Raw genomic sequence first — 58811 nt, forward strand, 5'->3', positions numbered from 1 at the left:
AAAACTTCAGCATAATATTTACATTTCTGTATTATAGATCACATGGCTTCTTTTCCCTTGGATATTTCAGAAGTTACATTTAGGCCACACTATAAAATAGTGGGCCTTGGATTTTTTCAGAGCTTCATAAAATACTGTATCTCCAGTGTTTATTCAGACACTTCAATCTCTGTCATCACCGGTCAATGAATCTTTTTAGCTATCAGTATTTGTCCTTAAATTATTTGGCTACAAGCTGAAAAAAATCAAGTCTCCTATTAAACCTCTATCAAAAGTTTTACAGGTTTTGGATAGGCAGATAAATATTAATTTCCATGAAATTCTTCAAGATGCTCGAAGCACTATTGTGTTAGGACGGTTTGTACATCCTTAATTATCACAGTATTCCCATTGTTCTGGCTGAAAGAATCCAAATCAGATAGCAGTGGAACATAAATGTCTGTATTGTCTTTAGCCTTTAGAGATAACAAAGCTGCTCTCCCACTTCATCCATAATATGCTCCCCAGTGAGAGATGTTGCTCTAACGGGAAGTTTCCTTAATGGATAAAACTTGCAATCACTTTTGTTTCAAAATTGCTTGAAATATTGGGGAGGCAGTCTTGACAGTGGATTTCCTATTATCTTAGGCTGATCAGCTGTCCAAGACCAAAGGTTCAAGCAGCTCCCAGGATTCAGAGGGGATAGTATTATACATCTATCTCAGATTGAAGATGTCAACATGAAAAACTATTCCTGTAAAGGAGACTTCTGATAAAACTGTGGGAGGGAGAGGAATACTGGGAATGCAAGCTGACTACCACATCCTTCTGGATGTTTCAGGCCCCTTCTAGATGAGTTACCTTCTACAGTTCTCTAGTGTGTGCAGAGACATTGAAACAAATCCCTGTCTCTTCCTCACTGTTTCTCTCCTGATGAGAGAGGAAGAAAATTAAAAATGCTGCAGCTCTTAACTCTATAGTTGCTGCTGTTTGGAAAGTGGAAAGGTTCTGTAGTCTGCAATGTGCAGGAAGTCAGACTAGATGATCTTGATGGCTCCTTCTGGTCACAGAGTCTATGTACCAACTTACATCCTACTTGGCCTTGAAATTCAGTGCATAATTGTTTTTATGTATTGTGTTTCTAACTGGGCTAATTGTGATAAATAGCAGCTTCATCAGGCAGAGATGCAGTCTGTTCTTCCTTGGTCTTCATTCTTCGCACATTCAGTACTGCCATGTGAGAGAGTATAGCTATGACTAGACTACAATGATCTATCGGAAGAAGGTACGCAAATTGCACTCTGCAATTTGCGTACCTTTTTCTGATAGTTTTTTTTCAGAAGAGGCTTTTCTGAAATTTGGCCTATCTACACTGGGCCAAATTTTGGAAAAAATTCCTCTTTTTGAAAGATCCCTTCTTCCTCATGGAAGGAGGAAGACAGGGCTTCTGGGAGAGCAGATGCGTTCCCCGTAGTGTAGGCATAGCCTGAGCGAGTATGAGAGAAATCATAACTTGAAGTTTGCTTGTTCCTCAGACTTAGTCAAGATTTCATATCTGTTCAGTGCAGATTTAGCCATTACTCTCAGGCATGGAGCAGGTGTAAATGGAAGCGTACTGGGGAAAGGAGGATCAGCACGCAATCGCTTGGGTTGTTAGAGGCAGAGGTGTGTTTGTCCTTTACTGAGAAAAGACATAAGGTTCAATGTCTTCAACCTAACTTCCAGTTATTTTACCTGTTTCTGCAGCAGGGATTACCTTCAAATACTTGAGCCCTTCTGTTCCACCTGAATAATAATTTAGCATGCAGTGGCCATCTTGTTGAAAAGTGACTGTTTGTAGCATTGACAGTGTGGATGCTGCTATGTAAGTAATTTTTATTAATTATATACAGGGCTCACGGAACTGCGGCGAGCCCCGCTCGTCAGCCGCACTGTCCGGCGATCGCCTGAACCCAGCTCTTCCGGGTTGCAATCTACTAGCCACGGGTATTTCTAGGGTAGTTAATCCAGAAAGGTTAACTAGCACAAAAATTACAAGCGGACGCATCTATTGAAGCATCTCCCCCATACTCTGCCAGTGCATTTCAACCCAGATGTAGTAAGACCACTGTGAATATGTAGATGTAGCTATAAATACATACACATCCAGTTTTCTTTAAATTGGTAGCTGGATGTTAGGCAAGGATCTAGGTAGATGCTATATAGTGAAGTAGATACAGTAGTTTAAGGGAAAACTCAGTTTTCCTTATTTTAATAAAGTTCCTCCCTGAGCATTAGAAGAAAATGGTAACCATCTTAACCAGAGCCTGATCTTGTGAGGTGCTCAGCACATCTTTAAATAACATCTAGTGCTCAGTTTCAGATTACTGAGCATCCTTGATTCCGATATTCCCTCTAATTTTTCCCACCCTTGAGTGGAATGATTTCTTTTGAGCACCAATATGGAGCTGTTGTGTGACACATCTTCATATTGGTGCACATAAGAAAATTAATGTGGCTGGGGAGGGAATCAAGGAATTCTGAGTGAGTGGGGGCTCAGGCCTGGGGCAGAGAGTGCAAGAGTATGAGGGCTCTAGCTGTGGGTGCAGTCTATGGGCTGGGGTCAGGGGTGAGGGGCTCAGGACTTGGATAGAAGGTTGGAGTGCAAGGGGACTGGAACAGGGCTGGTCTTACCATGAGGCGAACTGAGGCAGCTGTCTCAGGTGCCAACTGTGAGTGGGAGCCTCTAGGACCCAGAGTGTAGAAAACTGTCTGTTGCTGATGCATATGTATTCTCTCTGCTCTAGATGCACAGAGATGGTGGAGTGCTGTGCTGGAGGAAGGAGGGCACAAGACATAACAGGCAGGCAGTAGAAAAGGTGGCATGAGGGGGTGTCATTTGAGCTCCCCGCCTCAGGTGCCAAAACTTGGGCTGGCCCTGGGCTGCAGGTGTGGATTCTGGGTGGGGCTGGGACAGAGGGTGAGATAAGGAGATGAGCGGTCACTCCCACCATTACACAGGGAGGTCTGGGTCCAGGCCTCTTGACCCATGACAAGGGTGCTCTGGGGCTGGACTGCTTAGGTTGTAGCAGGGGGCTCTGGGCCACTCAGCCTGCAGCAGTGGAGGAGTCGGGATGCGCTGTGTTGATGTTCACAATGTGGGGGAGAAGCACCTGGTTCAAGATGTCCCTGGCTCAGCTATCAGTCTGGAAGTTTGATTGGGGACACTCAAGGCACACGTGGCCACGCATCTTACAGAGAACTTAGCATGACTCCCATTGGAACTAATGAATGGGAGGAAATTTAGCATGTTGCAGTATTGGGGCACCTAGTAAATCATCAGGAAGCTGGGCTGAATTACATTGTGAAGAATTCTTCTAAAGTGTGATGAAGATTAGGACACTGATGGGGCTCTGCTCACCACACTGGGAATTCCTGAGGATATTGCAGTTTTAGACTTTCACCACTTTCCCAATGGTGATGGCAGTCACTTCCCAGTGGTGCTAGCACCTTATTTGCCATCATCGCGTGGTCTCAGCATTCCAGTCCTAGAAGCTAGCCAGGAGCTTGCTCTTCTTCTGTTCTTACCTAGCACTGCTTTGTCCAGGGTGCTAACTTCCCTCCACCTGCAAGGCAGCCCGTGTTCCCTCTTTGAGCTCCAGGGAATAACTGATCCTGCTTTTCCCTGCAGGTTCTTTTTAAATGGGGTTGCTCAGCCCTGATTGGCTCCTCACAACCTTTCTCTAATTGGCTGCTTCCTGTGCAACTTCCATAGGTCTCGATTAACCCTTTCTCTTCCAGTGTGGGGTAGGTGTCCCATCATGGGCCCCTTGACAATTTAGGATGGAAACTTAATCCATCTTCTCACTTATAATTTCGAAATAAACTTATTACAGTCCTGGCTCTGAAGTCCTAAGGCTTTTTAAACCAGTAGTGTCTAAAGGAGTTAAGAGAATTCAGCACTAGCCAGAGTAGGTCCTTGAACAGAAAAGATATTATGTATACATTCATGGAGATAGTTTTAGAATTTTGGGGAGAAAACACACAATGCCATACATATGCAAAGATTTATTGTGAGGTTGAGTTTTCCTAGTAATACATTAAAAAAACCAACTATTAAACTTTATGAAAATGAATGATCTTATGCAAAAATGCACATTGGAATGCTGAAAACCAAAAAGCAACTTTTTTTTCTTTTTTATGATTATGAGCCTTAAAATCAAGCACTGGCTTTATATAACATACCCTACTCTCATGGAAGAAAAATATTTATATATAGTATAAACCAAAAAGGCACTAAAGCTGAAAATATAATCATATAAATAAAGTAGCAATGTAACTTCAGATATCAGATCTGGACAATTTACTTTGAAAGATCCTTGATGGGATGGAGTTTCAAAGTTCCAAAAGGCAAGTTAGGCATCCTATGAAAATCAGTGGGCGTTGGGTACCTAACTCATTTGTATTGTTGAAAGTCCCCCCTCATTACTCTTTATAGACAGAGGCCAAAGAATTTGTACATTACTATGTGGTGATCCATTACAAGATTTAAGTAATGATTCAACAAACAATCCAATTATAGGTTAAAAGTAACACAGCTAAGTAACACAGCTAACATTTTAATTCTTCAATGTAAGGCTTTGCAATCCATCTTAGGATATGTCTAGACTACAGGCTTTTGTTGACAAGTTTTGTCGACAGACTACAGCCAGTTCTGTCGACAAAGCAAAGGACAGCGTAGATGCAATAACGCCCTCTGTCGACAGAACTCTGTCGACAAAAGGCGTTATTCCTCGTAGAATGAGGTTTACAGCCGTCGACAAAACTGCTGAGTTCTGTCGATGTTATATCGACAGAACTTGGCAGTAGTGTAGACACAGGTATAGTTTTGTCGACAAAAGTCCACTTTTGTCGGCAAAACTCTGTAGTCTAGACACACCCTTAGAAAATGTCAACCTAAATATTCTGGTTGTAACTATGGAAATAGTTCTGATAACGGTGAAGGATGGAGTACCTTACTGTGTAAGTACTACTCTTGAAATCTATGGTACTCTTTGTGGGCTAGCCTTGTCCTTAGCTTTTCAATAGTTCTCTCAAATGTAATATTTTCACTTTTGTTCACATTAAACTGTGTCCTTGTAAGAAAGTAATTTATCTGGGGCCACCTCTACACAGCAGGGCTAACGTTGAATTAAATTACGCAACTTCAGCTATATTAATTGTGTTGATGAAATCAAAATTGTTTAACTTGGCTTTTGGGGCTGTCTACGCATCAGGAAGCCAAAGGAAGAACACTTTTTCTTTGACTTTCCTTACTCCTCATGAAATGAAGGTTACAAGAGTTGGAGTAAGAAGGCCTCCATCTTGACATTATTTCGAAATAATGGCTTGCTGTGTAGTTGCGCATTTTGTTATTTCGAAATAACATCAGTTATTCCAAAATAACACTGCTGTGTAGATGTACCCTGGAATAGCTCTTAATCGTTAATAAGATATCAATGTATGTATATAGCCTGATGTAGAAGTTAAACAAAAATCACTGCTGACATAGCACATATGTATCTGTTAGTGACTTTAACATTATACAATTTCTTTTCCATACCCTTGGATACTTTGGCTCTATTTACCAGTGGTGTAGTTCTCCATTTATATTTTTTCTGTCCATAATTTTAGCTGTTTCAGGAGATTGTGAACATTTTACAATAGTTTTGTGATTTACATATAAAAATAAACAACATTCTTCAGACGTTTTTTATGTTCAAAAGTAATATAGTAAATAGAAGGTCAAACCCAAACAAGCCCAATCAGATATCATTGAGGAAAAGGTAAATTGGTCATAAAGCAATAGCAGCTACAATATGATCCTGAAAGTGGTTATAACTGCAAAAAACTGTAATGCTTTACAATGTGTGAAACACCATTTTTCCTGCACACACACCTTTTCTTTTACAATTGTGATTGTTTTATGTTTCAGGTCCTATTACTCATTTGAATTTGCTTATCCACTTACACTTTTAAAGGTAATATATAACCAATTAACTGCAAGAAACCTTGAGTTAGCATATTTGTAAGGTCCATAGATTTGCTTGGGGGAAGGAAAAAATCTTTGGCGTCTATTACTGTTATTCTTATTCATGTAAGTTATATAACATTTTACTCTTTCTATGTGAACATGCTGGTCATAGACTCACATAAACGTAGGTTTAGAAGGAAACTTCAGAGGTCATCTTTAGTCCACCTACCCACATTTGCTGTCCCCCGCTCCACCTCCTGGCAGAACAAGTATATCTAGACCATCCTTGACAGATATTCGGTAACTTGTTCTTAAGAAACTTCTAACGATAGGGATTCCTCTGCCTTCTTGGAAAACTGTTGCACTACTTAGTTATCTTTAGATATTAGGGGAAATTTTTCTAACTATAACTTAAATCTCTCTTGCTGCTGATTTAAACTCATCACGTCTTGTGCTGTTTTCAGTAGACAATGTTGAACAGTTGATCACTGTCCTCTTTATAGCACTTCTTAATATATTTGAAGACTGTTGTAAGTTCCCTTCTTAGTCTTCTTTTCTCAACACTAAACATGCCCAGGTCTTCTAACATTTCCTCGCAGGTCAGGTTTTCTAAATCTTTCTAATTGTTGTTGCTGTCTGCTGGAGTTGCTCCAATTTATCCATATCTTTTGCAAAGGGTGGTGCCCAGAATTCAACAGGACTCCAGTTGAGGCCTCTTCAGTGCCAATAGAATGATAGAGTCAACTCTCATGTTTCACATACACTCCAAACTGATATCCTTTTTTGCAACAGCATCACATTGTTGGCTTATATTCCATTTGTGATCCACTCTACCTCACAGATCCTTTTAATCAATATTATTGTCTAGCCAGTCTTTCCCCATTTTGTATTGGTGCATTTCATTTTTTTTATTTCCTAAGTGTAGTACTTACTGTGCAGTTGTCTTTATTTCATCTTGTTCATTTTAGATTAATTCTCCAAGCTCTGCTTGAATTCTAATCCTTTTGTCCATACTGCTTGCAACTATTCCCAGCTTGGTGTCTATTTCGTTAACAGTGTTGTTAATGAATATGCTGAATAATACCAGACCCAGGACAAACCCCTCAGTGACCCCACTAGATAAATCCTCCTGATTTAACATTGAACAACTGATAACTACTCTTGGGTACAGTCTTTTGACCAGTTATGCACCCACTATATAGTTTCATCTATATCCTTAGTTTGCTTATCAGACTGTCATGTGGGACTGTGTCAAGAGTAGGGATGTTTAATATCGGTTAATTGAATAGTCGACTAACCTCCTGAATTCCTGAGGGTAAAGCTGGCAGCAAGTGTGTTCAGGCCCCACTCCTGAGGAGCCCCCTGCCAGGTGCCTGGTGGGGGTTCCCCTCATGGACCAGCTGCCTGTTGCCCTGTGCTGCTGCCTCTGTATCAGAGGCAGCAGCCCCTTTCAGGGAGTGCTCTGAGCTCCCAGACCCAGCATGAGTCAGAACTGAGATGGGCTGCCTGCCCACGTGGCTCCTAATATACTTTAAATGCAGAGCCGCAGCAGGGGTATGTCCCAGATCCAGTGCAAGCCAGGCTGCTAAAAAATGTACTTGCAGGGAGTGGGGGGGAATGCATGTAGTCTATAGCATTAACCTGTATGCGTTTGCTTATCAGTTAATCGGTTCATCGACTACACTATTACATCCCTAGTCAGGAGCCTTTCTAAAAATCAGGATATATTGCTTCCACTGCTTCTTCCTATCCATTAGGCCAGTAGCTCTATGAAAAACAGAAATTAGGTTGCTTTGGCATGAATTGTTCATGACAAATCCACCCCATCTGTGCTGTAGGAACCTGTCATGGAAATACTATACTTACCTAAATGAGGGGGTAATCTAACTGGGTGCTGATTGCCCTCCACTCTTGCTGAGAGCTTTTTTGATTCTATCCTGTGCGATGGTGTGTACCTTCAGCTTGATTTTCAAATTCAACCTAGCTATAACATTTTTTGTTAGTCTGTAGAATGCATGCTGATTACCAGGAATAGCAGGATAGTACAGTATGAATCTCTGAGGAAAACTGATTTTTTTAAATCATTCTGTTTATACATCTGTCTCCCTGAAAAGAGTTGGTTTGTTTTTTCTTTAATAGGCAGAGGGGCATGTTTCCTCATCTGGGGAATTAAATGGTAAAATTCTCAGGGTGTGGCACCACTGTGGCACCAAGTCGCAGGGCATGGGTCAGTGCTATGGGGCTATAAAGCTGCAGCATGATCATTTGGGCTGAGGCTGGAGCCCCAGGTTCAGAAACCCTCTCACTGAGGGGTTTCCAAGCCCAGGCTCAGCCCAAGCCCATGCCTGGCGGTAGCGGGACAAAGTAGGAAATTGCATAGGGGCTTGGCATTTCAAAGGGGCTCAGAGCTCCCAGCCACTACCACTGCTACTTTACAGCCCCAAGCCGCTTTGCACTGCCATGGGAGCATTGAGGGCTGGCAGGGGGAGGGCAGCATCATAGTCCTGGCAGTGCTAAAGGCTGATTGCTCTAGGCCCTGCCCCTTCTGGGGCATGAAGCTGGGCCCCCTTCTCACCTTACACCTCTTCTGCCCAAGCCTGAATGTCTTCACTTCAGTTTCTCAGCCCTGTCAGCCTGAGTCAGCTGACCTAGGCCAGAACAGCCATGCCTGGGTCTCTAATTGCGCTGTAGAGCTACCTAAGTCTACTGAAAGCCTCTTTTTAAAGAGTATTGTGTTTGTGTTGGGGAAAAAAAATCTCATTTAAATTAGAAAGATTTGGGTGAAATGCTTAGTAAATATATCCTGTTTGCTATACTAAAAGCTGGTTATTCAAAGCAGCCTGAAAGCGTTTCCTTTCAGGAATGAACAAGAGAGGGCATGGCAACTGTACAAGACATTAGTATTTGGCTCTTTCAGTTACTCCAACACAATGTTAATCAAAGCATGCATTAACCAGGGAAGAAAGCTTTAAGCATCAATAAACTTTCCAGTGCTTATAATACTTACCTCTCCGAAAGCCACAAGTAACCACCTTCATGTGAATATTGATGCAGGACTCAATAGAACTGCTTAATTCAAGAAACTAATGCACATACTTAAGTATTTGCAAGATCAGGATGTTAGGCTAGGAATGATTTATGAGGTGATGATTATTCTTGCCATCTATTAAAACAAATTAGAGCGGCCCATGAAGAAACATAGTACAGCTTAAAATTAGTATAAAATGTTATGCAATGGATCCTAGTTTTTGTTCAGAGCTTAAATGAATATAGAAATGTTTTATAACAGATGGATCTTACATAATCAAAGTATCAAAATTCTGATCAGTCAAAATAGCACTGTTTCCTCCATTTTCTGTTTATTAGCATGATAGATGTTAATTTTAAACAGGAACACAGTGCAACAGGTAGAAACTGACTAGAGAAATAATTGATACTTATGAAAAAATGGACCAGTATATCAAATTAAATAAAATGTATGAGCCTGGGAATATTATTCTGGAGTACTTGTCAATGGCATGGGTGTCAATGCGCATGCTGACATATCTCTGGTTTTTCCTCCTGCTTGAACTCCTTTCGGAACCAAGTGTCAGCTGCACCATCATTCTGTCTTGTTTATCTCCATTCTCAGACATGTAGTGTCCCAGTTCATGCACATCCCCATCGCTGTAGCTGCCATCCAGCATCATGGGCCGAGGCTGAGGTAGTCCACAAGTACAAGGAAGCTGTGAATAAGGTTTAGTGTAGTTATATATGAGAGTATTTGGAGCTATTTGGCCCTAATGCTCCTATCCTTACATGGACAGAGGGAAGCAAATCCTGGTGGAAACCAGGCTGCTGGGGGACAGAGGAAAAAAAGAGCAGCAGCAATGGATTTGGTCAGTAGCTCCCTCTGGCTAGGTCTACACTTACCCTAAGTTCTACGCTCTGGAGATCGATTTTCCAGGATTTGATTTATTGGGTTTAGTAAGAACCCACTAAATCAACCACTGATGGTGCCCCCATCAACCTTGGTACATCACATGGACGTGAGGAGTAAGGGAAGTCAAGCTAACAGGTGAGTTTCTCCCGTTGACCTCCCGCGGAAGGGATATCACAAAAATTCCATGTAAGGTATGCCAACTCCAGCTACACTATTCACGCACGACTTCCTTGTGTAGTGTGGACCTGGCCTCAGTAGCATGCCCTTCCTGAAGACCTTTTCTTCCCTTGGTGCAGATGCTGCAAGGAGTACAAATGAAAGAATCATGCTGTCCAGGGAAAGCTAAGCCAACACTGCTTGGGGGCCAGGTCCCTGCAGGGCTATCTCTGGATCCATCTGAAGCCCATTTTATCTGATCACTGGGCTTTGTGTCATATAATTTGTACATCTGTCCCTTACCTTTACCATCTTTCATACTCTTATATGACAAAGGATGGATTTTATTAATTTACTACAAAAATTTTGTGAAGAACATGGTCAAACTAGAACCCTCAATAGGAAGATGGGCTGAATCAACGAAACGTCAGGTATTACAACAAGGGCTGTGCAGGAACTGAGGAAGCTGCTATTTTGAAATGAGCTTTCTTCCTGTATTTTCCACAAAACAAACTTTGGTGTCATTTCACCAATGCTTTTTTGAAATGTTATACTTTATAATAATATAAAATAAGTTTCTACATGTTGCAAAAGGAAAAGTTGAGACACTTCATTCTGATAATATTGAAACTGTTTTGAAATACTTTGGTTAGGGTTTTGAAATACTTTGGCTAAGAAATTTTTTTTGTTAAAATCAACATGCTGCCATGGAATCCTTGATTTTGATGAACTGGCATTTTTCGATGGAAGATATTTCAGTGGAATATTTTCAACTATTTCTAGTTACAGCCCTGTGTAAAAATGCAGAGATTGCTATCATGAGTAAGCAAAGCTGATAAGTTCTGTTAGCTCCACTGCGGGGTATCAAGAGGACTGGTGTCTTTCCTTTAAACAGAGGGCATTATGGGGAAGGGCAGCAGGAACTTGTGGGGTGGAAAGCCTTAGGGTAAGCCAATCTTAAGATGGAAGCTTAGCAGGAGGATTTTGTTTTTAACATAACAGAAAAGGCAAAGAGATGCATTTGAATTGCTGCAGTCTAGATGGCTTCTGGAGAAGGGTGGGAATGCCATTTCTTTACAATTCCAAATTTTCCTGAAAGCATGCCCATTTTTAATGGCACATTGTAAATTGAGCTGAACATGTGCTTAGATGTATTTGAATCCTCATTATCAGAACACCCACTCCATTCACAATACTATTTCTATATCTGATACTATTTGCAAGGTAGTCTCTTAATTACAAAGAGAGAGAATTTAAAAGACAAGATGCCAAAAGGTCACATTTACTATATATATATAAGGATTTTGTCTGATTGACTTTACAGGCTGAAAAAACTTCAGTGGGCTTGGAGTCCAGATGACATTAGCGAACTCTTAAACTCTAATGAGGAACACTGTACTAATACTTTTTGCACATGCTCAGTTCTTCAACAGAAGCTTAGATTTTTCAGTGTGGATGCAGACTTTTGAAGCACAGTCAGCCCTTCAAACATGTATTTCAATTATATAGAATGGCACTGAACATAGTAACTCACTTTGTCTCGCAGTTTTCTTTCCTTCCGCTCTTGCACTGTGGTCAGGTAGTTCACTGCTGCATATTCCAACACTGAGAGAAAGACGAACACAAAACTGACCCAGAGGTAAATATCCACAGCTTTGATGTAGGAAACCCGAGGCATGGAAGCGTTTACACCAGTGATGATTGTTGACATGGTCAGTACTGTAGTTATTCCTGGGAACACACCATCATCAATTCAGACACAAACAGTGAAGACAATTCAAACTGTGTTCTTTTACAGCAAATCCTATTCCTGAAGTTCTAATTTATCCTTAAAATATCTATTTTAAGTTTAAGGTATGGGTTAGTGGGATCCAGAAATTCCTGATTTCTAACCCTGGTTCTCCTACTAAAGGTGTGTCTCCCTTGCAAAGTTAACTTTGTGTTCTTATTTAATGTTGCCCCTAACCTGAACTTCCATCCACACAAAAACCTCTTGATCTGGTGTGGGGATGCTTTATAGTGGAGGTAGATAGTTTGGCAAAGACTATACAGGCCAGGGCTACTCAACATGCGGCCCATGGGCCACATGCAGCCTGTTTGTTTGAGGCCCATGGTGCAGTTTGGATTCATGTGGGGCTCAAAATGCAGCCCACGGTGGGAGCCAAAACAAAAAAGGAGTCAATATGATGGTCTTTTGTTGATATGCATTTTAGTAGTTAAATTCCTGGACTGTCATTGCTCATTAAGGATGTGTCTAGACTATACTGCTCTGTCAACAGAGAGATTTAGATTAGGCACATCAGAATTGCTAAAGAAGCAGGGATTTAAATATTGCATGCTTCATTAGCATAAACTTGGCCACAGCTTTTTTCTAAACTGAGTTTTTTTTTAAAAAAAAAGCCAGTCTAGATGCAGATCTGCCGAAAATAAACCCTTTTTCAACAGCTCATGTAAACCTCATTTTTTGAGGAATACAGGATCTGTCGAAAAAGGCTTTATTTTTGACAGATCCGCGTTTCGACTGCTGGGTTTTTTTTAGAAAAAAACTGTTTAGAAAAAAAGTGGCAGCCATGTTTATGCTAATGAAGCACGGGATATTTAAATCCCTGCTTCATTTGCAATTTCAATGTGCTTTATTTGCATCCCTCTGTCGACAGAGTGATGCAGTCTAGACGTAGCCCTAAAGGGCTGTCATATTGCTCGAAATCGGGTAAATATTGCATTTTATTAAGATCAGGAGAACTGACTTAAATGGGTCCTGTGTGTTGTGTGATCTTGCCATAATCTTTGTATTCATGCCTGCCAGTGTGAAAGAAGCTATTTGCATATATATTTGCATGTATGTGCAACTACATTTAAATTGCAGCCCTCGGCATGTACTGTGAGTATCATTGTGGCCCTTGGGGTTTCCAATGTTGAGTAGCCCTGATATAAGCTAACACTTGAGTGCTGTCAACACTCAAGCTTCTAACATGAACACTCTGCAGTGTAGAGGCAAGATAAGCATCTCAGGCACTACTAATTTTCCAAAGCCTTTCCACAGTTCCTCCTAGCCTGTGTTTTTCTGTCATCTGCCTACTTCCTGCTTCTGTACTGGGAGTCACATACACATTTGAACCCCATATTGCACATGGTGTGCTTTATCTGCAACATTTCAATTGTGTTTTTACTGGATATGAACAGACGAGCTAGTGACTGGAAGATCATATTCCCACCATCCTGCCAGCTGATCCGAAATGGACACCAGGATTTTGGTGGATCTCTGGTGTGAAGTGAGCAAAATACCCCATGATTTTAGGGGTATGACCCAAAATCTACAGTGCCACGAGGCCATCTCCAAAAAGCTAGCAGAGGAAGGGATCTATTCAAAAGGACCTCAGTGTCAAGAGAAAATTAAAGCCCTCAAGGATATGTAGCAGAAGACCAAATGCCACAGTAACCAGTTCAGCAATTCTCCACGAATGTGCCAGATATGAGCTTCCTTGGAGGCAGAGAGGTTAAAGGTCAGAATCTGATATCCTTATTCAAGCTGAGTAGTACATTATTCTGTGAGAAATCCCACTGATTCCTGCAGAATATCTCATGGCTGAAGGTACTATTCAGCATGCCAGGACATGATAATTTGTCTGTAATTAAGTTGGCCCCATATTATTGTTTCCCATTTGTAAAACAGGGCTAATCCTATACACCGCCCTATCATGCAAGACTGTTAGCAGGATTAATTACATAATGTTAGTAAACTGCTTTGAAAATGAAAAGCTCCCTATAAGCACTGTGTTTTTATTTTCTATTGCTCTAACTCTCAGCCAGATTTCTAAGCATTTGATATCACTGCTTTGGTATGAATGTCAGCCATTTTGTAACAAAAACATGAATTGGACATATGCATTCATATCTGTTCTATGTCTATATACATATTGTCTCCATTAAACTGGTTAATTTGCAATAAATAAGGGATCCTGAAATCATTAGGAGTGGGATTGGACTCAATGGTCCAAGACAAGTAGTAATAATGAATCAAGATAAAGGTTTTTAGAACATTAATTTTACAGGAAGGGAAGTGTCTATGATCCCAATCTTATGATGTACACCTATGGTCTGCCTGCATGTAGCTCACTATAGAACTCAGAGCTAAATCCCAGAGACTTTTTTGAAAATGTCACCTCATATTTTAATTCCAACAGTAGTTTATTTGATTGCAAAGAAAAATGTAAAACTGAGCAATGAATTGCTGATACTGGTTTTCACTTCTTTTGCCACTAGAATTTAAGTGTTTTTTAGACCTATACTTGGAAAATGCTCTGTATTTGTTATGTATTATAATTATAATACAACAGAAAGAGAAAATGAATGTTGTGTTCCTCACTTTGTTTTTGGTGTACATTTACCATTTGTGACATTGATTACTGCAGTGAAAATGTTGTTAGAGTAATAAAGAAGAGATGAATGGGGTCAGCCTATTCTGACCTACATGCGTAAGTGTGAGCAAGTGCAGTAGATGAATTCAGTGGCTGAACAATGTGGTATGGTGTATATCACAGGATGGGGGAAGATACTGATGAAATTCTCCATAGGTAGGTCTTTCTTAGTGGATGACCTGTCACTTAGGCATGCCAACTACAAGATTCTTTTTACCTAATGGGACCCTGGCAGGTACAGCTCTGCGATCAATCCAGAAGGACACCCAGGACAGCATGACCATCAAAGTGGCAGGGAAATAGGTTTGCAGCAAGAAGAAGAAGATGTGCCGGCGTAAAGTGAAGTTAATATAGAGACGATTATACCACCCTGTATCACAGAGAGAAAGAAAAAAGAATAAATAACACCAAAGTAAAAAACTATCCACAAATACAACATAGGACATCTTGAGTAATTTCAACATGCACAGGGCAACAGTGCTATAAGGAAAACATTAAAAGTGATCTCTATGAGTTGACCTCTACCCATAAAAGAGCAGAGTGGAGTTTAATCAAGTCATCCATATTCTTGAAGTCTCATCACCTCACAGGACTGGACTCTTAGACCAAATATCACTCTTGATCTTATGAGTTCCATGGAGAGAGGACCTATAGGATCGGGACTCTCATTTTATGTAAAATTCTAACAAATGCACCAGGTAAATACGTGGATACAAATTTAAAATTGCCAGTTAACTTTGCATCTGCCCACACTTCAGTCAGGGACATTCCCACCTACTGTAAGATGCCGCTGTAATGCAACATGATTCAAAACAGGGACTATTATTATTTATATAGTACCACAAATGTACCATGACACAGCACTACACAAAGGGAGAAGTGAGATTGTGGCAGGATTTACCAGACTCTGTGGTTCTACCATACCTTACCCCAGAAAAGGAACAGGACAGAGGAGTCCTCAAGGGTGCCTAGGGAGGCTTCAGAAAGCAGCCAATCAGAGACTACCAGGCTCACATAAAAAGAAGCTGCTGGACGGAGCAGGTCAGTTGCTGACTAGAACCAGGGGAGCAAGGAAGGTGCTCCTGGCTGGTTGTAGGAACTCAGGAAAATCTTGAGCCCTGAGGTAAGGGTAAAGGTACTTGGGCAGCAGGTAAGTGGCACAGGAAAATGCAGCAGTTAGTAAAGGGATGCAGCAGGCAACTGCTACTTATAGGGTCCCAGGGTGAGGATCTGGAGTAGTGGGCTGGCCTAAGTCTTCCCCAGCAGTCACTAAGGAAGTGGCTTATAAAGAATTTCCAAGGAAGAAGCTCTGGGGGCACTGCTCCATACCAGAGCAGGCACAATTCGAGAGAGAGCCCAGAGAGAGAGTTTGCTATAACCAAAGTTCTGTGATCGGCCATATTGGTCTGACTGACGCTCAAGTCCAGGAAGAGGGCTGCAAAGGCTGTACTGAGGAAAGCCCTGTTGGGTCACATACCCCCGAAAGGGGTCGGTTTGTGTGTTTGTTTCACACATCGACTATATGTGACTTGACTGGAGGGCTGAGTTACTGGAAACCCACCAGAGAAGTAATAACTGCCACCAAAGGGTCACCTCAAAGGGTGCAGCTGAAGAGAGTGCAGGCGCGCGCACACACACACACACACACACACACACACACACACACACACACACACTTGATAGTAGGGGCTCTTGTGAAGTGAGTGGGCCCCATCACAAGGTTCTTGGCATGACCCCTGAAAACAAGGGGTACTATAACGGAAGATCCGCCTACTAGCAACAGGACAGTAACAGCAGCGGATCCAGGCCATGCTGATGCAACTGTTGGAGAACCAGCAGAAACTGCAGAACACTCAGTATGTAGCACAGCGTCAATGGCAAGAGACCTACTGCAACTAGCAGGAGTGGATAGAGACGCTTGAGCTGCATTACAGTCAGTAACATGGTGGGTTTAGCAGGCTGGAGGCCTGAAGCCCAGCTGCAGTGATATTATGGGCATTTAAGAAGGAGCTTGTCCTGGGGTAAACTACAGAGGATGGCAAGACTTAATTGCTTTTACTGGGGAGAGGTGGGTCACACAAAAAGGTTTTGCTGCAAGAGGAAAGGTGAGTCCCAAGGACAGACCAGCTGAGAAGAGCATGTCTGATGCTGCAAATCCCTATAACTAGGGGCACCAGAACTGACACCAGAAATGGTGAAGACTGCCGCAGCTCAGTAGATCCACCCCGTGAAGAGTGAAGGAAAGCAGAAGGGAATCACGGAGCCAGAGCCTGCTACTTTCTGATTGACTCTTCTCTGTAGCCTCTTTAGAAAGCCTGCAGAACTCACCTCTTATGCTCCCTTTTCTGGGGTGACGTGTGATAGGACCATGGGCCTAGTACACTCGGTCACAAGTGATGAATAAATAATTAAGTCCATGTTTGCAATTCACCATGAATTTTGCTTGTGCTTCAGCCCTTGTGGGAAAGGGAAGGCCTCCAACTACATGCTAATGCATCCTCTGTGGCCAATTCAAGGGCAGTTTTTATGGACCCCAGAGGAAGCCTGTCCATCTCATATAGCAGAGGAAAAGTTGATTTCATTTGATTGGGGAGAGGAGAAAGCAAAATCTATCAGAATTGCACGACTTTAGTAAAAGTCACTTACCTGTACTGCTGTAGAATGCAAGCTTGGTGGTGGTATGAAACTCCTGTATCAGGAACTGGGATAGCGATATCCTCTCATCTGTTTTTAGGGAATCATTCCCATTCTTCCAGTACAGCATCAAATCATCTTCCGTGTAGGCATCTAGGAAAGCAGGAGTAAATCTTTGGTATAGTGTAATTATACCAAATGGTATTGAGTGTATAGTTCAGAATGTGTCAATATGTCTTCAAAGGTAGTTATAAAAACTTGGGTGGAACAGCAGATTTTCTGCCCATTTGAGCCACAGTTGGTGATGGGCATGGATGTGCTTGTGATTACACTTAAGGCTACGATTTAGTCAGGGATATTTTTAGTATAAGTCATGGATTGATCCTGGGCAAGAGATAAAAATTCATAGCCAATGACTTGTCCATGACTTATACTAAAAATACCCCTGACTAAAACTGGGGGGAAGGAGAAGGGTGCTGAGGAGAATGTCGGGGCTGAGCTGGGGCCTGATGCTGTGGAGGGGCAGGGGGCTTCTGCTGGGGGGAGTACTCTGGAGGTGGGCACTGCAGCGGGGTGGGTAAGGCCAGCAGCTGCACAGACTGCCCCTGGGACCGCTGCTCAGTCAGTTCCCGGAGTCAGCCGCTGCTGCTCAGGCAGTCCCTGGGGCCAGCTACCCAGAGCCACCTGAGTACCAGCCAGTGCAGCTGGCTCTGGGTCTGTTTGAGTAGTGGCTGGTGCAGCTGGCTGCAGGGCCATCCAAATGGCTAGCTGTAGAGCCTCTCCACAAGTGGCCGGTATGGCTGTCTTGGGACACTTGGGCAGCACAGCCCTGGGGTCAGCCACACTGGCCACTGTAGAAGCCACAAAAGTTGCAGAAAGTCACAGAAGCTTTGTCTTCTGCCTCCGTGACAAACATGGAGCCCTAATTATGGAAAATGCCCATTCTCGTTATTGTTATGCACTAATCTAAGCCTTCTTATGAGTTGAGATAAAATCTTGTTAAAACTACTATTAATGCCTGATAGTCTGTCCATACACTAGCATGGGAGGGAAGGGATAAAGGATTCCACTGTGTATTGTTCAGACCAGGTGAGTGAGTGAATATGTGGGCGTGGAAAAAGTCTGGCTGAGAAAGCAGACAAAAACCTGGGCCTGAGGCAAAGCAAGAAAACCAAGCAAGTCTGCAAATGTGATGTGACTCTAGCAGAAGTCTAGAAAGAGCTTTTGTGCCTAGGGTTGGCTAATAAGGGTTTGGGCTGGGAACAAAAAAAAGCTCTTCTCTTGTTTTGGTTCCCCTGTGTTTGGAGAAGTAGGACTCAATACACATCTCGTAAATAAACAAGACTGCATCAAGGAAAATACCAGCCTTCTCAACTGGAACATTGTCAAGGTTCCAGGATTTGACTAGTTGCATGAGTGAAAAAAGTGGTAACATTATAGTTCAATTTCAAGATAACTTAGCCTTGCATCTTGCAGAGAGTTATGGTGATTACAGTCAGGCATAATAATCACCTCTCTCCTTGTGTTTCAGTTAAATTTAGTTGTCTAGTCTTAGGTTTTATACCAGAGTTGGTTATTCCCAGGCAAAAGGCAGAGACACAAATAAAAACCCCCTACAAACTCAAACATAATTGCTTAACCAGCAGTAAGGTTATAAATGCTTATTAACAATGTAAGAGGAAAATATGGATATAGTTGTTACAAAATATATTTGTATGAAAGCCAGGACATTCAAAGTCAGGTCAGATTCAGAAAAAGGAGCTCCATGAGGATGTAAGTTTGGTTACATCTTTAGTATATATTCTGGATACATTTGTGATGCATGTTAGATATATTCACTTGTTTGTGGAGTAGCACAGTGCAGCAGGATTGTCTGAGGCGACCCACACCTCTGAATATTGTAATTGAAGGAGTGTAGAAAAAAAATTCCCAGTCATTTTCAATTTGTTGACTTTGGATGGAGTTGTAGGTTGCTCTGCACTTTCTGAAATACATGCCATTTACTTAGGTGCCTTACATGGATTTAGGAGCCTAATTTTAGGTTCCCATATTTGAAAATCTTGACCTACATATGTAACCTCATGTTACCTGTGTTTACTTACAACTTTCAATTTCTAGTGAACATGTCTGTGTGTCCAGGGGGAAGCGACTAAAATCCATGTTGCACATTGCAGTTACTGTGACCCTAGAAATAGAAAAATACACGTTTAAAAAATTTGCTGTCTTGCACATCTGGAAAATGGCAAAGGAAGAACAATTAAAACCATGTTAGTTTTGTATAAACTAAATAAAATATAGCCCTTACCTTTTCAGATAAACTCATATATTACCAGGGGTTGAATTAAAAGGGGGTGGGGGAAAATAGTGTTACTAGCCCAACTGCTGCCCACTTGAAATGCCAAGTATTTTTTTTCAGAGACTGCCAGCTGCTTTTCAGCTATAAAGAACAGTTTATTGATATTCAGATAACCATCAATGTTAGTGTGATATCTTACAATTCAGGCACCTGCACCTATATTCTTCCCCTTATGGTCCAGCAAGACACTCATGGTAGGCTCTGGCTTCTCAGTCTCTTGGGTAGAGACCCCTAGCTCTCTCCCTCCTGACCAGGGTATTTCAAGGCTGCACAGGTCCTTTCCTATACTCTGGCTATGTCTACACTGGCGCGTTCTTGCGCAAAAACATGCCGCCTGTCTACACTGGCCGTGCGTTCTTGCGCAAGTAAACTGATGTTGTACTGTAGAAAATCAGGGCTTCTTGCACAAGAAGTCTGACGCTCCCTCTCAGGAAGAAGCCCTCTTGTGCAAGAACTCTTCCAGAAGAGGCCAATGTAGACAGGCAATATGAATTTCTTGCACAAGAAGCCCCTATGGTTAAAATGGCCATCAGAGCTTTCTTGCGCAAGAGAGCGTCTACACTGCTATGGATGCTCTTGCCAAAATCACATGCCAGTGTAGACACACTCTTGTGGAAGACATTTTGCGCAAGAACTCTTCCTCAAAAGAGTTCTTGCGCAAGAAGCTGCCAGTGTAGACGTAGCCTCATGAATGCCCAGCAAGCCAGCATAGCTTAAGCAGGCCTGCTTTGCTTTTTCTTCAGAGGCTAAAAACAGCATAATGCCCTCAGTCATAAATTAACATGCAGCCCTTTCTAAGGAAGCATATTTATTCTTAAGCTGAAAATATTACACAGAAAGCATTTACAATACCAGAACTTACACACATGCCAAAAAATTTAACAGCAGTAAACATCATCCTAACTCTAATGTGGGCCTTGGTAAGATTTTGTCTTAAACGAATAATGAATTTGTCTATAATCATACGTTCATCACATGTTCTCAGAATAAGAACCCTCATGCCTCCCCCCCCAACCCCCGGCCCTTTGCTCCCTTCCAGTACTGATCCACCTCCTGCCTTCCCAGCTCTCAGTCCTTCAAGCCTCCAATCCAGCCCTTACTTCCCCAGCCTGAATCCAATCTCCCCTCCAGGCCATTTCTAGCTCATCTTTTGCCCCTCCTCCATCCTGGTCTACCCCTCAGTCCCATTTGAGGGCCTTACAAGCTTTCCCCCAACTCCTCCTCTCAGTTCCCTTCAGCTCATTGAATCATAAAATATTAGAACTGGAAGGGACCTCGAGAGATCTTCAAGTCCAGTCCCCTGTCCTCATGGTAGGACCAAGCACCATCTAGAGCAGGGCTATTCAACTGTGGAAGCTCTGGGGGCCACAATGATACTCACAGTACATGCCGAGGGCGACAACTTAAGTAAGGTTGCATATACATGCAAATATCTATGCAAATATATGCAAATAGCTTCTTTCACACTGACGGGTATGACTACAAAGCTTAAGGCAAGACTACACAAAACACAGGCCTCATTTAAGTCAGTTCTACTGATATTACTAAAATGCAATATTTACCCGATTTCCACTCATATGACAGCACTAGTAACAAGCAATGACAGTCCAGGAATTTAACTACTAAAACTCATATCAACAGAAGGCCATTATATTGACTACTTTTTTGCTTTGGCTCCCACCCACAGGCTGCATGTTGAGCCCTACATAAACCCAAACTGTACTGTGGGCCACAAACAAACAGGCCACGGGCCGCATGCGGCCCACGGGCTGCGTGTTGAGTAGCCCTGATCTAGATCATCCCTGATAGATGTTTGTCTAACCTGCTCTTAAATATCTCCAGTGATGGAGATTCCACAACCTCTCGAGGCAATTTATTCTAGTGTTTAACCATCTAGACAGTTAGGAAGTTTTTCCTAATGTCCAACCTAAACCTCCCTTGCTGCAGTTTAAGCCCAATTGCTTCTTGTCCTATCATCTGAGGCTAAGGAGAACAATTTTTCTCCCTCCTCCTTGTAATACTCTTTTAGATACTGTAGTAAGTTGAGGTCAGTAATGAGTCAGCAGGCCTAAATAGAGGCCTATAACATGAAAACAGCAACAGATCTGCAATCTAGTGTGCAAGACTTTGGTTCAGTAACAGGAGCCAAGAAAGAGGCCCTATTGATAACTGTGTGATTGTGTAAGTTAGGTCGAGCATGGAAGGACACAGGGAGGCACTGGGTACAGACTGTGAGCCAAAGGGGAGTAATGGAACATCTTAATAAGAAATGTCTTGGTACAAAAACTCCCTAAAAACTAATGTACATACCGACCTAGGTTCAGGACCAGGTCGGAATTGACAGCATGAAGGATAGTAAGTAAGCCCCCCTTCCATAAGGTGAGGGGAGGTAACTAGGCAACAAAGGGTGGTAACGTAGTACGTAAATAAATGATGTAAGTTGTTTGTACCTGTCTATAAAAGAACACCGCAGAGGGTGCTCTCCGGCCGACCTGGGGGGGCACGCTAGGCACCTGAACGGCAGGTGTCATTGCCTAAACTTACAGAGTGCACAGTAGCTTAACTTTGACTAACTGCTGTTAATATCTGATATATGGCAATAGGCCTGCCTGGTGTTGGTACCTTGTCAACGCGGGCCATAGTGCCCAGTGGTGTAATATTGTACTGATCTCTGTTACAAACTGGTAGAGCTTTGCATTTGACAATAAACCTGCTCAATTGTTTTCAAACCTTGCCTGCAACTGTCGTTTCCGGGGCCTCTCAGAGATCTCTTGTGTTGTCCCAAGTGCACGGGAGTACCGACTGTTACGCACGCAGCCGAAAGTTTAACAACGGAGTAGAGGTCCTGTCAGGAGTGCGCCAGGACAACCCTGACCAGACGACGCTGACACTGACAGTCCAGACCACCGAAGGTACCGAGGTACGAAAACACCGAGGTACGACAGATACTTGAAAATTGCTATCATGTCCCCTCTCAGTCTTCTCTTTTCTAAACTAAACAAACCGAGTTCTTTCAGTCTTCCCTCATAACTTGTGTTCTCTAGAGCTTTAATCATTTTTGATGCTCTTCTCTGGACCTTCTCCAATTTCTCCCCATCTTTCTTGAAATGTGGTACCCAGAACTGGACACAGTACTCCAATTGAGGCCTAATCAGCGCAGAGTAGAACGGAAGAATTACTTCTTGTGTCTTGCTCACAACACTCCTATTAATGCATCCCAGAATCATGTTTGCTTTTTTTGCAATAGCATTTAGCTTGTGGTCCACTATGGCCCCTAAATCCCTTTCAGCAGCACTCTTTCCTAGACAGCCGCTTTCCATTCTGTATGTATGAAATGGATTGTTCCTTCTTAAGTGGAGCACTTTGCATTTGTCCTTATTAAACTTCATCCTGTTTACCTCAGGCCTTTTCTCTAATTTTTCTAGATCAGTTTCAATTTTGACTCTATCCTCCAAAGCACTTACAGCCCCACACAGTTTGGTATCATCTGCAAACTTAATAAGCGTATTCTCTATGGCATCATCTAAATCATTGATGAAGATATTGAACAGAGCCAGTCACAAACCAGACCTCTGCAGAACCCCACTTGTTATGCCCTTCCAGTATTATTGTGAACTGTTAATTACTACTCTCTGAAAATGGTTATCTAGCCAGCCATCTCTAACTGCCCCACCCCATTGCCCATAAGCCTGATCCAAGTCCTCTGACTTCCATTCCAACCCCTTCCTCCACCCTCAACAGCACCAATCCAAGCCAGCTCCACTCCGTTCTATGCTAACTCCCCTCCCCATGGCTCTGGTTTAGCCAGCCCAACTGTCCCTCTCTCTTGCTCTATGAAAAGATTGACGATTTTCCTTACATTCTGTCACTAGGAGAGTTGTATCTTCTGTCTCCAGGTACCTCATGTGCCCCCATGCGCCTCCCAACACTGCAATCTCACTGTGCCTTCTCCTTGCATCCTTACCAGTTGCTCTCACCAGAGTCATCCCTGATGGAGGGAGTCTGACCATACCAGCTGCCATCTTTGGCCCCAGCAGGCCCTGCTGTTCCTCAGAAGCTCATTTGGTTGGGTCTCAATAATCTCCTGAGCCCTGGGCTATACCACTTGTACCACTCCAGTTACATGATTAGTATTATGGATAAAGTACATCAGTATTCTGTGAAATATCAACATCATCAGTCTACTGAGCTTTTATTTATATCATCCACTAGGGGGCACAGGTAGTACCTCCAGTCCTACTAAGTTTGTTTCAAAAGAAAATGCATTGAGAAGCTCCACTTTATAAACCAAAAGTTCTGGCCTTGCTAAGGACAACACATTATTTTATTTATTTAAAGGACTAGGATTGGATTTATAATTACAAGAAGCATTGGGTAATTATATATCCAACAGATATAAGCACTGGCTGTGGGAAAATAAATGGGAACAATTTTACAGGTTATAGTGAGAGAACAAGTTTAAAGTCAGTCAACAATTACATAACTGAAGATCTACCAATGCCTGCTTCTGCAAGCCTTTAAATTATTGAGCTGTCTGGTACTCAGATTTCTTATTTAGCTTGTGACAGGCACTTTCCACACGCAGAAGACGACACAGTTCTGGCCCCAAAAGTGAAGCTTCTTACAAAGTAAAAAATTGATGAAGGTACTATGCAAGCAAAGTGATCAGGCTAATGCTATTGGATTCTGGCAAGTATGTGTGCATAAGCCTGCTCATCATTAAAGGACCCTCTCCAGCTTGTGGGGAGGATCCACTGAGCCCAGGAACTTAGGACAAATAGGCTACATCTACCCTGCAGTACTATTTTGGGATACTGGAAGTATCCCGAAATAGCTATCCCGCATCTTTTGAGTTAGCCTGTTATTTTGAAATATAACAGGCTTGCTATTCCGACATCCCTGTAAACCTCATTCCATGAGGAGTAAGGGATGTTTCAGAATAGCAATTTATTTTGAAATCAGTGCTGTGTAGACAAGGCCAAATTTCAAAATAAGCTGTTTTGAAATTGACTCGAAATAAGCTACGCAATTTGCATAGTTCAAATTGCACAGTTTATTTCTAGCTACGGGTGCAGTGTAGACGTACCCAAAAGGAGAAAACGGGGCAGGTATGAAGGTTAAAGGGTCAAAACAAGGGAATCTGAAGCGGACACCGTGAAGAAAGCTTCGGACAGCTCCCACTGCTCCTTGAAGACATTGAGGGTGCCAGAGAACATCACCCAGAGGATCTCTGCCTGGATGCATGAATGGATAAAAGAACCAAAGCAGGTCCTGCAATCGCAACCCACTCCCCAGCCATCCTCCTCTTTCTGGTGTTATGAATGGCCACCTTGGCCATAGTTAGGAGGAGGTTGCCGAGGAGGTCCCATGACTTTGTGGAGCTATGGATGAGGTGTGCCTAGAGAAACAGTTGAGGGGAGAAAAGCAGACAGATGCTCAATAAGAGGTTATGGAGAAGCCGGAAGAGGAGATGCATCCTGGCACACTCAAGGTAGATATGCATTAGGGTCGCCTTCATGTCACAGAAGGAGCAGGCTTCTGAGATGGGGTGAACCCCACCAGGTATGCTCCTGTGCTCACGGCTCCATGTAGGATGTGCCAATTGATGTCCCTGATGAGCCACAGGACCAAGGTTGAATACAAACTGGCCACCAGGGTTCCCCACCTTCCACCGCTGATAAAAGGTCCTGCTGCTTCATATTTGAGCAGGACACGAGGATGGAGAAATGAAGCATGTGAAACACAAGCATGTACCAATGATCTCTTGAATGGCTACTGGCTGCAATGTGCACAGCCTGCTCAGATTACCAGGAAGAAATGGTCAGGAAGGCACATGGGGCAGGGAGCCAAAGGAGGGATCCAGAGAGGCAGGGCAAGAGGTGGGTGGGATGTACCTTCCTGCAGTACCCTGTTCAGGTAAATCCAAGCAGCAGGCAGTACAGGCCGGGGAGTATGAAAGATGAAGAGCCCCACATGCTGAGCAAACATCAGGGGATCCATCTAGTCTTCCCAGTCATAGTCCAGGAAGTCTCCAATCCTGGTGACCTCTGCCAAGACCAAACTCTGGTGCACTGAGGGACACTCTGCCACCAGCACACGGAATTGCAGATTGTATAGCCCGGGCTCCTCCCCCTTAGTAACCACCAAGAACCTGGTTGCCAAAAGCAGCTTCCAGGTCCAGAGACAGTCCTGGTAGAAGACCAGCAGCCCAGAGACATCTTGCAGAAGTTCTCCTGGATGGAGATAAAGGATTTGCTGGTCTTACTGGATCCCTCTGAAGTGGCAGAGGAAAGCGTGTGCCAATGTGCTCCACGCTGGACTACTTGCCTCATAGAGGAGCCCCTGCAGGGTCTTGAAATGGAAGACATGGACTTGCATGCACAAGCATGTCAGGCCCTGCCCTCTCTCTTCCAAAGGAAGATGGAGAATTCCTGCCGAGACCCAGTGCTGTCCTGGCCAAAAGAACCCCAGAATTAGCTTTTGGAGGTCAGCCAGAAACCCTGGGGTCAAGACCAGGGTGTTGAACCAATGCCAGAACATGGATAGGACCAGCTGGTTAAGCACCGGTGCCCTTCTTCGCAGGGAGAGACACTGGAGTAGTCCTGTCACCCTCCACAACAGCTCAGACACCCTGGCTCTAAACCTTGCCCATTCTCCTGCAGGGCTGGGTGCACGGCAGAAAGAGAGACACCATGACAGAGCAGTGGATCTGTGATCCCACAGATGGCTTGAAGCACAGGAGTGAGAGAGCTCACCTGCCACCTGGCCTCAATCACCAGGCAGAGCTCTTGACCCAGCTGACCTGAGTGGAGGGATCCTTTCAAGCCAGGCCTCCATTCACACCAAGTCACCCAGATCCTGGATCACAAGAAGCATGTTGTTGGCATATGCCAACAAGACCAGCTGCATCTCTGGATCACAGAGCACCAACCCAAGAATTAGATGAACTCCTAGGGTATGTCTACACTGCAAAGTTAATTCGAAATAACAGCTGTTATTTCAAATTAACTTTAATAGCGTCTATACACGCAAACCACTATTTCTAAATTAATTTGAAATAGCAGAGCGCTTAATTCGAATTTGGCAAACCTCATTCTAGGAGGAGTAATTAAGTGCTGTGTAGACACTTAATTCAAAATAGCCCCCCCCCCCACCTTTCCCAGGGAGCTCTGGTGGCCACTCTGGGCACAACCAGGAAAACTTACTCTCCTCTCTCCCAGCCCTGGAGCCATTAAAGGGGTAGACCCTGGCCACAGTGCCTGTGCCAGCTCCAAGCCTGCCAGCCCAGAGCCAGCAGTCACTGCCCCTGACCCAGTGGCCTCAAAACATGAGCCAGCAAGCCACTGGCAGCCAGCCCTCCACCGCTCCCCAGGAGCAGTCTGCCAGCCCCCAGGAGCCTGACAGAGGCTGGAGAAGGCGGGTGCCTTCCTGGTCCAGGGTGGAGATCATGGACCTTATTCAGGTTGGGGGGGATGCCCCCAACATCCATGATCTCCGCACTGGACAGAGGATAGCTGCCAGCCTGGCCACCAAAGGCCACATGCGAACCCAGGAGCAGGTCTGCATGAAAATCAAGTTGGTCCGGCGAGACTCCCAACCTGGGGTCCTGAGCTTCCCCTCCCTCTTCTTCCCCTTGCTTCCCCCTTCCGATTCTCTCCTCCCTGGTTTCCCCCTCCCCTCTCCCACCTCCTTTTCCCAGTCTCCCCAGAGGTTCATCTCCCCCCCCCCAAGTTTTGTTCAATAAACCCAGTTTCTATTTTTGAACATACTTGTCTTTTGTTCAAAGGAAGGAGGGCTAAGGAGGGGTAAGTGGAAGGACGTGAGGGAGGAATGGGGCACAAGCCCCCAGTGGGGAGGACCAGAGTAGCTCTGAGGTCTCCTTGGGGTGGATGCTTTCCCACAAGGCCTCCTGGATCCTGACAGCCCCCCGATGGATCCCCCAGATGGCAGCCTGCACCAAGTGCAGCCGGGCTGATGGCAACAATCCCACGAGATTCACCAGTGTGCCCAGGGACAGCTCTGGCTCCATGTGGCCTACTGCTGTGGTGTCCCAAGTGCAGGCACTCAGGGCACTCCAAGACAGGACTGATTTGCTGTCCCTCATCGAGGTAGACAAGCAAGTCGAGAACCCTGAGAACTGTCTGTCTGGAGGTGCGGGAAGGGTCCCTTTAAGCACGGAGCTCAGTTAGCCTCAGGCAGCAGCCCCACACACTAAGTCCTAACCTGATGCCCTGCTGGCACTGGTTCCGGCCAGCCTTAACTTCGGTTCAGGGTCCGCTCAGTGTGGATGCGCTATTTTGAAATAGCAAAACGCTATTTAAAAATAGTTTTTTTGCGTAGATGCATTAATTCAAATTAAACTAATTTGCATTAACTATTTTGAATTAAGTTAACTCAAATTAACGCTGTAGTGTAGGCTGGTCAGTAACACACCTCTATGATCCCTAAACTTCTGACTGCCAGAAACGGGGACTGGATGACGGGATCTGGATCATTTGATAAAATTGCCATGTTTTTTTCATCTCCTCTGAAGAATCTGGCACCAGCTACTATCAGAAGACAGGCTACTGGGTATACTGACCATTGGTCTGACCCAGTATGGCTGTTCATAAACTAACACAATCAGCTGTTCTGAGGAAGTCATCATATAGAGCTCTATCAGCCAAACCCTGCTCCTCAGCATCCATAGGCATAGGAGGGCCAAAAAGGCCCCAGAACGGGTACAATTCCAGGGGGTGCAAGTGAATGTATGTGATGGCACAATAGGCAGGGTTCTCAACTGTTTTCTTTCTGAGACTCTCCCCTCCCCCCAACATTCTATAACAATTCTATAGCCTTCATGTGTCACAGCAACTCTTTTTCTGCATATGTAAGCCAGGCCCAGTATTAGGAGTAGCAAGTGGGGCAATTGCCTGGGGTCCCTCAAAGCTGCACTGCTCAGGCTTTCGCTTCAGATCTGGGTAGTAGGGCTCAGGACCCCAGGCTTTAGTTCCATGTGGTGGGTCTTCAGCTTACTGCTCTGAGCCCCAGCAGGTATAATTCCAGTCCTGCTTGGTAGACCTTCTGAAACCTTCGTCCAACCCCCCAGGAACCTCCTGGTCCCCTAATTGAGAACCAATGAAATAGGGGAGATCGGCTGCTGGAGGGGTTTTAGAGAGAAGCCAGTCTCAATAGATTGCAATGCACAGGACAGACAGGTTTTGGGGAGACTGCACTAGTTGATGGAGGGCAGTAAATGGCAAAAACCTAAGGCCACCAAGTCAGTGGCAATAGTGGTTGTAAAAAGAGTTCAAACCCTGACTCCTAGTCCTGTATTTACAGTGCTAAACCACTCTGCCTCTCCAGACACTTTAATGCTTTATGAGACTGTAATGGATATATTTTGAAATGCTTTATTGCGATGGTCACTGGTTTATCAGTTGGTTTTTGGGTGCCTGTATATAGACACACATATCTATCTCTATAATAAGCTTTAGAAAGTAAATTACAGGAATCAGTTTAATCCCTTTTACTGTCATTTCACTAATAACTAACACTGTGAATTTCACTTTACCTGAGGCTATAAAGTACTTTCCCATCTGGCTGGACCCGTAGCATGACATTGTCAGTGGTGGTGTCATGGATAAAGGAGCGCTTGGAATGTACAAAGAACATGTCAGGGACCCAAATTTTTTTCACTAGCCTGCCATCGAATGTCATGCTTTGGTTGTTGGTGCTTGGGAAGGACAGTCTTTCGTCTTTCCAGTAGTGTCTCAGATAAAGGGTCATGGTGAAGTCCTGAAAATAACCAACGAAAGAGCAGGTTTCACATTACAATTTATTCTGTAGGAAGAACATTTCACTACATTTAGCAGCAGTGGTATGTACATATGCCCATCCTAATTTAAAAAGAAATAATAATAGAATCATAGAAATGTTGGGCTGGAAAGGACTTTGAGAGATTACCTAGTCCAGCCTCTGCATTGAGAAAGGACCACACATACCTAGACCATCCCTGACAGATGGTTGTCTAAACGAGTGTTTCTCAAACTGTGCTCCACGGAGCCCCAGGGCTCATCGAGACATCTCCAGGAGCTCCACGAGGTTGACAAACTGGAAACATCGATAGGTGCAACACATACAATCAGTGGACCTCTAGGGCTCCACATAAATGTTTACACATGTAACGGGCTCTGGAGCCCAAAAAATTTGAGAACCGCTGGTCTAAACTATTCTTAAAAGCCTCCAATGATGGGGAATCCACAACGTCCCTTGGAAGTCTATTCCGGTACTTAGCTATGTTAATAGTTAGACAAGTTTTTTTCAATATCTAACCTAAATTGCCCTGGCTGCAGATTAAGCCCTTTACTTATTATCCTGCCGTAAGTGGTTCTGGAGAATAGTTGATCATCCTCTACTTTATTAACAATCCTTAATGTATTGGGAGAGTGTTATCAATTTCTCCCTCAGTCTTCTTTTCTCAAGACTAAACCCTGTTTTTTAACCTTTCACACAGAGCAGGTTTCCTGAATCTTTTATAATTTTGTTGCTCTACTTGGAACTCTCTCCAATTTGTTGACATTTTTCTTAAAGTCTGGGGCACAGAACTGGAAACAATAGGCTGTGTGATTTTCAGGAATTCCTTTCTTCTTTATGAATTACAAATTATGCACCCAATCCTGCCCCACTTAAGTCTCTTGCACTCCTTAAACAGCTGGAGATGGATTAACTGTTGTCGACTTTTTATTAGTGTAAAGGATCTTATGTAGTTCAGAAATCAAAGACCCTCCAAACTGAAAATCCATTTCTAAAATATATACTGTTACATGCAGAGTTTCTTAGTCTGGTATCCTGGAAAAGCTTTGTAGTCTAGACATACCCTTAGTCTTTAAATTGGGAACCAGTGTAGTTTTTCTCCCCTGCACAATATGGATTGAATTGGACAAAACCTCTGAACTGTGTCATCCTAAAGAGTTTCAAAATGTCTTCTTTTTTTTACCACTTTATAATAAAACTAACAAAAAAAACTGAATGCAGGAGAGAAATAAAACTTACTTTACTAGTACAAACTAAAAGTTTAGTTGGTTGATGTCTAATTAAAAACATTGCTCTTGCAGTGTTCTGGGTTTTTATATGTAAAGCTGCACAAGATAAAATTCAAGAATCAATAATAAAATTTAAACTCCATCATTATTATTTGCTAATAGCTAAAATTGACTGTGAATAGTTTTTTATCTGAAACTATAAAGTATCTTGCCATGTGGCTGGACATGTAGCATGTTGTCTACTGTGGTGTCATAGGACCACATAGTAATACAGTCCCATGTTTAGACCATGTCAGTGATTCTGATGTTATAGTCTGTCATCAAATGTCATACTGTGGATATCAGTGTTCAGAAATAACAGTCTTTCCACCTTGTCAGAGAACCAATGAATGTGAGGGGAGGCTCAGGAACAGTGGCAGCATTGCCAATCCAAAGTATTCAATATTGAGTCAGGTCTTCGAAAAACCCTGGCATTTGTTAAAAAACAACCAGAACAAATGTATGAGACAAAGTGAGTGAGATATCTTTCACTGGACCAACTTCTGCTGGTGGAAAGACAAGCTTTCAAGTACATGGAGCTCTCCTCAGGTCAAAGATGAGCTCTGTATAAGCTTTAAAGCCCCTCTTTTACCTACAGAAGTTGGCCCAGCAAAAGATATGACCTCACTTACTTACCTTTTCTTTCAAATACTCTGGGACCAACTTGGCTACAGTAAAATTGCAAAACAGCATGAATAAATGCACCACTGTTTTTGCTATCTTTTTGGATTTTGAGACAGCACTCAGGTCAGATATTCAAGATTTCTAATAATCTATGAGAGATAGAAACTTACTTTTTTAGAAAAATGAAAACTGAGCTTATTATTATTATTAGATTCCAAGAACAAGGGCTTTAATCTCACCAACAAATACAGTGAGAGTGCAATGCTGCAGGTGGAGAGAAAGCTACACAACTTATTTTAAAAAAACAGCAACCCACACAACCCCTTCATAAGAATCAGAAATCCTGAAGCATAAGAAATTCTATTAAATTGGATTATTCTCTTTCTGTCAACCCAGATGGATGAAGCATCCCTCTTGATTGAAACTCTGCTTTTCAAAAAATACATGTCATGTGATGGCAACATCAAAATTTGCTGACACTGGACTCATCCTTTTCCATGACTGGCAATGGGGGTTCTACCACTGAGGTCATTCAGAGCAAAACTGGGCCCTATTGCAGTTTGGACCCATCTCTAATTCTGGTTTTTACTGACTTTTGTCTTACATTGTCCTGATAGTGTATCAGTATGTATCTTTTATTTAAAATAACTCCTCAGAAAATCCCCTAATTTTCAAGAGTAATTTGTGGTGAAAAGTGAACAGCCAGGGCAAATTGCACATAACTCCACAGCAATTTTGTAAAGCTTTAAAACACGCAGAATTAACTTAACTCCCTGTAGACAGTGGGTGGAAATTCAAAGGTTCAGAGACTAGAATATAATTAAAGCCTATGCAGCCAGACAGCACAGGTCCTGTGCACCTCTTACCTCCAGCAGAAGCCTTATTTTAAAGAATTAAGAGGGATCTAAATGGGGCACAGGCCTTCTGTTGGCCCTCCACTGAATATCACCCCTAAGAAGGCAGATTCTAGATAAGCTGCATCTTCACACACAATCTTTCTATTCCGATCTCTTTCCCAGTGGATAACCTGCATGATGTGGTACATGGAAATTACAGGTTCTCACTACGGTGCTGCCTCATGATCAAGAGCTGTACTATAAAGATGATGTGCCTATAGTTATAGCTAGTAGAGTTTCTAATCACCAACCTCCATCACAATGTTCTATAAAAAAGAGCAAATCTTAGCTGTCATTCATTCTTCTGTTCCTCCTGATATTACAGTGCTGGAATAGTAGTTTGAGATTATTTACATCAGTCATCAGACAGACACTTACCATATCCACCTCTGAAATACTATCCAAACTCTCAACTTGTACATCTACTCCCACAGGAATTGCAGGACCTGCAAAAAAAGAAAATATTTTTAAAAAATGTGTATTTTGATGCTACAAATTAATGCTTGAAGCTAAAAAGCTATTTCTTCCCAGCTACATCACTCAGTGGTGTGAAAAATCCACATATCTTAGTAACACTGTTAAGACAACCTCATCTCCAGAATAGACAGAGATAGGTGGATGGTAGAATTCTTCTGAGGACCTAGCTACCAGCTCTTGGGGAAGAGGATTAACTACACTGATGGGGGAAAAACTGTGGCTGTAATGAGTGCCTACACCAAAGTGTGGCTGCTGTAGTAGTTATACTCTAGACATCTCCTAAGTCTGCTTTGCATCATTCCTCTCCTACTCCTGCTTTATTGTGGAGCATTGGTGTTGCTTGGGGCAAGAGTGCAAGATCTTCATTCAAGTATGGTTATCACCACCTTCAACCCGGCCAACAAGAGTCTGCCATAGCTTAGGAGCATGTCAGGAGCTGAGATTGAGTCCTGTGACACTCATAGGGAAACTGAGTGCATTTAAAAGTGAAGCAGTGAAAAGTGATTTACTGCAAGATGGAACTTTGGGAAAAGAATAAACTTAATGTATTGTTTAAAACATATTTCACCTTGTCAGAATCTTTTGTTGCTACAGATATGGTGTGATTAGAAGACAAAAGATGGTTGAGAAGCTGAAGCCCAGGAGTGAAAGTGAGGAAATTTGTTCCTCTACCTCCTCACTGCTAGTTCAAAATCAAGATGGTATCTACCTACTTCACAGGCATGTTGGGAGACTTTGGGCCTTATCCAAAACCCATTAAAGTCAGCTGAAAGACTCTCAGTGACTTACTGGGTTTTAGAGCAGGATCTCAAACATTAATGTTCATGTCACATTTAAGATTCTCAAATGGAAAATGCAACAGTAAAGCAAAATATTACTTTGTGGCTACATCTAGACTGGCATGATTTTCCACAAATGCTTTTAACGGAAAAGTTTTTCCGTTAAAAGCATTTGTGGAAAGAGCGTCTAGATTGGCACGGACGCTTTTGTGCAAAAGCACTTTTTGTGGAAAAGCGTCCATGCCAATCTAGACGCGGTTTTGCGCAAGAAAGCCCCGATCGCCATTTTCGCCATCGGGGCTTTTTTGCGCAAAACGGTTCTCAGCGGTCTACACTGGCCTTCTTGCGCAAAAGCATTTGCGCAAGAGGGCTTTTTCCCGAATGGGAGAGTCATTGTATTTGCAGAAGAACACTGACAATCTTACATTAGATCATCAGTGTTCTTGCGCAAATTCAAAGCGGTCAGTGTAAACTGCTGGCAAGTTTTTCCACAAAAGCAGGCACTTTTGCGGGAAAACTTGCCAGTCTAGACGCAGCCTGTGTGTCTATTATTATGCAACCATCACCTTTTTTGTATCCATTTCACTTATTGCTCTAGGATTGGGTGTTCTTCACTTTTTGCTCAGAGGCTAGTCCTCTCTAGGGAGCAGAGTTAATTTATCATGAGATAATTAAATGTCTGGGTAGTACTGAATTATGTTTTAATAACTTCCCACACAAATGCCCTGCACTCTTTCCTATTACATTACGTCTGTGTTGCATAATCAAATGGAACTGACAGAAAATTATATATAATTTTATCCAGGAGTTAATTCAGAGCTATGCTGGTATTAGTGCTGTTTCATAATTTAATTAATACTGTATTAATTATGAACTAAACAATAAACAATACAGCTAATCTGTGAAGGAAAAACTAATTATTCCTTTACAATTTGTCCCTGACCTGCAAAGGAAAAGCCTCTTCTTTCAAACAGTGGGAAACAAACTGCATTGCCAGTCTTGGTTTGCAGTGATGTAGCTGTGTGGGTCCCAGAATCTGAGCAAGACAAGGTTGCTCTTTCTTGGGCCAATTTCTGTTATTTCTTTTCAAGGATTTTAGGGCAGCAGAAGGCTGTATTTGGAGCATTATTCCACTTGACAACAGAGGTGCCCCTGTGGCAAAAATAGGACGGTGCTTGTCATTAAGGCCCAAATGATGATACAAAATGTCCGATGGCCAAAAGCCGTTTTAGATCACAGCAGTCATAATACCAGTCTGCATGACAGTATTGCCTCAGGAAGCCCTGAGCACATTGCTGTGCACACTCACAGGACTAGCCCACACAGGGAGTTTGAGAATGGACGGGACTTAAATTCTAAATTTAAATGAGCGGTATTAAAGTCTTCAGTGAAATGTACATGGCAATTAAATGCCACTCTATCAGACCTCTCTAGCTGACTGAAACTTGCATTTAACAGCTGGTCCCTATACAGTTGTTTTACCAATTTAACTTTATTGGTTCAAAAACACATAGTTAAAATAAGTCAACTGCCTAGTGTGGATGCAGTTACACCAATATAATGGTGCGTACAATAATATAGGTTTTTTCATATACAGGTTGAACCTCTGTTAACCAGGACTTCCTGGTCTGGCAGGTCCGCAGATGTTGTAATGAGTGAAAGGCTGGCGGCTGGGCTCGCCACAGCTGGGCTGCTAGGTACAACCCAGAAGGGCTGCCCGTTGCATCCAGGAGCCCAGCACACTTCAGTGGGGCTGCCCAGTGGGGCCAGGAGCCCAGCACACTGCAATGAGGTGCCAGGCATAGCCAGGATCCCAGTGCGCAGGGAGTTGAGCTGCCTGGCTTAGCAGGGAAGGGACGGGAGACTGGCAGGGCATTGGGACTGGCGGGGGCGGTGACCAGGAGGCTAGTGGCCGATTCAGGGCTGGGGGGGGCGGGCAGTAGCAGGGGGGCCAGATATGACCTCCTTTGGTCTGGAAAAATCCCTCATTCAGGACTGGTCAGGTCCCAAGTGTGCCAGATCAAGTGGTCCAACTTGTACCTAAATACACTATACCCAATATAAATACCTAGCTGTTTCAATAGAAGGGGTTGCAGTGATTTAATTATTTTAGTTCCTAAATTGTGTAGCTGAAGTGGTACAAAAAATGTGTGTAGAGAAGTCCTAAGAAAAATTAGGGTACCTAAAATAAAATGTCATGCAGAAATGACTCACTCCTAGTGGTTGTTAAGACTAGTTGTTAAGGAGTCAGCTAAGCAGAAGGAATTGTTTTACAGGGCTCGGAATCTTTGTTCCTTGTAAGTTGTGTGCATGTGCAGCCACTCAGGAGAGATTCAAATGCCACCCAGCTGATTAGCAGAGTGCCCACAGCTAGGTTTTTCTTTCTACTGGTGGACATAAAAAATGATTCTGCACATGGATGGAAAAGATTGAAGGGAACATTGCTCAGAATCTAAGATTTCACAAGTCAATTAAATAACATAGAGGGCTATGGGTATGGCATTACACAGAAGAAGTTAGGCCTGTTTTAGGCACCTAAAATCCCAGTTTGAGGATCCTATTGCAATGCACAAAATTGCTGAATGCTCTAAGCACCTAAATTTACTTGGCGTCTCTTTTTTGTTTTCTAAAAATTTCATGAGCACCTATGTTTGAGCCTCAGGCTATACTCCCTGCTGCCTCTCTCTAGATACCTGCTGCCTCTCTCTAGATACCAGGATGTCTATCTCCTGCCTAAACTCAGAGGCAGACAGACAGTTGAACACATATCCCATTCAGGGCCCAATCCAGCAAATCTCCTCTTAGGCTATGTCTTCACTGCCAGCTCTTCCAGCAGAAAATATGCTAATGAGATCATGACTTATGCTAATGAATCCCTCATTAGCATATTTTCTGCTGGAAGAACTGGAAATGAAGACGAAGCCTTAGGGTTTTGCATCATGATAATGGAATGATTGTAGCGGGGAGGCAGGGGGAGACTTGAAGTTTCTCATTTCCAAATGGGTGTGCCAAACACTGGACTACAGAGACATTTCCACACACATTCTCTCTTCAACCCAATGACTGTGAGGACATACTTAAATAATCATTGGACACGAGAGAAAGAGAGCACATGAGAATGGCTGTTGGAAGCCAGTGGGCAAGGCACCCATCTGGGAAGTGGGAGACCTGGGATCGTCTAGTCCTCACTGTTACAATCTCATTATTTCTCCAGCAGAACAGTTTCAGCAAGAGAGACTGAGGGAGCGCCACATGACTATCCCATAGCTTAGTAGTTGGCACTTTCTCCCATGAGGTGGGAGACCCTTGTCCAATCTTTTCTTCCCTTCTGGCGGAGGAGCAAGTCTGAACCTTGGTCTCCAAGATCCCAGGCCATGCTCCAGTCACTGAGGTAAATGTTATAAATTGGGTTAGAGGTGGCACTAGCTCATTTTCTTTTTGTGAGGATTAAGACCTAACTCGTTCCCTCAGGCACTTGACTCCAGACTGCAGATTCCTATTTGTGGGTCACTAAATGAAGCTAGATGCTAATCTGCAGCCAGGACTTAGACACTCATTTCCATGAGAGAGAAAAAGCATAGCACACCACTCTGCTGCCAGCATCTCCCATTGGCTGGCTTAGACAGCTCCCCGCCCAGTGCGCTGGCTTTTTGGATCACAGGCTTAGTGACTGTCTTTGCCTATTCCTTGTGAATCATAGTGCTGTTCCTCTGATTTTCTAGGTACCAAAGTCAGGTATTGTGATGCTCAGCATTACAACACCTAAGTCCCATTGTGGATCCTGCAGCTGGTGTCCAGAAAAATATCTATTCATTAATGGGGGGCGGGAAAGGACCAGGCTTCTCTGCTGTCCCCATTCTACAAACCTTCTGAATAATCAAAAGGGAAAAATGGGTGAAGAATCAGGAAGAGGATATCAAGCAACCATTCCAGAGCAGCTCATGGAAGCAGATGGGAGCTATGCTCTGAGAAAGCTGTTGTGTGTTACCATCATACTCGGACCTGAACAAGATTAGTCACTAGTGGGTATGTCTAGACTATACCTCTCTGTCGACAGAGCGATGTAGATTAGGCACATCAAAATTGCTAATGAAGTAGGGATTTAAATATCCCATGCCTCATTAGCATAAACATGGCTGCCGCTTTTTTTCAAAATGGAGTTTTTTTGAAAAAAACGGCAGCCTAGACTGGATTTGTCAAAAATAAAGCCTTTTTTGACAGATCCTGTAAATCTCATTTTTTGAGGAATACAGGATCTGTCGAAAAAGGCTTTATTTTCAACAGATCCACATCTAGACTGCCATTTTTTTTTTTAGAAAAAACTCCATTTTGAAAAAAAGCAGTGGCCATGTTTATGCTAATGAGGCACAGGATATTTAAATCCCTGCTTCATTAGCAATTTCGATGCGCTTGATTTATATCCCTCTGTTGACAGAGGGAAGCAGTCTAGATGTAGCTACTATGTGTAACATCCCCACCCAAAGCCCCGCAGAGTGGAGTATAGGTGCTATTTAGTTATGCAATACAAATATGATAGAAGAGACCAACCGCTAAAGAACTCAAGATAGTGACAGGAAAGTGTGTAACACATTGCAAGGAGTCACAGGACAGTCATGTTAATACACTCCTGTGCCTGCTAAATGGCCAGTGGATTGTGCTAAAAATAAGCACTTAAACTGACTACGAAGCATGCAGTCTTACAATTTTCCTTTCTGCTAAGTCCTGGCAGTCTTCCAGCCCTGGAGAGCATCCTTTTAATATACAGAATAGGTATTGGATGGGTAGCAGCAAATTTAGTGATGGGCTGCCCGTACCATATGTTAGTACTTGTCATCTCCTCTCACACTGCTAACAGTCATGTCAACTAGTACCAAACACGTCTGGTTTTTAGATGTCTGGCATTTAATAAGGATGTGTTAGAATGTATACGTAGACTTTTTTTTATAGATTTACTGCTGTACTTCCTCCTTCTCCTCCAGACTTTGACCAGCTACTGTATGTGTATCTTTGACAATTACAGTACAAAATATTTATTGTAATCAATAATGACAATATTAATGAACTGCCCTGAAACTGACACTATTTTAAAATGTACTGAACATGCTGTATTGTGTATATTGAGCATTTAGTAATAAAAGCTTCTCCCATCAGGATGTATAATGGCATCCTGGATTTGAATGACCATCTGTCAGCCAGGAAGGGTAGATAAATTACAACATTCTTTAATCCAGCGGGTCATAAGAAAGCCCATTCTCCTTAATCCTTTGCTCTAAAAGCTTGGTTTGCTGTTGCATGTGACTGCAAGACTGTGAGCAAAACATTAACACAAAGTAGTCAAAATAGTCTCCTAGATTAAAATAAAAAAAGGCCAGGTCAGCAAGTATTGTACATTAGTTGATTACACAAAGCATTGCCACAGAGAGATGCAACTTTAGGATTCCATAGTAATCTAGGAATAAATGCTAACTGAACTTGGATACATTTTTACCAGTCAAAGGTTCAGAGGAGTATTTAAAAATCCATAAATGACATCTCTGAGTTCTCATGGTTTTGCTGAAATTTATTTGGTGATCGTAGATCCAGAGGAAGGCCATATTGTTGCAAGCCTCCTCAGGCATGCTGTGCCATGCTGTAAATTCAAAACAGAAACAAGGATGACCTTTCACAGCTAGCAGCTCTTTCCAATCTCTGTCGTGTCAATCCACTCAGCAGTGAGACACTGTGCAGTACAGTACAGTATTTCTTACAGAGAGAGAGAAAAAAAGAATGAGATGTATGTTTTTCATACCTCCAAAACCTGGTCTCATGCTGAAATCATGGTCATCTATTCTCAGAAGCTGTTCTGACTTTGTTAATGGTGATTTGGTGATGTCAGGGCTTCGTTTTAGTATTGGGCTATGTGGAAAAGACATACAGCATTAATAGACTTAAGCATGTTTAAGAGACACATGATTACAGTATTTGACACTTATCCTTAAAAGAGAGAACACTCTTTTTCACCTACCAGTTAAACCATATCTCTGTGATCACATCTGGTGCTTGATCACGTCATTTAAAAAGAACCCTTGAGTGGATTTTACATACAGAATGCAGGATATTTTAAATTGTTCGCATTCTAATATTATCTGAATGGTAAAATACTTATTCCAAATTCTAGTTTCTGTATACAGATTATTTGAGTTTTTAATATATTTTAAATGCAAAAATGCAAATGTTTTGTTTACACTAGATTCTGTTAGATGTGAATAAAATAATAAGTGTGTTGGGAGAAGGAGGGCAGCTTTTCTGACGTAGATTTATGATAGGACATGAGGATAGGAATTAGGGAAACAATATCTCCACTAAAAGCTCACTGGCTGCAGCCCAGGAACAAAATGGAGATGAACTGGGAACCCAGCCAGGGGGCAAGTTGACTTGCAGCTTGGAATAAAATGATTAACTCCTGCACCAGATTGCTAAAGAGAACAGGAATGCTAGAGATAGGAATGTATGAGATGCAACCAGAAGTGTATACAGTTGCACCACATCTTGTACTAGAGGCTTTGCTTTGGGTCTGTGCCAAGTTTATTTCTGAAAATAGAGTAAAATGTTTCAGTCTAAAGATTGATTTCAGGCGCAGCCTCCCTTTTATTTCTCTGATGTAGTTATACTCATGTAGGAGTAAGAGCAGTCTATACTGCAGATGGTGATAACTGAGAAGGATTGAGGTTGGTTGAGTTCCCCAAGAAAAAAAAAAGGATTCAGGAATGTTTTCTGTTTCTGATAAAAAATATATATACTGGATGCCAACAGCTTGCAGCGAGACACCCCTTTTCACGTTTAATTAAAAAGATAAGTCAGTGATAGACCAACCAAAACCAAAACAAAAAACCCCAAATCCTTGACTGTGACATCCCTTCTGGATAAAAAGAAACCTCTTTGAGAGACGAAAACACTTCTAGTAAATGTGGGAGCTTGCTTTATCATGTGGAATTCTTGTAGATCATAAACAGGAAGGCCAGAAGTATCATTAATATAATCGAGTCTGCCCTCCTGCTTAATGAGAGGCCACAGAATTTCACTAGTGATTTCTTTATGAAGCCTGTACCTGCTGGTTGACCTAGGACACATCTTTTAGAAAGATAAATCAGTCCTGGTTTAAAGGTTTATGTGATGGAGAGTCAACCACATCCCTAGGTGAGTTGTTACAATTATTCCTTACCCTCATGGATAAAAAAATGTGCTTTATTTCTACTCTGAATTTGTTTAACTCCAAACGCGTCTACATGACCCCTAATTCCATTTCTGTGTTACTATCTCCCCGCCTGTATAACCTATATTCTTTGTTTATGGATGCATATGTTTGTATATACATGCATATACATATTCAGATTCATGCAGCTTGAGATACAATCCAACTGACCTGTCATTTATAAAACTAGCTCAACAACAGTTTTTCTGTTTTGGGTTGAATTAAAACATTTTGACCCCTCAAAACACATTTCCATTTTAAGCATTTTTAAATTGAAATGAAAGGAAATTTAGAAACCAAGTTTGAATTATTTTTTATTTTCTGACCATTTTTTCCCCCAACCTAAATCATTTGGCAAATATCAACATAAATTTGCAAAATGGTTTAGTGTTGCCATATTTGCATTTTTCCCTGAAAAAAAGTTTGTCAAAAATGTCACTAAGCTCTGTTCATCTATCATTACACCAATTTGTGTCATTTTATGCTTTTTTTTAGATCAATGATAAGAGATATTGAATAGCATGAGGCTAAGAACAGATTCCAGCATGTTCAAATAAAACTATTTTATTTATTTGACATTGTATTGGGGGTTGTTAAAAGACTGTTTTCAATAAAAAAAAGGTGAAATTAAGATTTTTCCTTTGTTCAAAATTTGAAAATTTCACATTTGAAAACTCAAAACATTTTGGGGGTTAATTAAGTTTTTGTTGTTCTCCCCTTCTTAAAAACATTTTCCGCCTTGAGGCGGGTGAGAGAGAGAAAATAGGGAAAGAAATTAGGATTAAAAAGAAGAACCCCAAACATTTATCCCAAGCTTTTGGAGATTTTTGAAACAAAACCAAAACCTTTTTTTATCTGAATCTTCAAACCAAAAAGAATGAATAATTTTTCCCTTCAAAATATTGAACCGCCTTACAAAGAAATAATTTGTGAAAATTTTAGGTTGTTACAAAAATACTTTCCCTGAACAAAATGTTGACTAACATTTTGACCACTCCAATGTAATTTGCTGCTTTTTCCTGTTTGGAGCTCTGGAAGAGGAAAATGATCCCCAAAATCTACAGCAGAAACTCTTTAGGATTAGCTAAGTAAAATTCCTGCTTTATTATGCCTTAATAGAGATACGCAGCCTCTTCTATCTAGGTTGTCATGAACGGATTCAGAGTAAGCCATTGAAACTCAGTTTTCCCTCCTCACTTTCTGCTCCACTAGCAACCCTAAGTTTTGTGGATATCTATATTTAGCTCTGCTTAATACCCATGCTAAGGAGATTGCCTTAATGATCAGCAGGAAAGTACTGAAGGGAGAGAGTGAAATGACTGATGTTTCCTGATGCCAACTGTTGCATTAGTGAGTGGGACTGACATTGCACAGTATTTCTGTGACAAAGAAATCGCTGCTGCAGCCTCTGTATAGGTTAGGCTGATGTGGAAGATTAACTGACACATAGACACTGTATCTTCCAGCCTCCACTTTGTGATGCAGCACCAGAGAGTGCATCCGTAGGACCCAGAGGAGAATGCTGGGGTTGGAATAGGGGGAACTGGATTGCTAAAAGATGCCTTAGAAGCAAATTGGTTTCCCAAATTTACTGATCCCCTCTGGGATTCATTTGATTCTGTTCAAGATCTGGCTTCTCACCACTCTCTTGAGAGTGCTCCTTTTCCTGACTAGCTAGGGCTACAGTGCAGCCATTTTAAAAAGCTAGTGTCACCTACTGAATCTGTACATGTTACTGATCTTGGTCAGATGCTTTTAACAGTCCTTATCAAGGAGAGAAGCTTTCCATAAGTGGCAGAACGACGAAGAACTCGAAGAGTGAACTAGCATCTGGGCTGTTATAGAACTCCAGAGGCTAGAGAAATGGGATTCCTAGCTATAGTGGGAATCAATATAAGGTACACTTGAGCATCTTTGACATTCATTGACTTTAAGGCCAGAAAGGACTATTAGAATCATCCATCTCCTGCATAACACAGGCCATAAATTTTACTAATTTCCGCATAAAGCCCCAAAACAGGTGTTCCAGTTCAACCACATGTTTTAGAAATACATCACTGATGATTTAAAGATTTCCAGTGGGGGAGAATCCACTGCCAGTTTAGATAAATTGTTCCAATGGTTTACTACCTTCACTGTGTAAAATGGAAATATGGAGCTGGTTTTAATTTGTCTGGCTTCAGCTTCCCACTATAGGACCTTGTCATACCTTTGACTGCTGGACTAATTGGTCTCTCTACTATAAGAAATTAACTTGTGTAGATACTATTCTGTTACTAAAAGAGACAGAAACCTCTCTGCTGCTAGGTGAGTAGAGGGTGTGGAATTTCTTCACCTCTCGGTTAAGAGAGGGATGGACATCTGAGTTTGTAACACACTGATGGGCTGTGTCTACACTGCACCCCTTTTCCGGAAAAGGGATGCAGATGAGACAAGTCGGAATTGCAAATGCAGCGGGGATTTAAATTTTCCCCGCTGCATTTGCATGAACATGGCTGCCGCTTTTTTCCGGCTCGGGGCTTTGCCGGAAAAAAGCGCCAGTCTAGACAGGGATCTTTCAGAAAATAAAGCCTTTTCCGAAAGGTCCCTTATTCCTCTTAAAATCAGGAATAAGGGAACTTTTGGAAAAGGCTTTATTTTCCGAAAGCTCCCTGTCTAGACTGGCGCTTTTTTCCGGCAAAGCCCCGAGCCGGAAAAAAGCGGCAGCCATGTTCGTGCAAATGCAGCGGGGAAAATTTAAATCCCTGCTGCATTTGCAATTCCGACTTGTCTCATCTGCATCCCTTTTCCAGAAAAGGGGTGCAGTGTAGACACAGCCATGGTGTTTGTTATACATCTTTCTGACTTACAGAGGATGTGAGCCTCTTTCAAAATAGCACATCTACACTGCAAGGAAGCCTGAAAATTAGTCTGAGGCAGGCTTTCCTAATGTAGGTGAGCTATGTTGATTTAGAGCCCCAGAAGGAATAACTTAGAATGGCCCTGGTGAGAGGCTATTTTGAAATAGCAGAAGTGGAGTGTCTACACACGCCTTATTTCAAAATAGCTATTTTGGAATAGGCGTTATTCTTCATAGAATGAGGTATACAGAAGTCAGAATAAGCCATCTGTTATTTCTAAATTATTTCAAGATAACAGAATTGCTGTGATAGAAATGTAGCCGTGTTAGTCTGGGGTAGTTGAAGCAAAATGCAGGACAATGTAGCACTTTAAAGACTAACAAGATGGTTTATTAGATGATGAGCTTTCGTGGGCCAGACCCACTTCCTCAGATCAAATAGTGGAAGAAAGTAGTCACAACCATATATACCAAAGGATACAATTAAAAAAAATGAACAAATATGAAAAGGACAAATCACATTGCAGAACAGAAGGGGGATGCGGGGGGGGGGGGAAGGGGGAGGATTGCTGTGTAGATGCTTGCATAGTTATTTCGGAATGGCCATTATTCGGAAATAACTTTGTTATATAGACACACCCTTACAGAGCCTCCCACTACAGAACCTGGTTCTTTAGCTGGAGAGATTGATACCTTTGGCTCTGGAGGGCTTACTCCAATTCCTAGGGCAGGTCTGCACTACGGGGCAATATTGACTTAAGGTACACAACTTCAGCTACGTGAATAGTGTCGCTGCAGTTGACGTATCTTAGGCTAAATTGCTGAAGGGTCTCCACTGTGGGGGGTCAACAGCAAAAACTCTCCCATCAACTGCCCTTATGCTTCTTGTTCCAGTGGTGTACCAGAGTCAAAGAGAGAGAACAACTAGTGGTCAGTTTGACAGGTCTTTACAGAACTTGCTAAATCACGCCTGGAGGATTGATCGCTGCAGCGCCAATCTCCTGGTAAGTGTACCTGCCAGGATGGCACAGAAATAGTCATATCCAGGGCTGAACCAGAGACCTCCTGAGCTGAGAGCACAGGTCTCTCCAACTTAAGCCAGGTTCTGTAGGGCTACGTCTACACTGGCCCCTTTTCCGGAAGGGGCATGTAAATTTCACTAGTCGTCGTAGGGAAATCCGCGGGGGATTTAAATATCCCCCGCGGCATTTAAATAAAAATGTCCGCCGCTTTTTTCCGGCTTTTAAAAAAGCCGGAAAAGAGCGTCTAGACTGGTCCTGATCCTCCGGAAAAAGTGCCCTTTTCCGGAGGGTCTTATTCCTACTTTGAAGTAGGAATAAGACCCTCCGGAAAAGGGCACTTTTTCCGGAGGATCGGGGCCAGTCTAGGCGCTCTTTTCCGGCTTTTTTAAAAGCCGGAAAAAAGTGGCGGGCATTTTTATTTAAATGCCGCGGGGGATATTTAAATCCCCCGCGGATTTCCCTACGACGACTAGTGAAATTTACATGCCCCTTCCGGAAAAGGGGCCAGTGTAGACATAGCCTACTTGTGTCTGTAACATAGTATTAGGCACAAAAGAGGAGATCAGCACACCCTGAGCAGTAGGTCTTAATTCTGACCCTCTCAGATTGGGAGGAAGACACTGTGGTTTTGCTGCTGACAGTCAATAATATAAAGAGCGAGCAAGATGTAATTGCTACTGAGAGGCTATGTTTTTAGTAGCATACCTGCCTTGCTTGTGTGTTTCTCCATGTGTTTCCCGTCTCTGTCTTTGAGGTTGACTGTAAGAAAAGGACAGAGACAAGAATTTAAACATTCAGAATATCACAAAGTTTGTCATTTTAAAAATCTAATCTTTGCGTAATACCAAGTAAAAAGGTGGAGCTGGTGATTGTTGTAGCAGGGGATGGGTGGGAGGTGCAGTATTTTGGAGTCCTTGCTTTCCCACCTTACAATGTGTGTAAATGTTTCCACCTGCATATTTTTATCCATCCTTTGGGTTTCCCTGAGTGCCAACATAGCCATAGAACGAGGGGACCGACAGTGTACTCCTTAACTACAGTCAATAGTGTTGTTTAGGTTGCTTACCAGAGGGTTGAAACACTTTGGTTCATGTTATTTACACAGGGTCCAAGACTGTGCTTTACAAAAATTTATTTGGTTTTTATAGGGCAGTATGGTCCTTTCTGCTATGACTAGAAGCACAGTCAGCCTTTGGCTATATGAAGGTTATTGACCCTGGCCAGTGATTGTCTATGAATAATGCAATCCTCAGAGATTATGTGATTTCAGGATAATTTATTTAAAATCCTAGATTTTTCTTGGGAGAGGAAGGCAGAATGATGTAATGGGGTCATTGCCCTCTATCCAGCTTTCTCTCTTGCTGCTCCTTTGGAGGCCACAGTACAGGGCTAGATTTTGGCATCCTATACAGAACACCTAACTATAGAAAAATAAGAGATCTCTGTGCAATCACAAAATCATTCAGTACTAGGTATTCAAAATAGGATGGCAGGACATATTGCAGACATTCAGTTTTATTCAGATTAAAAAAATAGTCTAAAAAATGCAGGCAGCCTGACGTGAATTATAAAAGTACTGTGACTTACCAGGGAAAACTTGTTTAGTCGCTCTTGACAAATGAGAATTTCATGGCATTTACAGCACATTCAGAAACTCTGCAGTCATTTTAGTTATGCATCCTCTCAGCTCATACTGGCACACTCCTTACATTTTAATATCGAAAATATCCCGTTTTTGTTGTGCCATGTCACATTGACATATTTAGATATTCTATAAGATGCATAGATGAAACAGCTGGTATGTATGAGAATGATATTTGTGTTTAGGAAAAACCCCAATTCCTATAAAGCCTGAACCCTATAAATATCTGCTTTCTGATTGTTACTCAAGGGTCAGTTCTGACAAGTACACATGAAACATTCCCAGTGATGTCCATGGAATTCAGATTACTCAAGTACCTCATTTTGAGGGGCACCACTCATTTTAATTCCAAATTACCTGTGTTCCACAGAAATTCACTGCCCCCTCACTATTATTGTTGAAAATAATTCACATTGAAATTAAGAACCAAGATTACAGAAAAATAGCTACACCAAAGGGGTTTTGTTTCCCTCATTTTGGGTTTCTGTACCACATTCTGTGCCAGATTTAGCTGACTGAGGTGCAGACTTCCTCTATGAGTAAAAGTTTTCAGGACTTGGCCCAGCATGGAATACCTATCTCGTTAGTGGATGATAATGGAAATACTAAGCTTACTCTCAAAGCCTGACATTTAAGAAAACCAAAACATCTTTTCTTGCTGCCCAGACTCCTTGAATCTCTGCATTGGTCTCCCTTTCACCAGCCTTGCCTCCATTTATGTCCTTGTCTCCTCCGCCACCCTTCTTTTTCCTCATGTCTTCACAAATCTTTGCCTGACGTTAGCCTCTGATGGAATTTGACCCTGACGTTGCAGAGAAAAACATTCAGCCCTTTTTAGCATAATGCATCCTTACTGAACACTCTTAGGGCTGCTAAGCTGTCACAGTGGGTAACATTGTTACTAAATTAAAGCATAGTCGCTATGCAGTGACATCTAGAGGTGTTTCAAAGAAGTGTATTAGAACCAAGCTCTCCAAGCCTTCGTGGTAGGTGTTACTTCCAGGCAGATTGACATATCATTTAGTACTGTCCTTTCAGCCAAGAGTTTAGATTTAAATGTCTGCTTGGAGAGCAACCAGAATCAGAATAAGAAAGCCAGTCCTACTTAGATCTGTCCTCACCTCCCAATTTCACAAAGATTTATTCCAGGGGTGGGCAAAATACAGCCCACCAAGTTGCCAGATCCAGCCCATGGGAGCCTCTTCCAGGCTTTCTGCCTGCCCCATCTCTGCACACTGCTCAGAACTGCTCTCTGAACACTGCACACCCGGGGAATGAGGGTGTAGGGGGAGGCTTTGCAAGCTCTCCCTGCCCCCAGCACAATCTTACAGTTCCCAGTGGCTGAACAGGCAGCACGCAAAGTACCCCTCCCCTCTCCAAGCTCGCAACATTCAGAGCCACATACGGCCCCTTCAGCTGGTTCAGGGGCATAGAAGGCAGGAACTTTGGCTGAGGAACCAGCTGAGGAACCAGCTGCTTCAGATAAGTGCCTCCCAGCCAGAGCCTGCCTCTGCCACCCCAGCCTCTCCCTCTCCCCAACCCTCTGCCTCCCCCCCATGTGACCCAAGCCCTCTGCATCCTGCTCCTGCACCCTTACCCCTTGTAACTCAAATCCTCTGCACCTCTTCCTCCTTCCAGACCCAGCACTCCCTCCTACATCCCTCTTCCAGATCACAAACTCCTCCCAGACCTTTCACCCCAATCCCTACCCCCAGTCACAACTCAAATCCCTGCACCCTCTCCTGCAGTCCTGTTCTAGGTCTCAGCCCCCTCTCAAACCTGGCACCCTCTCCTAACACCACTCCTCCAGGTAACAACCCCTTCTTACCCCCCTCCTCCAGGTCAGAATCCTCTCTTGCTTCCATACCCCTTCCCAGGCCCTGCACCCCAGTCTCCTGCCCCAGGTCATAACTGCCTTCTTCACCTAAACAACCTGCCAGATCCCCTCCTGCATCCCAGTCCCTTACCCCAAGCTCCCGTTCACACCCAATCTCCTTCCCAGACCCTACACCTCCTCCATTAGTATCATGGAAGAGTGCAGCCCTTGACCACTTACCAGATTCTTAGAGTGGCCCTCCATGAAAAATTATTGCCCACTCCTGATCTATTCTGACCTGAGCAGGCTCTCTGACCCTGGTAATATCCTACTAAACCCATTGTGCTAGCTTGGCAAAGCCAGCTGCTCTCTTCAAATCTTATGCATTTCCGGGATTCCCTGGAGTCCAAGATACACAATGCATTCTGGGAAACCTGACATGGAGAAGCTCTGGTGTCTGTAACATTTGACAATTTCATTCTCCTCTGCAGGTTATGCAGTACCAAGCTCTAAAAGAGGATCTTCTAAATTAGCATGCTTGATGGGACAAAACAAGCAACCAGGCCCTTAAGCACATAAATCCAGGCTTAATGAACAACAAAATGATGCATCACTTTAGCAGCTTCATTTGGTAATCCCTCCTTTTGTTTCTGCCAGTGCAGGTACAATTTTATGTAAGTGTACTTACATGCTAACCAAGGCAATACATTATCAAAATAGATTTTGTGTAAAGACCATATGTACCATCTTCTATTTGCTAAAAAGCACTGGAAAATAGAAAACAGCACATTCGGCCTGGTTTGAGTTTCTTATGGCACTATATATCTAATTAGAACTGTGTGGAAAATGAGAACTTTTCTGAGAGAGAAGTGTCATAGGAAAACTCTCATGAGTTCTCAAGGGAAGGTTTAAAAATGTGGAAATATCTATTCTCCCACCTTTCACTTTCTCATTGTTTTCCAACTTTTGCTAGATGGAGAACAACCAAGCCTACCTTACTTTATAAACTTTTCCAACTTCAGAAGTTTGGGGGTTTTTTGTATCACTTTCTCTCAAAGAAATAGGATAAACTAGTTCCCCTCTTTTGGGGAGGAAGGAGTTGGCATTTCCCCACAGCTTGAAAATAATTTAAAAAAAAAATCAACTCCCCACCCCAACCTTAATTTCAAAGTTAAAAAAAAGAAACTTTATTAAGTGAAAATCTTCAGCCAGATCTACTATGGCATTTTTCTGTGGAATATATTCTATAAATAGAGACATTCAATCCTCCAGTTATTCCTTGAGAATTACTGGCAAAACTCCCATTTTAATAATAGTAGTATTGTCCCACGGGCAAAGTGGTAGCCCACATTAGAGCCTTGCATTTGTCCATTTGGACAAGAAATTGACAGCACTAAATCAAAATGTGGCCTTAATATAATGTTTGTGCACTATATGGACATGTTTTGTTTCCCTGAACAGCCATAGTGTGCCCTTTAAATTTAACGCTTGGGTGACCATCCACAAGAGATTCAAATGCCACCCAGCTCGTTAGCAGAGTGCCCACAGCCAACAGCATGTATTTCTACTGGTGGTGGACCTCACACATGCTTTGGTGCACATAAAATTTATTCTACATATGGATGGAAAAAAATAGACGGAACATTGATCGTAACTGCTTCCACACAATCCTTACCACATTCGTGGACCAGGCACTTCCTATCCTATCCCAAGAAGCAGCTCCCTTACTGGTATTTCTCTCCAGGGACCCATATGTATAGTAAAATGCAGGCTATCCCTGTTGACTGTCCACACTCATATCCTAAGCTTGAAATGTGTGAAACCCTGTGTTAGCTCCACACTCTTCTGTGCTGATGGTTATGTCTGGTGGCTCTAGGAGTCAGGTTCAGACCTCTCTTTTGAAGCTGCTTTTACTGCACAACAGCAACTTCTGCTGAGCACATAAAGCCCCTATTTACTCAAAGGTGGTCAGTGAGAACCTTTGCTTCCAAGATCCCTACTGGAAGGCTACAAACATCTGGTTCATAACATTTTCCCACGTTGAGATCGGTGGAGGTAAGACACTAAGTACTCTTTAAAGGTAAATACCCACTGGATTGACCTCCTTTATTTTCTCTGTTTTACAGAGAAGCTAAATTATTTGCCAAGCATCCTGCAGAAAGTCAGTGGCACAACCCAGCACAAGATCCAGATGTTCCAATTTCCAGCATATCCACTATGTTTGCATAGATTATTAAGTGTCCAGTAACTTGGATTACAGGATTTGGCTCAAGAAAAATATTGAAGCATAAAGTGAAAACTACAAACTATTGGGCTACATCTACACTGCAGGCGCGTTCTTGCGCAAGTAAATTTACAGTACAATGTCGGAAAACAGGGCTTCTTCTGGAAGAGCTATTCCTCTCCCCACAAGGAATAAGCCCTTTTGTGCAAGAGCTCTTCCACAAGACGGCAGTGTAGACAGGCAACATGAATTTCTAGCACAAGAAACCTCTATGGTTAAAATGGCCATTGGAGCTTTCTTGCGCAAGAGAGCGTCCACACTTCCATGGACGCTCTTGTGCAAAAGCACATCTCTTGCACATGGCAGTGTGGACGCACTCTTTTGGAAGACTTTTTGCACAAGAACTCTTGCACAAAACAGTTCTTGCGCAAGAAGCCTGCCGTGTAGACATAGCCTTGGTGTGTTGGGTTAGAGCATTATGATATCTATCCTCAGTCAATCTCTCATTGACGACCAGGACAAGCTAGTTTAGCAAGGTAGAACTAGACAATTAAACTAGCAAGAAACAATTTGACAGATTTAGCCTCTGTTTGTTATAAAGTGGCTTTTAAAAACTCTGGACTGATCAGACAGTTCTCTACAAGTATGGACAATTATTGTTCACTGAGCTATTTTTGATTGGGCAGGTATGTCATATGAAACTTTATCTGTTTCCCAATAGGATAATTTCATTGTCATTTCTGTTTTCTGCCATGAATACTTGTGTGTGGATATAAAATTCTCTTAAGCAGTACTGCCAAATGCAACTTCAGAGCAATTTTCCTGCTAAGATTCCTGCTAATAAAACAGATTAGCAAAATTTTCATGGCCCACATGGGTGATCATAAGAAAAGTCATCCTTTTAAGAGTCAGTAATTCATAGCATTATATACCACATTATCCGTGCGCCTAACTTTCTAAAGTGAATAAATCTCATCCCCGTTTTACAGAGTGGAAAACGAGGGCACAGAGAGGTCAGTGCCTTACTAATGGTCTCTCAAACTGACATGGGGTTTTATTGTCGCAACTCTGTTGGCTCTCTCTCCCCCAATTTGGACCCTGCTTTAATAGGCCTTCCTAGCAGATAGTCTGCTCTGTAGTTCCTCTCTTCACAGCATCTCCTGTTACAGCTGCATAACCCTAATGCCCACAGAGCTCCAGGAGAGTTGAAGTAGTGAATGACTAGCTCTCTGAAAAGTGGAAAGATAGCTTCATTAAAATGATAGAGGCGAGGAGAGCACTGCACCATCTCCTACCCTATCAGGCAGGGTCTCTGGGCAGCAGAACCATTGTGCAAAGTGACCAAATCAGTGGGAGTTATGAAGAGGGGGCACTCCTGTGCAGTGTGGGACTCAGCCCAGCCACGCCACCTTGTGTGTCAGCACTCAGATGCCAGTGCTGAGAAAGGGCAGAGTATTTTGTTTGTGACCTCTTGCACTTGCCTCCCCACGTCCCAGCGAGGTTAGGTCACTGGTATGCCTGCTAATTTCCCCAGCTACTTGTGCTGGGGCAGGTTTGAAGACTTGCAGCTCAGTTTCTAGTTATTTGGTATGAAAGATGAGGCACCTAAACCAACCATTGACTCCCAATAGCAAGGACAGTCTAGTAATCAGAGTGTGAGCCTGGGAGAGGGTGGTCAAGTGTCTGGTTTTCAACTGGTTAGAAAAGGACCCTCACCAGCCCATGAAAATAAGCAAGTGAGTGAGGGTGGGGAGAATGAATGGTGGAGAGAAAGGTGGAGGGAAGTCTCTAGCTCAGACTTTCTGGACAAATCAACCAGGGTCAGGTATACACTTGGAAGGCTTTGCCAATGTACTAGTGCAGATTTAAGAAGTGAAGCGTAAAACCCTAATGTAGACACCCTTATACAAACAAAGTCCTTTTGGAGTACATCATTTGGAGAACTGTTACAAACTGTACAAATAACTCTTTTGCTGGCAAAGTGGCAAAAAGAATTTGATGGTGAAGCACAGGGTGAAGAGAATGGAATAGTCCACAGTGCCAAATGTAACCAAAAGACCAAGGAGAGGGAGTAGGGAAAGAGATACTTAAATAATGACTGAATACTTCACATATTTCAGTCATTAAAATATGTGTTATTCTTCAAGGAAAACCTTTTTATTCAAAGATAGGTGCAGAGCTGAAAACTCCTCAAAGTCCGTCATGATTTAATTTCCTTGGAAAGCATATAGCTGTCTAAAGATAGGGTGATGAGCCTAGTTCTCTGTCTAATCTGTCCATGTCTGGTTATCTCAGCATCGGTGAATGACTTTGATGGTATAGCATCAATGGCATGCTGAGAGCAGAAGCCAGACTGTAGGAGATCAAGGAGAGAGCTGGAGAGGGAATATGAGTTGACATCAAGCTTGGAAGTAAATGGGAAGTGGGAGGTGGGGCAGCAATTGGAGGGAGATGTAGGGGTGAAGGGCGGGGTACTGCAGGACAGAGGCAAAAACAAAAAGAGTGCTTGAAAAAGAGCCGATGAATTGACAGAAGCCAATAATAAGGGAAAGTGAGAGGGAGAGGGATTAGGCAGAGCTGGAAGGAATGAGATTGAGGGGACACCTTCAGAGCAGTTGGCCCCATTGCTCCCCTCTGTTGGCAGGCCTGGACACATCATAGATTTTGAAGCACATAGAAGACAGGAAACATTAAAGTTAGAGACTGTGGTAAAGAAGAGGCCAGGATGACAACAAGCTCTTGCCGGTCTCTGTTGATTTGTCAATAAACTATTGAGACTAGTATGGGAGGGGAATGATGAAGTGAATTTGAGCTGAGATTCAACGTGCACCAGAGTTCCTAGGGAATGGGGGAGGGAAAGCAGAGTAAGATGCGTAGCAAGGAGAAAAGCATAAAGTTACTGAAGGAAGAAAGGGCAAACTAATAGTGGAGAAAATTGGCAGTCATGGGATCACAAGCCATTATAACCCTTAGTTTTATCCACTTTCACACTGACTGGGACAGGAAATACAATATATAAAGAGTAAAATATTACTCGTTGAAGATGTGATGTATAGCCTAGCTGACTTGCACCTATGAGTGTGTTGCAGGGGGTGGTCCTGAAAATTCCTGAATTGTAAAGAAACATAAGAAAGAGAATTCATTACAAAATGTACTTTATCTAGATCTTTGGCAAACAGAGTTTAGTTGTCATTACTTCTGGTCACACTTCATAGTCTATAGTATGAAATCTCAATATGTCACCTTAGAACTACCATTTACTCAATCTTTGCTGGGAAGTGGCGAGAGAGCCATTTTCTGGATACAAATGATGTGTGAAAATCAGTGAGGTATGAGCTGAAAAGGCCCTACTGTATTATTTGAAGTGATCCAGAAACTTCAACATGAAATTCCCTGTCCATCTAAATGTTGTGTGAATAAGATGTGATCTTGAGACCCATTACAATGCCGGTTTTGAAGATGAAAAGAACTGAGGGACCACCAGCAAAAATGTTGTTGGGATCTATTGTAGGCACAATGACTGGTAAGAAGCACAAGAAGGCTCAAAGCCAGAAGAGAACAAAGGAAGTCACTCAAGGTGAATGACACATTATTCTTCTAGTGAGAGGCGTTCCAGTGAAGTCTGCAAAAACTACATTAGATGGGGTTAAATTGAGAAATAGAGAGGGGAAATCCAAGAGGATGTGAACAGTTAATTTGCTTGATGAGTTTAAAAGTAAAGAGACGGAGGGAAATGGGATCTTAGAGGAAGGTGTTCAAAGAGCAGCTGGGGCTGAGAGAGGCAGGCCCTCAGCCCACCTACAGCGCCCCTTCCCCCCCACCTCCCATGTTGAGGGGGAGGTGGCGGGGCAGGATGCTGAGCACACACACACCGCATGGGGAAGGGTTGAGCTGGGAGGGAAAAAGAGCTTGCCCGAGTTTCCCCGGCCCCTGGAGCACTAGGGAAGAAGGAGGCCACATGGCCTGAGCTTCCCTGGCCCCAGGATGGAGGAGGCTGTGTAGTTCCAGTCTTCCCAGCCCCCAGAACACTGGAGAGGGTGGAGGCTGCACATACAGTAGGAGTTCTGGGGGCAGAGTATGGGTGGGCCATGCCTGGCACTGTGGGAAGGCAAAGCTTTCTCCCTCATAGGCTACCGGGCACCCATGAATGTTGGGCAATGCAGCAAATGACCTTGAGATATCTGGGATGGATTGATTGAAATAAAAATGTCAAGTGAATTGATTTGCTTATGTTATGATAGCATCGCAGATGCAAAAAGGCACTTGAAAGGGGGGGGCAGAAACAGGAGAAACCTTTTCACACTTTATATAGGCAGCCAAAAATAATCAATTAAACAAATTATTTGCAAGACTGAAGGACTGTATTTATCTAAAATTCTCACTTTAAAACATTAGTATTTATGCTAGCAATCAACTTACTAGTGATAACAGAGCTATAAGGATGTCATTGTCAGCACTGTGTCCAAAGCTTCATGGCTTTATATTATATTAAATACGATATATACACAGTATACATGTGCCAACTTAATTTTAGAGGATTCTTCTTTTCCCCTAAACAAAGCACAGGCTTTCCTAGTTTTAGAAACATGATTGTTTTTAAACTGAATCATCCTTGGAGGGAAAAAAACCCATGGATTTAAATTACAGTAGTAACAGATTTGCTAGATTGAACTAATTTGCGTGAATCAAAAATAGCCTGAGAGGTGTGTTTATCTACATGCAGAATTAGATGAATTCTGTCCTGTTAAAAGTGGAGTAGCTGAATGAAGAGTATAATAGGTAGGCTGATGGCTGTATTAACGGCTTAAAAATGTAAGGTGAAAACAAGAGCATCCAATATCAAGTGATATAATCAAGAACCCTAAAACCTTAAATTAGGCAATAACTGGAGAAGCAAGAGTCAAGCTTTTGCAACAGATTCGTATTCACTTATAGATCTAATACTAACATGCCATTTCAATTTCATAGTGGGTGAATTACATGAGCTTCTATGCTGTCACCATATAGTCCTCCCTGACTTGTATACTCCTTTACATAAAAAGGGCTGTTAAATATTTCTAAAACTACTCATATAAAGTATTTGTCATGGAATTTGTAACACGATCCTATTTGTAACACAAGTATAATGGAGGACATTAAGGTCTGAATGAAGTCCCCTGGGGTGAGGTGCTCACCCCCACACAACTCTTGAGCAGATTAAAATAACATTTCAGCACAACATCATGATGCAACATCATCTGATCTTGCTACACTATCACACTGGTGATTAAAACTCTTGTTTTGCTTAAGCTGTCCCCAGCTTGAGTATGAAACATGTATAAATGATGCATGTGCGCCTTGGAATGAATAGTTATAAATAGAGAATAGTTTTTTACGTTCCTTTATGGCTGCATTCTCTTCATTCATGTGCACATATCTGTAGCTTTTGCTAATGCTCTTAATTACACTGTGAAGAAACACTCATTTTCAAAGCTTAACATGTATGGTAACTAATCTCCATAACATATTGCACTGGTTTAAAAAAAAAAAAGACAAGGAAGTGCCTTTTTCCAAATTTCCCATTAAAAAAATTGCAAAACCATTGAAATTTCAAAAGTCATTTGGCATGAAAACATTCAATTTGTGTTCCATGCTGTTGAATACATAATGATTACTTTACTATTGCAGATTCCTATCTGCTCTCTTTAATGTGATAAACAGAAATGAAACGTATGGTACAAGATGATACTCACTGTCCTAGTCCTTGATGGAGAGGTATAAACAAACATTTATAAACTATCCTAATTTGCAGTCTCAGCAGGCCAGGCTGAGCACTGAATGAGAACGCTGAGGACTGAGTGAGCTCCCCCTGTGATGAGGTGTTCACCACACCCACAGACACAACTCTGGGGTGGGTTAGTAAGGGCCAGAAGGAGCCAGTTACACATATATGCTACACCTGGAGGCCAGTCAGGGATTGAGGCAATGGATTAGAATTATCAAGACAAGTCGTGAAATCAGCAGGAGAATGCTGGGAAGGGGTGGCTTGCAGCTGTACTGGGTGAGGAAGAAGGTGGGAATTCCTGGGATCAAGCTTTGTGTTAGGGAGTATGACAAAGTGCTGAGATGGGTGTAGTAGCCATAGGGGACAGAGGAATCTCTGGCAGCAAACCCCGAGATAGAGAAGTGAGGTAGGAAGGACCCAGGAAAACAGCAACAGGGACTGAGCAGACATAGGTCTCTAGTGGTAAGGCCTCTGGGTTGAAAGCTGGAATGGAAGATGGGCTAATGTTCTCCTATTAACTCCTGGGAAATGGCACCTGACTTAGAAGTGGAATAGAAGACTATCTGAACTAGCACCTGGCTAGCTTGTCCAGTGGGAATTTAATACCCTAGCCTAGATAGTGTGCAGTGACCTGGCTGAAGGGGAGCATCACAACAGACACACTCTGGGTTGTGAAAGAGCATGGGATGAGCAACCACTGACAGTTGCTCTGTGGGGCAAAAGGTAATTTCCCAGACCTAGCAAGGAAGAAGTTCACATGCAGTGAGTGGAGCCCTTTATATAACCCTTCACCCTTTGTGCTGGTTCCACAGACCCTTGGCTGGCATAACACTACTAAGAAACTTGTACTGGTGCTATCCCTCTGCTACCAGGTCAGTAAATGCAGGAATCTCCAGGACTGGCAGCGTCTTAGAAGCACTAATGTTGAATCTTAGCAATAAAATATGAGCAGCCATAGAGATAAATATACTGTTGTTTAGTTGTTTCTTTTATGACAATGAACTACATGAGCTGATCCAGGGCTCTGCGTGGCATTTCCCCAGAACCCAGGATCTCCTACAGAAGTGGTTCTCAAAGTGAGGTCACTAGTGATCCTCAACCTAGTGATCTGTGACCTTGCAGGTAGACCACAGGCTCAGGTCTTACCTTGCCCCCCTGCAGCAGGGAATTGGCGCTGATGCTCCAGCCCACCTTTCCCCATGAAGTTGGAGCTCCAGTGCCGGCTTCCCATTGCAGAAAGGGGCAAGTCTCACAGGCCAGATCTGGCTCACAGGGGAGGAAGCAGCTTCACATGCTGCTGCTTGCCCTCCCCTCAGCTCAGGTAATGGCAGTGCAGGAAACTACTCTCCTGGAGGCTTTCCCCACTGCTCTCATTGGCTGGAATAACAGCCAATGGGAGCAGTGGAGGGCAGTGCCTGAGAATGATGGGTGGCATGGAATCAGGTAAGTGCTCCCCATCCACTTCATGCCCAGACCCTGCATCCACATTCCCCTCACACACACACCACAGCTCCACCACACTCCTGTACCCTCCCTCCTGGCCAGATCCCCACACCCAGCCTGCTTCTGCAGCATACCTTCCAGCCTGACCCCCCCACCCTCAGTCCACTCCTGCACCCTACCTCCCAGCCAGACACCACACCTGTACCTCCTCCTGCACCCATTTTGTCCGCATGAGTGATTGGCTGGTTGTCCACAGAAAGGTTTGCATTGAGCAGGGTGGGCTGTAGGCCAAAAAGTGTGAGAACCACTGTCCTGCAGGGAGGAGCAAGGTGCCTCTTGCCGTGTAGTGGGAAAGTGATAGCGTGATCACTTATTTTTAAACTTGCCTGTGGAGTGATATTGGCAACTTGGTTGCAGGGCACCAGGGAGGTGATGGGTCTGTGCGACACACACTATCAAGATATGTTCTTCTGTCCCCAGAAAAACTTTCAGAACCCCTGAGCTAAGAGTCTCCAGTTACAGTATGGGGTCTTTAAAGGGATATACAATTGCAGAGCTTAGCTTTTGTGTCATTTTAAAAAAATATAAATGTCCTGAGAGTGTTTTGTTGTACATGACCACAGAGTGCCCTCTATGTTCTGAGACAGTGTGTATGTGGACTGTACTGCTAAACACTAACTTCTGATTTGACTTGTTTGAAATGGGGGTAACTGCAACAACTGAGAGCTAGTCCTAAAACAACTTCTGGGCAAAATGAAGAGCAGAGTGGCGGGAGCATCAGAGAAGATATTAATCTGTATGCACTGTATGTGCAGTCACTAATATACAGTAGATGGCACCCATATACATTTGCGAGACAGGGTAGGGCCTATAATACTACAATTGTTGCTTGCTTAACACTAAAAATGTACTTCAGGGCCAGGGTAGAAAGATACTTCTGGGACCTCTAAATAATGGGTGAAAGAGGAGTTCTAACTGTAACTCTAAAGCTGTGGTGTCCAACCAGGTCTGAAGCACTATAGTGGCTACCGCTATAGTGAACTAGCCACACTCAACTGGTCAAATAGCCACATGTGGCTAGCGTGTTGGACACCATGGCTCTAAAGTAATTAAAAAGACAAAAACAGTTTCACTGTACAGGTCGGACCTCCCTGGTCTGGTACTTTCAGGACCCGACCAGTGCTGAACAAGGAAGTTTGCTGGACAAAGGACGATCAATTCTAGCCCCTCTGCTGCTAGCCTCTGGGCTCTCCCATGGGGCTGTTAGTCTTCTGGCTGGGCTCCCCTCATAGCTGCTGATCCCACTGCCAGCCCCAGCCTCTGGGCTCCACTGCCAGCCCTGCCCAGGCTCCCAGTCCCCAGCCAGGCTACAGCTCCGGGCTCTAGGCCACCAGTCCTCAACCACAGCTCCACTCCCGGCACCCCAGCTATTGGACTGGCTTTGCTTCCAAGCCCTGGCCAGGCTTCTGGCTACTGATCCCTCTGCCACCAGAATCCCAGCCTTCCCCCGCTCCCTGCCAGACCATGGATGTTG

The 58811-nt window shown here is 43.0% G+C and overlaps 1 protein-coding gene across 1 annotated transcript; it reads right to left on the reverse strand.

The window, feature by feature from the left end:
• Positions 1-8911: 8911 nt before the first annotated feature.
• GABRR1 (gamma-aminobutyric acid type A receptor subunit rho1) lies at positions 8912-55931 on the reverse strand. The gene is made up of 10 exons (XM_075923876.2): positions 55803-55931; positions 45094-45147; positions 39085-39191; positions 32419-32486; positions 29011-29234; positions 19204-19286; positions 17114-17254; positions 14685-14837; positions 11584-11780; positions 8912-9696 (listed from the first exon to the last, which is right to left on the reverse strand). The coding sequence occupies exons 3-10, from the start codon at positions 39101-39103 to the stop codon at positions 9409-9411; spliced, it is 1173 nt and encodes a 390-aa protein (XP_075779991.2). The 5' UTR covers positions 39104-39191; positions 45094-45147; positions 55803-55931; the 3' UTR covers positions 8912-9408.
• Positions 55932-58811: the final 2880 nt, after the last annotated feature.

This window comes from Pelodiscus sinensis, chromosome 3 (genome assembly GCF_052426305.1).
Source record: "Pelodiscus sinensis isolate ZL-2025 chromosome 3, ASM5242630v1, whole genome shotgun sequence".
NCBI classification, from domain to species: Eukaryota; Metazoa; Chordata; order Testudines; family Trionychidae; genus Pelodiscus; species Pelodiscus sinensis.

Excerpts from the sequence above, each read along its gene's own strand:
- GABRR1 (XM_075923876.2), bottom strand. Across the intron at positions 17,255-19,203 it reads TTCACTAGAAATTGAAAGTT|ATGCCTACACGGAAGATGAT; the intron begins GTAAGTAAACAC and ends CTGCTTTCCTAG. Across the intron at positions 9,697-11,583 it reads AAAGAAAACTGCGAGACAAA|CTTCCTTGTACTTGTGGACT; the intron begins GTGAGTTACTAT and ends CCTTATTCACAG.